This window comes from Notamacropus eugenii, chromosome 3 (genome assembly GCF_028372415.1).
Source record: "Notamacropus eugenii isolate mMacEug1 chromosome 3, mMacEug1.pri_v2, whole genome shotgun sequence".
Taxonomy (NCBI): domain Eukaryota; kingdom Metazoa; phylum Chordata; class Mammalia; order Diprotodontia; family Macropodidae; genus Notamacropus; species Notamacropus eugenii.
In genome coordinates this window covers 9,737,717-9,809,805 of record NC_092874.1, presented here as the reverse complement: position 1 = coordinate 9,809,805, position 72,089 = coordinate 9,737,717, and the positions used below count along the sequence as shown (strand labels likewise).

General features: G+C 42.0%; 2 protein-coding genes across 2 annotated transcripts in view; both read left to right on the top strand.

Moving 5' to 3' along the window:
- Nucleotides 1–38,387, top strand: part of LOC140531354 (anterior gradient protein 3-like) — a 59,913-nt gene extending 21,526 nt beyond the window's left edge. Inside the window, exons 2-8 of the mRNA XM_072650331.1 lie at nucleotides 29,718–29,861; nucleotides 31,546–31,609; nucleotides 35,329–35,381; nucleotides 35,942–36,018; nucleotides 36,468–36,531; nucleotides 37,345–37,428; nucleotides 38,212–38,387. Of these exons, the coding sequence (XP_072506432.1) occupies nucleotides 29,718–29,861; nucleotides 31,546–31,609; nucleotides 35,329–35,381; nucleotides 35,942–36,018; nucleotides 36,468–36,531; nucleotides 37,345–37,428; nucleotides 38,212–38,261 (536 nt within the window). The 3' untranslated portion in view covers nucleotides 38,262–38,387. The remainder of the gene's footprint in view (nucleotides 1–29,717; nucleotides 29,862–31,545; nucleotides 31,610–35,328; nucleotides 35,382–35,941; nucleotides 36,019–36,467; nucleotides 36,532–37,344; nucleotides 37,429–38,211) is intronic.
- An 18,248-nt stretch (nucleotides 38,388–56,635) lies between these two features.
- LOC140532404 (anterior gradient protein 2 homolog) lies at nucleotides 56,636–66,973 on the top strand. The gene is made up of 8 exons (XM_072650832.1): nucleotides 56,636–56,726; nucleotides 61,173–61,313; nucleotides 61,593–61,656; nucleotides 62,301–62,353; nucleotides 62,739–62,812; nucleotides 64,639–64,702; nucleotides 65,192–65,275; nucleotides 66,670–66,973. The coding sequence occupies exons 2-8, from the start codon at nucleotides 61,181–61,183 to the stop codon at nucleotides 66,717–66,719; spliced, it is 522 nt and encodes a 173-aa protein (XP_072506933.1). The 5' UTR covers nucleotides 56,636–56,726; nucleotides 61,173–61,180; the 3' UTR covers nucleotides 66,720–66,973.
- Nucleotides 66,974–72,089: the final 5,116 nt, after the last annotated feature.

The following is a 72,089-nucleotide window of genomic DNA, read 5'->3' as shown; positions in this document are numbered from 1 at the left end:
GCTCTTTCTTAAATACCAATTAAAACTTTTCAATTTGCTCACATCCTGTTCCTCATGTCGGTGGTCACTGACATTCAGGGGAACTGTTAGCAGCCCTTTAAATGGGGGTGGGGAGGGCAGAGAAGGAAGAGGGAAGAAATGAAGGAGGGCTCACTTATGTGGCTTTGATGAATCTTTCTACAAAAACATTTACTTTGTAAAGAACTTGTCTTAGTATCATTAAAACTACCCCCCATAATATCAGTTCACGTTTTTTAAAATGAAAAATGTCACCTCTATTTATAATATCTTCAGAATATATGAAGATGAATGACATTTGCTCCTTCTAAATTTTCCAGAGTAAATTCACATATATATTATATGTTTAAACTAAGGCACTTGGGCCTGCCCAGAGCCCCCAGCAGTTCAGCAGCTTTTCATTCAACCCACATATAGACTGCCTCCCCCAGTCAGAATTTAAGCTCCTTCAAAGCAGGGACAGCTTCTCTTTTTCCATGTATTTCCCAAGCACTAGCATAATATTTGGCATATTGTAAGCCCTTACAAACTGAATTTCCATTCATTTTTCAGGCATATCTATAAAGCAAACCCATAGTAAAGGTGAGATCTGCCCCACTGCTCCCTTTCCTCTGTGTCTATGGATGATAGTTTTGAGATGTAATTTTTAAAAAGGGTGGGGCAGGGCAACCCCAGGTCTGGCTCCCACCTGAGACATTTACTGGTTGTGGGATCCTAGGCAAGGCCTGGAACTTCTCTGTACCTCCAATAAATAAAGACAATATAAATTCATAATATAAATACTATAAAAAAATTAATATTAAAATAACAAAATAGTTGATATGGGTTGAAATTTTGCCTCTACCACTTAGTATCTGTGTGGTTTTGACCAAGACACTTAAGCTTCCTAGGCCTCAACTTCCCCTTCAGTAAAATGAGAGGACTCTGGGGCTCTGAGGTCTTATGTCTGTGGTGATCAGAGAGGCCCTGAAGTTTTCTGGGAGTCTCTTCAATCAGCTCAGTGCCAGCCCATCTCCCCCCTCAGCGCTCACCATGATCAGAGAGAGAACTTCCTTTTCCTCAGACTCTGTCTGGGCAGGTCATCCATCCTCCATCACACTGAACGTTCTAGCTTTCTATTTTCTTGTAAGTTGATTCCAAACAGACTGCTGAACAATGGGAACCACAAGATAGTGTGTGAGTTGAACTTAGGCATGGGAGACACATTTCAGGGAGGAGAGTTTTTAGGCTGTATTTTGCTCTGCTTCATTACATGCTTTCGTTTTATAACAACAGTGGGATAATACTGCATATTCTCGGCTATGTGAGTGAGAAGGTGTGGCAGACAAGAGAACAGGGTTGTTGATTTTGAGCTAGAAGGGATCTTGGGATTCTTCAAAGCTTATCAGCTTATTGATGAGAAAACTGGGGTTAAGGGACTTAACTATACTATACTATACTATACTATAGCAATGACAGGGTTGGGGTGGGGACTTCCAGATTCCTCTGCTCCAAATCCAGAATTCTTTCCATAGATCTATGAAAACCATCTTTAAAGCCCTCAGTATGTTTTCCACTAAGGGCCTTTCCATTCATTTCCACCTAGCTTGATAGACATTTTCATGTTTGCAATGCTAACACAGTCAAAACCTTTTAGTTTCCACAAGTCATTATTTTCATGCCCCAAATCAAATTTAAACATCCAAAGAACTCTTTAAGACTTGTATTTCACCACCTCTGATCTTCAAAATATTTAATGTAAGCATTGATACAACAATCCTTTCCCTAGCTCCAAGTTGTTTCTCTTTCTTAAATCATCCAACATACACTTCCTCTAGCATCCTAAGCACCAACCTTGCTTTAGGTCTCTCAATAATTCCTGGGCACCAGTGTAGCTGCTACAACTTGTCCTTTACTCTAGATACACAACTGCCCCAATGTCTTTTCTTGGCCAAGTGTATCTGAACCAGGCATGATTTTGGCCATGTTGCATGTCATGATCATGAGACACCCATGATGTACCTCTCCATGGTACTTTGGTCACTCAGAATTTGTTCACTATCACACAGCATCACAGAAAGGGCTGGCTTTGGTACCAGGAAGCAGGTTGTTATGACTGAAAGAACTGAAGATTATGTTGAGAATAAAGAAAGGGGTTTAAGTTTGCAAGACTACCATCTTGAGAGTAAGTATGGCAACAGATTGTGATAAGATAAGGGAAATTTTGAGTTCATCAACATGGAAGTAGAGCAATGGCAAGACTATGGATATAGTCATTTGTGCAGCCAGAGGGAAAGGTCATCAGAAATAAACAAGTCAATGAATTGGGAGGTTAGGGTATTTGAGCATCAGTATGTATGACAAAGTCCTCTTCTGTGAGGGCAGAAGTTAGGGAGAAGAGAAACACTGTGGGCTAACTTATTGAGGAAAGAAGGGGAGTATCCTAAGAGATCAGCATATGCCAGGTACCAGAATTTAGATTGGATGGTAGATATAGAGTTAAAGAAGGAGAAGTTACTAGAAGGAGAGCCTGGATGTAACAATGGGGAGCAAGAGATATGGTGATTCCCCTGGGTCTACTAGTGAGCCAGAGGCCTGTAATATCAATGGTAGAAAAGATAGCTAGGAAGATTGTGTCATCAGGAGGGGACTGAGTCTCATTGAAAGGCAGAAGATGAAAGGAGTTGGAAAGAAAAAGATTTAAGATGAAAGGCAATTTGTTATTTATGGAGCAAGTATCCCAGAAATCAGAGTGGAAAGACAGGGAGCTTTAGAGTGTGACATTGGGATGGGTGCTGAGGGAAATGGGAGATGGAGAATGGATTTTGGATAATGGAAACCAGGGATTCAGAATCATGGGGATGGGGAGGGCATGACTGGATGGGATTGTGTTCCTCAATGAGTTTAGGTGGGTTATTAACATCACGAAGGGTTCAATGTCATGGGGGAGTCCACGAAGGGTATTAAATAGCTCAGGTGAGGGGAGCTGATGGAAGACACTTCTCTCCTATCCTTGAAGGCCAATCAGGAGAGGGGGGAAGGGCACTGGAAGGAATGACCTCACAGAAGACATTCTAAGAGCCTGGGCATTTTCACTGCTCATCTCAATCATCGACATCCCGGCTTCAAATCTCAGCTGAATTCTCACATTCTGCAAGAAGTCTTCTCTAGTGGTCTTCCTAAACAGTAGTGCCTTTTCTCTGAGAGGATACCCAGTTTCTCCTGTGTGTATCTTATTTGTATGTGATTATTCATTCCCTTTCCAAATTGACTTTGAGCTCCTTGAGAGCAGGACTGTTGTTTGTTTTGTTTTGCCTGTCTTTGTTTTCCTAGTACATAACATTTAGTGTCTGGAACAAAGTAAGTGCTTAAATGCTTCTCAACTTGACTCAGTGCAATGGAATAAGCACTTGATTTGGAGTCCAAGAGATCTCCAGACTAAGTGTATGATCTACGGTTTTACTAGCACACACTTGATCATTAGAAGAATCTCCAGTCTGGTCTCATTGCCTCTTGTCTCTTGCCTCTCTCTGGTCCTCGCGAATGTCACTGGGTTATAAATAATTCCCATCAGTTCTACCCCTACTATATAACCAAGTAGAAAGACCCTTTGCTGATTTGTGCCTTTCAAAACAAGAGATGGAAATCTATGAAGTGCAAAAAATAAGTGAGTCTGGCAGTGCTCCTTGCATGCAGAGAATCACTCTTTATCTCCCCATGGCTTCATCTTTAGAAGCAACATTTGGGTCAATCAATGAGGGATACTTGTCTGGGCTGAAGATCGCTAATTCTGTGTGCTGTTGACATCTCTACTTCTTTAGCAGAGGTAGAGTGGGACAGTGGAAAGAACTAGAGATTCAGAGTCACAAGACATCTGGTTTTGATTCTACCTCAGACAGTTACTGACTGTGTGAGCATTTAACCTGTGTCCATATCAGAAACCACCTTACTGAGCCCAGGGGAAATTCTAAAAATGGGAATGAGAAGACACCTCACAGGGTTGATGTGAGGAATTCAATTTGTACTTGCAAAGCACCAAAGAAAGGCAATCTATTATTCTTATAGTGTGGTAATGTTCACATCATTCTGATTGCATTATTTTCCTTAATATATACGGAGTTTATTAATATAAAAAATGCATTTGATAACTATTGGTGTGTCCTGTTCTTTTCTGGTCTCTAGGAATCCTACTGAACAAACTCTTAAACATGAGTTGTGGGGGATTCAAGGACTTTCCAAGTCCTAGTCCTTGACCCTCCCAGTCTAGTCGAAGAGGCAAGACCTACATACATGAAGCAAGGCAACATAACCAAACAGGATGCCGTCAGATACTGAGTGGGTGGTAACACCAGTAACCACACCGGAGGCCCAGGCAAGGCCAGCTATCAGACCTGGGGGCTCAAAATAACTTAACGGAATCGAGGGAGAGCTGGGTTGAAGCTGTGGCTTAGCTTAACCTCAGTAGACAAGAAAGAAAGTGGTTGAGTAGTCAGCAAGACCCTCCATTCCTCTAATTAAGCCCCTGTTTTTATTTTCACCTTTGTAAAACATTCAGAAAGCTCATGGAGGGAGGCCTAGGGGGAAGGGAGAAAGTGATGTTTGGCCTTCCACACTGTCATCAGTTTGATATCCCACCCAACTTTTCTGGAAGAGACCAAGAAGGATCACAAGTGGCACTGGGACTTAATGTCTTTGAACTGCATCAAATAAGTAAAAAATTACAAAAGAAGCCCTCTCAGGTGACTTGAAAAGATCAACATTTCCCACCAATCTGAGGAGTACTAATTACATTTTCCAAAATAAAGAAATAAGAAATATTTTGATTAAGACGCTGTAAATGTTGGACATGAAATGCAATGCTTAATGAAATCCAGGAGAGTCAATCTGGCAGAATAGAAAACCTCCCTCCAAATCAGGAAGACCTAGGTTTGAGACTAACTCAGATCTATTCTGGTTCTGTTACCCTGGGCAAGGTACTTCACTTCTCAGTGCTCTGGACAAAACTCTAAGAATATAAATTGACGAGAAAGTACAGGCTTGAACTGGTAGAGAGATTGTTCTCACTCATAAACCACTAGAATTCTAAGTCCAGTCCCTGTGAAATGCAAAGACCAAATAGATAGATAGACACAGTGGGCTGTGCGGATCACATAAGAGCTTCTACAAAGACTCAATAGGACCGGGAAGTGCAGGATTGGGTGCCCCTAGAATTCAGTAATTCATCCTGCACCCACTAGGTGTTTAATAAATGTTTGTTACATTGGATTGGATTAGAATGAATACTCTCCTTTGAAGAATAAAATTGGCCATTTGAACCAACCATTCCTTCCGGACCAATTTGCTCCCTAAGCTCCAGAACGAGAGAGTTGAGTGTGGTAGGAAACGATGGTAGAGCCATATTCTTGAGTTCTCATTGATTATGGTCATCTGAGTTGTCATCCAGGAAGGTCATAGCCTAGGAGGAGAGGAACCACATCTAAGTGGGCAAGAAGAGGGGGAACAGGGTAGGGGGAATAGCAAGAAAGGCAGTAAAAGGAGAACTAGTGAGGGGGCATGCGGAGGGTAGGGGGAGTGGTATGGTGGGGAAGGGTGACTCCCTAAACCCACAGGAAATATTTCTCAACCTTTCACTTTGCTCTGTGGGGTGGGGGTAGAGGGGAAGTTTGTTCCCAAATTGATGTAAACAAAGCAGCCTGTCCCCATGACTTCTGGCCCACCTCTGGGTCCTGCCCTCTCATTCATTTTCCATTAGTAGACTACCCATTGATGCAGCTGGTGACTGCTCCATACCTTAGTAGATGGTCTGGCAGGGATACTGCAGCTGAAGAACTGGTTGCTGCCCCCAGCCATGATTCTGGAGAAGAAACTATCCTCTCTGTTTGCTATCTACCTTAGCAGAATAACAGGGCAGTCCTTCAAGAAACATGAACCGGCATTTCTCTTAAGGAAATTAAAGAAGAAATTGACACTTGCTTCATAGCTTGGATTTCTGAAATAAATCCTAGTAAGTAAGACCTTAGTCATGAACCTCTCTGAACTCAGTGAGGCTGGTCCTAGGATATAAGCACAGAGTCCTTCACCAACAAATACTCAGAGAAGCGATAGATAGATGATAGATAGATAGATAGATAGATAGATAGATAGATAGATAGATAGATAGACAGATAGATAGATAGATGTGTGTATATACATACATATGTATTGAGAGGTCACATGAATGTTACAGAATCACATAATTGTAAGTGTCTGAGGTCAGATTTGAACTTGGATCATCTCAACTTTCCTTCTGGTGATCTTTCTCAATTCTCTATAAACCTTTTCCAGGTAACCCTCATGACAGAATCTGACGATTGGTATAACCTGTAGGGGTCCTCAACTCCAAAGCACCAACCTCCTCATTTTATTATTGTACAAAATAATGCAGAAAAAAGAATCTGAAAGATTATAAAACCCAGCTCTGGACAGTAAATATTGAATTAGAAGATGGGGACCCTTCTGATTACAGTATCTCTGGGTTTTGTTCATTAAACAGTTCTATAGAAATAAGAAATCGCCACAGGAGCAATAATCCCTACAGATCATGTACAACAACTGGGTTTGGACAAAGATGTACTTAGCAATTTTGGCTTCTGGGACAATAAGTTTAGAGTAAATTTAGGGGAGACAGTAGGAACCACTGAAATGCTGATAGGCCACTTCCAGGGATGCTACCAGGGGCTTTCTATTTCAACTGGTTTTTCTTACTATGTTCATGACAAACCCAGTTATTACTCATCTAGGACCATATGCCCTAGGACCAACCATACCCAGTCACCTTTCCCAAGGGAAGGTTGTGGTCTTAAGGATCTATTTTGGGCTCTGTCTTCTCTTCCAGAGAGCTACATCATTCTAAATTTAGTCTCGTGCGTGTTCTGAAACCTTGTTGTCTTTCTTTAGGTCTGCCCCCAGCCATGATTCTGGAGAAGAAACTATCCTCTCTATTTGTTATCTACCTTAGCAGAACAACAGAGCAGTCCTTCAAGAAGCATGAACTGGCATTTCTCTTAAGGAAATTAAAGAAGAAATTGACACTTGCTTCATAGCTTGGATTTCTGAAATAAATCCTAGTAGTCCCAAGCTTCTGGACAAAACAAACCCCATGAAGACAAGGCACTAATTTAGCCAAGCTGGGACCTTCTCCCATCAGCCTGGATGATTCTCCCCATGTGAGAGCTGACACAGAAGGAGCTGGAGGAGGGCCCTTCTCCTTAGATCTGGCAATTTGAGAGAGAAGCAACAGTAAAGAACACCTAAGTGGCCTCTCTGGTCTGAACACAGCTACAAAGATTGTTAGGTCTAGGAGATGCTAGCAGTTGGGAGTTCTTGCCCTCCAGAGCTCCCAGGATGAAAGAATGCTGCATCCATCTGAGAAGAAAATGACGTCATTTTCTCAGGTTTTTAATCCGCTGCTATTTGTAATGGGACCAGCCATAGGACCCTAGAATCCCACAGCCACTCTAAGGTTCTCTGCAATGTTGTCCTCTCCTTTTTACACTAGAACATAACTAAGATGGGGCATCAGGAGCTCTATCACAAGTGCCAACATTGGGGAGGGGAAAGGTGTTGCTTTTCATTGTGGCTCATGACTCAAGCTCATAGTTGTATACTAGTCATGAGGCCAGTGGGAAAGTGGTCCCTTTCACTGTTTTTTAAATGACTAATCATTCAAAAGAATTCACTTAGTGATCAGGTGGCTCTGTCTGATCTCTGATATGCTCCTCTGGTACCAGACTGTAGCTTTGTCCTTCAGCATCCTCGGATGACCCCTCAGCCCAGTTTAGGCCTGTTTCTTTCAACCCTGACATCCTCAACCTTGGTTCTGGAATGTTATTTTGGCGCTGACATGCTTGTCTCTGTGTGTCTGCCTGCATCCACAGCTCCTGGAACACAGGCTCCTTGTCATCTTCCAGTTATCACCTAGCAGCTAGATCAGTGTTGAGAAAGCCCTCACTATTTCCTGGCCATCTGTTGCAACTAGCCATTAGTCTGTGACTTTCTGGTCATATATATATATGGTCATGGGCTAATGCACAGTCATAGAATCAGAGTATGAGTAGGAAGAGGCTCTACCACCCCCTCGCCTGACCTGTTCTTGAATAGGAATCTCCCTGTAGCCTTTCAGTTTCTGCTGCTGTTTCTCCGCATTTCAATAATCTGATGAGTCTTCACCTTTTGTATGTGCGTCATGGATTCCTCTGGCAGTGTGGTGAAGCCTACAAACCCCCTCTTGGAATGATAGTCTAAAAGCTCAAAAAATATATATTAAAATAATTAATTTAAAAGGAACCCAATTCTATTGAAATAAAGGTATACATTTTTTCCCATCCCAGGTCATAAACTCCCCCAAATCTATCTCTGGGTATGGAGCTTTGGTCAAGAATCCCTTCTCCAAACTCTCATTCTATTTCACACTTCTTCAGACAAACTTATGTTAAGGGATGTGGTAAAATGAAAACCAAACTGGCCTTGGCTCAGATATCCTGGCTCTGGTTTTTACTGCCTACCTGGGCAAGCTCAGGAAAATCTCCTCCTTCTCTGGAGTCAGTCTTCTCTCCTGTAAAACAAGGGACATGGGGCCAGGTGACCTCTGGGGCCTCTTCTAGCTCAGACTTCACAGTCCTGTACTACAGTTTGACTTGGTTATCCCTTGAATAGTTTCTTTCTTTTTGATAGGTATTCATTTACTAGATTTGTAAAGGAAAATGTCGGTACCAGGCGAGGACTGGGTCCTTTGTTTTTGCAGAGCCTCACCCAGTGCTGGACACAGAGCAGGTATGGGCTTCATAAATTCTGGTTGAATCAAATTGAATTAGGGAGGAATGCTGCACTCACCCGCCATGAGACACACATCATGCTGTAGGTTTCATCTTGCTTTGATTGGCGTCTTGTGTTTTGACATCACTTTCATTGCTCCTCCTCAATGAGCCATCCCTGTACTCTCATTTGGGTCAGCCTTGGTATTTGGGGCTAGGCCAGAATAGGAATGTCACCTATGACTCCACAGAAGAATGGAAACTACCTTGAGGAAATGTAAACAAAGAAGCTCCAAACATCCCACAGGAACACATGCATGTGACTGGCTCATTCCCTGGCACTCTGCCTTTTCTATTCTGCTTCCATACGATACCTGACTTGCTTGGAGTTGGTGCAGAGATCTGCCATTTTGTCCTGCTGCCCCCCAGACTGTCTGGCCTGATCAAACCTATTAATAATGAAACTTGGATGAACCCATCTTCTTTTGGTGTCTCAGGATTCTCTCGGAGAGCATGCCACCCTACCATTGGCATACTTAGGGCAGAATAAATCTGCCTCCTTACATTTGATGCAGTGGGCAGGATAGTCTGCTTTCTTACATAGATTTAGACATGGAAAGGGCCTTAGGAGCCATCAAGATATTTGGAGGAGGAGAAAACAGAGGCACAGTTAGGTTAAATGACTTGCCCAGAGCCACCCAGCACCTTGAGTGTCTGAGGTGGGATTAAGGACCTACTGTAAGCCAGACCCTCGGCTGGAATCTAGAAGTATAAAGACCAAAGTGATCTATTTCCTTTCCCGAGGAAGAGGTTATGCAACATGCACATACTGGGAGAAAATACCAGATACATAGTAGGAAAAAGACTAAGCAGTTCTGGGGGGCACTAAAAAGGGTGAGGACCAGAAAAGGCCCCGTGTAGCAAGCTGATTCTTGGAGAAAGTTGAGGTTCCAAGAGACAGATGGCAGGAGGGAGGGCATTCCAGGGATGGGGAATAGCCTATGTAAAGGCATGCAGATAGGAGGTGGAATGTCGTGTACAGAGAACAGAAAATCAGTCATTTCACCCTGAATGTAGCACATATGTGGGAGAATAACATGGAAAGAGGCTGGAAAAATAGGCTGGAGTCACACTATGAAGGACTTGAAATGTGCTTCAGGGGATGGAAGCATTGAGCAGAAGAGAGGCATGGTCAGGACTTTGCTGTAAGAAGGTCACCTTGGTGGATGAGAGAAGATGAATTTGAGATGGTGTGTCTAAAAACCGAGATCCATTTGGACCCATTCTCTTGAAGACCTCCAATAGAACAACCCACCCCCACCCCTACCTCCCAGAGTAGCCCACACCACTTTAGCACTGCTCCCAACATTAGGAAGATTTTACAGACTTTGACTTGGTATAAGGTCATGGACTTGGTGCTGGAAGAAACTTTACACAACCTATAGCTGAACCTTCTTATTTCAGAGATAAGGAAACTGAGGACCATGGGAATTATGTGATTTACCCCAGGCCTCACACCTAGAGGCAGGAGAGCCACAATTTGAACCCACATTCTCAAACTTCAAAGCCAATAGCTCTTTCCATTGTATGAGTACCCTTAACAATTAGGACTTCTCTAGGGTAAAGTGAGCTTCCCCAGGTCTTCTGACACCAAATTCCAGGCTCTTTAGATACCTAACTGGAGCACAGCACGATGCGTACACTTGTGATCTCTTGTGTCATGCTTTTCAGAGTGCTTTTATGTATAATGTTTCCCCTAGTAATGTGTGTGTGTGCGTGTGTGTGTGTGATGTATCATGGTGGGCCTGTGGGGAAGTGGGGTCAATTTCATTTGACAGATGGAGGAACTAGGAAAGGGGAAGGGATTTGCCCAAGGTAACACAGAACCCATACAACAAACTATGTCTCCTGTCACTCTGTGTTCCCTCCCCCATTCCCACCCTAGCTAGATCGACTAGAAATGAGAAGTTTCCTACAAGATCTTTAAAAACAGTCTTTGGAAGAGTGAAACAAAAGGGAGAGTGAGCCCTCTAGAGGATATATTTTCTACTTTAGCATTTCTTAAAGAAAGATTGTGTGGAAAAAGAAGAAAACCCCCCAAAACCCTTCTGCATGACTTTCCTAGGAAGACTTCAAACAAAGGGTGGACCTACCCCTTGGAAACCAGAACTTGGGGATACAAAGCTAGAATGAACCATTTGAGACACCTTGAGAATGACTGGATTTTAAACTTCAGTCGCTTTGAACTACTGTATAACCAACACTGCCCACATTGCAGAAGGTGGGTGGTAGGGGAAACTTGAGAGGTCATTCATCATTGACAGAGGAGGAAACTGAGGCCAAAGCTTAATATGAAACAGCTGTCCAGAAGGGCACTCTGTCCAGAAATGAGAACTAACTTTTCCCATGATCATCCATCTGGGTCAGACCACAAGAGAAGGGTCAGATTCAGTTCTAGATGCTACATTTGCAAAGGAAAATGGTGAAACAGAGAAACAGAGGAAGGGAAGGGAAATCAGCAGACAGGGAAGTTCATGTCATATCAAGATCAGTCAAAGGAAATGAGAATGTTAGAATGAGAATGGGTTTGATCTCTGTCTTCAAGTGTTTGAAGGGCTGCCATGTATCTCCTGTACATCATCACCAATCAAAGGATCTTAGTGATTAGAGGAACCTCAGGGGTATCTAGACTCACCCACATACTGTGTGCCTGTCACCATGTTCAACAAGGCTCTGAGAACCAATCTAGCTGAGTACAGAGATTCTCATCTCCTGTGGGAAGACACTCCACACTCAAAGCTAAATTGGTTCCCAGGCAAATGAACCCATCTGAGGTGGAGCCAAGATGGCGGAGTAGTTAGACACACATGCACTAGCTCTGAACCCACCGCCCATAAAATACCTGTAAAAAAGAACTTCCAACAAATTCTGGAGCAGCAGAAGCCACAGAACAATGGAGCAGATGAGATTTCTCTTCCAGAGAGCCTGAAAACCTCTTGCAAAAGGTCCTCGCACTGTGGACCCGGAGCCCAGCCCTCCTTGGCCACGGCACCGAGAGAAGCGGATCTGAGCAGGCTTCAGGGACGAAATCTCCAGCAGCCGCACAGGTCCCTCCACCCACAGGTGACAAGGGTTGGTGAGAGAGTCTCTTTGGTGGGTCGAGAGGAGAGTGGGGTGCCCCCATAACTCAGGCCCTCTCGGGAGGCAGCAGTGGAGGCGGGAGCAGACTGGGGCTCCCCAAGCAGGCAGGAACCCGGATCCATTGTTGAAGGTCTGTGCATAAACCCCCTGAGGGAACTGAGCCTGGTGAGGCTGCCCTGCCCCCACCTGAGCACCTGAACCTAATCTCACACTGAATAGCAGCCCTGCCCCTGCCCAAAGCCCTGGGGCTGGGAAGCAGCATTTGAACCTCAGACCCCAAGCGCTGGCTGGGAGGATTCGGAGGCCAAGTGGGTGTGAAGAGGAAGCTCAGAAGTCAAGTCACTGGCTGGGAAAATGCCCAGAAAAGGGAAAAAAAATAAGACTATAGAAGGCTACTTTCTTGGTGAACAGGTATTTCCTCCCTTCCTTTCTGATGAGGAAGAACAATGCTTACCATCAGAGAAAGACACAGAAGTCAAGGCTTCTGTATCCCAGCCTACTCATTGGGCTCAGGCCATGGAAGAGCTCAAAAAGGATTTTGAAAATCAGGTTAGAAAGGTGGAGGAAAAACTGGGAAGACAAATGAGAGACATGCAAGCAAAGCATGAAAAACAATTAAACACCCTGCTAAAGGAAACCCAAAAAAATGCTGAAGAAAATAACACCTTGAAAAATAGGCTAACTCAATTGGCAAAAGAGGTTCAAAAAGCCAATGGGAGAAGAATGCTTTCAAAAGCAGAATTAGCCAAATGGAAAAGGAGATTCAAAAGCTCACTGAAGAAAATAGTTCTTTCAAAATTAGAATGGAACAGATGGAGGCTAATGACTTTATGAGAAACCAAGAAATCACAAAACAAAACCAAAAGAATGAAAAAATGGAAGATAATGTGAAATATCTCATTGCAAATGAACCCATCTGAATTTAGCTACACACCCCTTCTGGGGATCTAGGTACCATCAAACTGGCTGGAGGTCTTTGCATCATTGTTATGGGACACTGCCTCTCCCTTAAAGCAGTCTAAGATCACACTAGCTTTCTTGGGCTAAGGACCACTGTGGACTCATATGGAGTTTGAGTCCACTGAATCTCCCAAATCTCCCAAATTGGCCCTTGCATCTAGCTAGGTCTTATGCTTGTGTAAATCATCAGTGATTTTTTTAATTAAAAAAGTCTCTCTATGTATCTCCCCCTGCCTCAGGGACCCTCCAGAACATGCCAATAAGAAACTGCAACAATGAGGAGAGAAGAAGGTCACATAGACCCTTGACTGCCTGTGGTAGGAAAGCCTCCCTGTCAATCACTCACTCCTCACCACCTCCTCTCTGGGTGCGCCCCCAGAACTCTGTCCTGAGATGAGCTCTCAATGAAAATATAGAATTTCCAGAAGGAAGGTCTCCAAGGTTTCTGGGCAGCCCCTCCACATGTCTGGTTCAAGTCTGACAATGCCTTCACTAGCCTTAGTGCTGACTTGCACAGCAGGTTCTGTTAAATATTAATGAATGCCTTGCAAAGCTCAGGCTGCAAAGGTCCCCTGGAGTGAGGAGGGTGCTGTAATGGCTTTGAGAATTGTTTAATTCCTGAGAGTAATCGACTTCCTTATTTCTGCTAATCAATGTTTAGCCTATGTCGAACACTCTATGGCTTGTTTCCAAAATGTTAACATCAAGGAAATACCAATTGTTTGCAAACCACAGACATTCATTGAACCTCAGAGAACAACCTGGGGCTTCTGGGAAAGCTTTCCCTAAAGATTTACTTGGGGCCTTCAAGTAAAGACTGCTAGATCCTCGTCTAAGCCATCCACATCTTTACCTCAATAAGAGTACAAGTAGGAGCTACAGAAATGCATGGAATCAATCATCAATTGACAAATCATTTATTAAGCACCTACTATGTGCCAGATACAAGGGATTAAAGTAGAAAGGTGAAACAATCCCTGCCAGTGAGGAGCTTGCATTTGAATGAGAGAAACAGATACATAAAAAGATATAGAGGATTAATGTCTAGTTAAGAAATAGAAATCTATCCAAAGAGCTAGGCACAAGGGAGTTTAGGAAGGAGGGGGATCAGAAAAGGCTTCATGTGGGAGATGATGCCTGAGCACCATCTTCCAGGCATTGGATGGGGCTGAGGGGAGGAAGAAGAGCCTACCAGGCAGGAGGGGCTGACAGCCAAAGGTCATGGTGAGAGAAGGAAAGGCCTGACTGGCTGGCAGAATATTGGAGGGGCAGTCCTGTCCAAAGAAGCCGGAAGTGGAATAGAGATCACTTCTCAAAGCCATTTGCACAAGACACTCCTCTGTGGTAGATATTGATCGTTCAGGGTTACCTGCCTGTATGAGGGGTAGAGTCAGTGAGAGATTGAGGGGAGAAAGTTCCTGTGCCTCTGGCTTCGAGCTTTCAGAGAAGACATGTGGGTTCAGATTCTCTTCAATAGGTTGGGATGAGATTGTGTGGGGCTTTCAAAGCTAAACAGAGGAATTGATGTTTTGTCATGGAGGCCACAGGGAGGTACCTGATCAGACCAATGGGGAGGCTAGACCAATAATCTAGGGTCTGAATAAGGTGGTAGCTATGTGAGTGGAGAGAAGGGGTCAGCTGTGAGAGATGTCGGTAAGGTAGGGCAAGATTTGGCAATGGATTGGACATGGAGGGTGAGGAAAAGGGAAAGGAAGAGTCAGGTAAAATGCCAAGGATGGTATTGCATTGAGCAGAAGAGGAAAGTGTGCAAGATGGGGGAATTTAAGGGAATGATGGGAAAGAAGAAGAGAGTGACTAATTGTATCATTTTCTCTGAGTTTCACTTTACATTCCTCCCTTATTCCCTCACTCGTTCTGAATCACAAAATTAGAGGGATGGAAGTGACCTCAAGGGTCATTTAGTCCAATTCAGACATAAGCAGGAATCCCTTTGACAATCTGCCCAATGAGTAGGCATCCAACCATCCACCAGAAATAGCCTGTAAGCCCCGGGAGCTTATGCACTGCTTTCTTTGGTCTTTGTAGTCTAGTGTGGTGCCTGGCCTATCAGGACCTATATAAATGAATTTTGAATGGTGAATTAAGTGAAAGGAGAAGCCACCACCTCCCAAGGAAGCTCAGTTCACCTTTGGATAAGTCCAATTGTTAGGAAGGTTTTTCCTAGCATGAAGTCTACATTCACCTCTTTACAATATTCGCTCCATTCTACCCCACCCCAACTGTTCCTGCATCTTCAGGGGCCAAGGAGGATGAGTCTGATCCCTCCTCCACATGCAGTCCTCAATAACAGTTATCATGGCCCCATCCCTCATTGTGGTTTCTCTTCTCCACCCTGAACAGTCCTGGCTCCACTAAACAGTAGGAGTCAATCGCAAAATGGAATGAAAGGATATTAATAAAATTCTGAATTTAAAAATAATTTTATTAAAGATAAAAATGACTCACATTTACGTAGTTCTTTACAGTTTGCAAAGTACTCACTAGATGATACCATTTTATCCCCACAGTAACCCTGTGAGGTAGGTCCTATTATTATCCCCATTCTACAGATAAGAAAATGAGGCCCAAAGAGGTTAAGTAACTGTTCCAAGGTCATACAACAAATTTGTGGTGAGGTCACACTAATGTCCTGATGTCTTGGCTCTAAAGCAAGTGGTCTTTCCATACCAGCTCTCGCTAAGTTATATACAGCTAGGTAGCACTGTGTATAGAGCTCTGATGCTGGAGTCAGGGAGGCCTAATTTCAAATTTGACCTCAGCTGTTTACTTAGCTATGTGAGCCTGAGTAATTCACCTAAGGTCTCAAAGTCTGTCTCCTTACCTGAGAATGAGGATAATAAGAGCAGCTCCCTCCCAGAGTTGGTGTGAGGATCAAATGAGATTAAATCACTTTCGAAAACTTTAAGCCATTATAAGATATTCAGGTATTTAATTCTTCTAGGTACCGAATGAGGTTTAATGTGAATCACAAAGAGAGAGCAGAGGAACCTTTGGGAATCTGAGAGACAGAGAGGTTGTGCCTGGCTGAGGATGCTTGGGAAGACTCCATAGAGAGGAGGCCAGTTAAGACGAAACTCAAAGACTGGAGAAGAATTGGCCAAGTACCCCAGGAGCAAATGGATAGAAGGACATGAAAATATCAAACATCCTCTCGGGTCCTACTTTCCCAAATGGCATAAATTGGACTGGAGGTCAGGAGATCTGGTCTGAGCCCCAGTTCAAGCCACCATTTTAGAAATTCCTAGAATCTGGGTCACTAGAATCACTGGGTCACTAGAAACACCAACCTCCTTGACATCCCTGGCACACAGCATTCCTCATCACCTCATGGAGTGTTTTCACTGGCTATTACCATCCTCCATGTCTGGCTCTTGGCTTTCTTGGCTAAGATTCCAACCTCTGCCAAAAGCCTTCCCCAGTCCTCTTCACTCTCAATGCCTTACTCAATATACTTTGTCAATAATCTTCTTTGGACATAGTTGAGTGAATGCTGTCTCCTCCTTTCATTAGACTGTGAGGTCCTTGAGTTCGGGGATTGTTTCTTTTTTCTTTACTTGTATCTCCAGTGCTTAGAATAGTGGCTGGCACATAGTAGGTCCTTAATAAACGAGTATTGATGATTCTCAGAGCTGATTGGGTTCAAATATCAACTCTGCTGCTTGCCAGCTCCCTGACCTCAGGCACGTGACTTCCCCTTTCTGAACATCTGTTTCCTGATCTATAAAATGAAATGGGGTCAAAACTGTACTAGGTGACCTCTGCGGCTCCTTCCAGCTCTGACACTCCATGCTTTCATCATCCAATAAACTGGAAGCAATCAGAAGCTAGTTTGGATTCCTCTTCTTAAATCATGCAAATGGAGTTATTATTCTGACAGCAGATGGCGCTACCATCACAACCCTCGAATTGTGGGGCATTGTTTTCCTATAAAAGCCAAAAGGAATTTACTTATATGGCTTCTGGATATTTATGCCCAGTGTTTATTTGAAAATTGGTTATTTTTTTTTTTCAATTTTATCAGTCTTTAGGCAATAAGTTCTTCTACCATACACCGAAAATCTAAGGATTCCCCCAAGTCCCCAAGGAGTACAAGCCCCCTCCTCATCCCCCCAGGCTTGTGCTCAGTCATTTCTTCCTCTTAAAATAAACACCACTTGCTATGAGGCTATATCCCTATGAGGGGGAAAATAAAACACATAAAGAAGGGCATATTAGCTAAGCCTTCTTCCATAGCTGTCCCTTCTCCTGACACCAGTCTGAAGGGTCTTCCTCTCAGCCTTTCACTTACCGCATGATTAACTCTCTTCTGTTAATACATCTCTTGGTTATTGTTTACCCTCTTTCTGGAGCATGAGTCATCATTGGTAACATGTTGCCACATGTTAGCATCCATCATCCATTTCTCCACTGATCTTCAGAAGACTTGAAATCCTATTGTTTAGATGGTGGGAGGATGGGCCGGATTGCCCTCAAGAAATTGAAAAGTCCTTTGAATGCCTCTGAGTTTTGCAAACAAAGATCCATTTTCGCAAAACTGACATTCTACTGGATTTGCTATAGAGCAGTAAAACTTGGGATACAAGTCTCCAAAGAATTGAAATCCTCTAGATTTCAGTCCTAGAATTAAATCCTCTAGAGGGCAATGGAAAGACACATGGTGGGTGTGAACAGTACACAACATAGAACCGATAAGGAACTCATAAGAACAGTAATAAAAGATATATTATCAAGAAATTATATGAGAAGAAGAAAGTCTGCCCTAGTCACATGGTGAGAGTGAGGGCAGGGGGATAGCCAGATGTCTCCCTGGTACCTTCAGAATTTCAGGAGAAAGTGAGGATGGTCTCCAATAAATACTCTGCAGTAAATTTGGGAAGGACAGAGGGAGTCACACAGGATGGACAGGAATAGATAGGTTACCATCTATAATATGGGTAGAAACTTCTTAAACAATGAAATCACAGATCCATTAGAGTGCTAAGTATTTTAGTAACCCCTAGAAATGGATGTACCTTACTTGGGATCTCTTTCAATGGGAGGAGTACTTCCACTAATTGTAATCAGAGGCTGTGCAAGTATTGAAACCTTAGTTTGAGTACCCTCATCCTACCTGAGAAGACAAGGGAAGGTGAAGGCATTAACCTCTGCATTCCAGAAGGTAAGAATTTTAGAGTTATTAATAGGAGGAGAAGGGAGCAGACCTTTATTAAGCCCCTACTATGTTCCAGGCACTGGGCTAAATGCTTTAAAAATATTATCACAGTAGACTACATATCCTTTGAAGATTGTAAATTCCCTGAGGACAGAAACTCTTTCACTTTTACCTTAGTATCCCCAGAAATTAGCACAATGCCTGACCCTTACTAAACTCCTAACCAACTCCTGCTGATGGATCCCAGCCTTTAAAAACAAACAAACTGGGTGGAAAAAGAATTTTGCTTGCTGATAATCCCTTTGAGTTACAAACCAGGGCCAACCCCCTGAATTGCCTACAAAAGGAAATCCTATCTAGGAAGCCCAGTTGTTAAGCAAACATTCTAGATTATGGGTATGCCATTAGGTAGCAAAGAAGTAGAAAAGGAAGTATGATGTTTGCGCACTCAGCCTTTATCATTACAGATATTTTTCTGAACTATGGGGGAAAGGAAGGGGAGCAGCTGAACTGAAACTTAATTTTTAAGGCAAATAATCAAACACCCAAAGAATGAAAAGGTGAGATGCGATAGAACCATAAATGGAATTAGGCTTCTCTCCCGGGTGCTCCATTTTGTAACAGTCAATAGCCCTCAGAGATAGTAACCCTTGGAGAAGAAAGTTCAAATGCAATGCTGATCTGAAATTGGCAGCACCCCTAGAAAGAGAGTCAGGGTCTGGAACTTGAGCTAGGATGGTTTTTGTAAGGCTTGTGAAGCAGAGCCCTGAGAAGCATCTCTCTGATTCAGAATGACCTCAACACCACACCCAGGATAGGGCTCATTCCAGAAAGACATGGCTTCACTTAAAACACCCTATGGACAATAAAGACTCTGCAAAGAGAGTCCTTGGAGGTGATGATTCTGGTTTCCTCCTACATGGGGACAGGTTTGCTCTTGCCTACAAGAGAAATTAAATGTGCAGCATAGCCACTGTCAACTATGTGTGTTCAGGACATTTGGTGAAGTTGTAGAGAGATTCTCACCAAAACTGCTCAGGGAAATGCAACCAATGAGGCTCACCAGGGGAGTAGCCTGAGAAGCAGGTTATATCCCTGGAACTCAGGGTGACCTGAATGAGTCAACTAAGTGAGAGGAGAAAGTGGCTTATCCAAAGTGGGAGAAAGAATGAGAACAAAATGGCGGATAAAAGCAAATTCCTCTAATGTTCTAAGTGTAATCGTCCTCTTAGAAACAGTGTTTCAAGAGCAGCCTTCCAATGAATTCATCACTCTGGCTGCCATTCTACTCCATTTATGGAATTATATTTAGACCTGGAAGACACTTAGTCCAACCACTCTTATCTTAGAGATGAAAGAACCAAAGCCTGTAATGGTTAAATGAATTTTCTGGGGTTAGGGAAGTAGCAAGAGAGTCAGGATATGCTATATGGATAAAGCAGATTTCTAAGCTCGACCCACCCCAAGAAACTGACTCTTTGAGCTGATAACATTGGTCTCCTGGCTGTCCCATAAGCAAGACATTCTCTCTTTCTGTTTTTGGCATTTTCTCTTGCTGTCTCCCATGTCTGGAAAGTCCTTCCTTCTCATCTCTGCCTTCTGGCTTGCTTGACTTCCTTCAAGTCCCAGCTATAGCCCCACCTTCTACAAGAAGCTTTCTCCAACCAGTCAATCCTATTGTCTTCCTTCTGTTAATCGTTAAATTAATCATTAATCATTTTCTCTTCTTCCTGCATCTAGTTTGCTTCTACACACTGTCTGGGTAGATTGTAAAGTCCTTGGGGACAGGTATCTTTTGCCTCTGTTTTCTAGCGCCTGCACGTAGTCATAGCCTAGCAAATGTGGACTGATTAATTGACTGACTTCTGCCATTTGACTCCCAACCCAGCATTCTTTCCCCTGTGCCATGTTTCCTACAGATGCCAAAGGGCATTTCTCTACAGTAGAATTTTAGGAGTCACAGGACAAACCTGGGCTTTAGTCCCAACTCTTCCAGGTAGTTACTTGGAATAATCTGCATTAGTCATTTCCCTTCTCAGCTTCCCAGCTGCCCCAGTTATATTGTGAAGGAGTTGGGCTACATCCAGGTTTAGAACCTTCCACAAGGAACCCCTGAGGATGCCTGCCTCTTTATCTTACAGGAGAGCAAATCGAAGCCTGCGCCCATCCAAGATCACCTGGGGAATAAAAGAATTGAGATTCAAATCCATGCCCTCTAACTCCAAATTTCATCATCCCCTTTTCCACTGTAGTCCAGTCATCTTGAAGGTCCCTTCCACTCCTATCTAAAACTGCATAGGAGGGGTTTTTACTGAGAATGGGGGCTCATATCACTACCTCCACCACAACCCCACCCACCTCTATGCCCATGGGTCTGACCTCTTAGAGTCAGTCATGGGGGCAGTGAACAGCTTGGGGTACAGGAAGGAATCTATACCTTTTCTAGCCATCGACAGCTGCTAAGTACAGACCAGACTGTGACCGCTCAGGACTGTATTTGCTATTAACTGGCTTCTACAAATATGCATCAGTCACCCTTTGAATCACTGAGCTCAGAACACAGGTGGCCTGGAGAATGAGTCGAGGAATGACACTGGATCTGTTATTGACAGGAAGACCAGCCCCAGATAAGATGGTGGAAGAGTTGATTCTCCAACATCAGCTAACAAGCCAGTGTTTGCAGATCACCTCTGTGGGTTCTGGGCACATGGCAGAAGACCCATAAGGGTCTTGGCTCTGCTGAGCTGAGAAGACCTGGGCACATAGTGGAAGACAGGAGGTACTCGTGGCAAATGGTACAGAACTTCACAGATTTCATTCTGGACTGATCATCCTCAGCATCCCTCCCCAACATAGGTGCCATGCCAGCTGTAGACAAAGAATCTATGAGGCTGCTGCTGGTGCTGCTGACCTCCACCACCCCTTATTGACCCTCACTGGCCTCCCATCAACCCTGTTCTCCCCCATTCCAATGAACTGAAGGTCTGAAGTTGGGGTCAAACCTTTCCCACTTTCAAGAATTCGGGCTTTTTAATCAGCAGTTCTCTAAATATACAGCAGTGAGATTGGGAGGTGGACAGGGAAAGGGAGTAAGGGAAGAGTTCAAGTTTAGGGGTTTGTGGTAGATAAAAATGTAGAAGTAATAACACCTTTGGACAGAACATTGTTTCAGAGACAGAGGATCTGAGTTCCAATCCTAACACTGTCATTCACCATCCTTGGAACTCCACAAGGTTCCCTTCTCTGGGTTTCAGCATCTTCCTGTGTACAATGAAGAGTTTGGACTCAGTGCTCTCCAGTTCTAAGACTCTGAGATGGTAGAATGACTAGAGATGCCTGAAGAATGAGGACTGAAGGTCACTCCCTCTGGGAGGTCTGACATTTAACCGAGTTAGTGAACAATCAAAGGAAACTCTTTCTAAGTGAATTGTATTCCCTCCAATTGTGTGGAGATATTTTTGGAAGTGGTTAGACCCAGTTAGATAGAATCAGGTAAAAACAATAAGCCTTTAAGGCCACAAGAAGGAACCAAACTTTGAGGTTCACACAAGTTTTTTTCACATCTATGTTGTTTTTCATGAAAAATCACTATCAAGTCTGAGAAGTTACTTATTCTGGGGAAGGGCTGGATTCCTCTCAGTGTCTAAGAGAGTGAAATCAGGTGGACTTATAACCTAGCACCATGAGACTCAATGAATTGGATGAGGTTTCTAGGCTTTTAATGCTGCTCAAACATAGATTAGGGGATGCTTCTATCAGGAAAGCTTCTATGATCTCCCCATTTTTGACAAGTTCTTACTCTTTAATAATTTTGCAATGCCTTAAACATAGGATGCATTCACTTCCTTGAGAGCATGCTGTGTCCCACCACTAGAATGGAAGCTTCCTAAGGACAGGCACTGTCACCTTTGTGTCACTGGATCCCAGTGCTATGGAAGAGGCATTTCATAAGAGGTTGTTGAATTGAATTAGGGGACAGAGATGAGAAAGAAGGGTAAAGAACACACAGTCTAGAGGAAATATCAGTTACTATTCACACACATGGAAGGAGTAAATACTTTTTAAGGTAATCAGACAAAAGGCCTCTCATCATTTCCTACATTACTTATTTTCCCCAGTTTCTTTTCCCAGTTCAGCCCTCTGGCTTCCTGCTTCTCAGTTTCTCTTTGACAGTAATTATACCTAATATCAATATCTGAAAGGATACTCTTAATTCCAAGAATCCAGCTTCCAAGGACTGTCAGCTCCCCTAAAACCAGACTGACTAATTGAACCTACCGGGAACTGGCCAGCCCCACCCCCACCTTTATGTGCATGGACAGTGTTCAGAAGAGAAAATGCAAATGTCTCCACAATAGAGAGAGTTCCAGAAAGATTCATATGCCTGAGTTCAAATCCAGCCTCAGACACTTACTAGATGAGTGACCATGGGCAAGTCACTTAACCCTGTTTGCATCAGTTTCCTTTGAAATGAGCTGGAGAAGGAGATGGCAAACCACTCCACTATCTTTGCCACAAAAATTCAAATGGGGTCATAGAGAGTTGGACACAACTGGAAACAACTGAACAGCAACAACAAATACTTACTTGAAAAAAGTTTCATTCTCGGTAATGACCAGAGATGCAAATTAAAGAAATTTATGCCCTTTAAATTGCTCACAATATTTCAAAACAGCAGAACTCAAGGTCTGCAGTATTTCAGAGAATCCAATAGAAGAAGCATTTATTGAGCACCTACTATGGGTCAGGTAACACTCTATACTAAATATGCAGCTACATGATGAAAGACTCATACAAGCTGGGGGCAGAGCCAAGATGGCGGAGCAGAAGCATAGACCTGCTCTAGCCCTCCCCTCAAAACACTTAAAATATCTGTAAAAAAAATGACCTTAAACAAATTCTAGAGCAGCAGAAGCCACAAAATGACAAAATGAAATGGGTTTCCAGCCCAAGACAGCCTGGAAGCCTGACGGGAAAGGTCTACTGCACTGGGCTCAGAGGAAAGTGAAGTCCAGTATGGGCCTTGTTGGCACAGACAGGACTGGAGCAGGCTTCAGGGTCCTGAATCATGGGTAACTTTAGTGGTTTCCAGATTTCTCAACCCACAAATGCCAAAGACAGCTTGAAAGATCAGTAAGAAAGCTCTTTCACCTGGGTCACCCAGCCCTGGCCCCAAGGTGACAGTAGCCACTGTGGCAGCAGCTCTACTTTTGGAGCCCTCGACCTAAAGACCCTAGGGGGATCAAGCAACTGATCTGGGTCTAAGTCCTGAGTGGTGGTCCTGGGGTGAGGAGGAGCATTGGCATGGCAGAGCTGGTGGCAGATGTGGAGATGGAATCCTACTCACAGTTCCAGGGCAGAAAAGAGTGCTTTTGGTTGCTCACAAACCAGAGTGCAGGCCAGAAAAGGAGTAAACACCTCACCCTTGATTACATCACTTTAGAGGAATGGAAAACTTACAGGTCCCTAGAGATATCTCAGAGAACAGCTGCACAAAACCTCCAAAGCCTAGGGTAGTATACCCATCACTTGACAAAGGACTCAAAAATTAAGTAATTGACTGAGAAAATGCCCAAAAGGGGGGAAAGGGACCATAGAAGGTTACTTCCTTAGCGAAAAGGTATTTTCTCCCATCCTTTAGGATGAAGAAGAAGATCAAAGCACATAATCAGAGGAAGAGAGCAAGGTCAAGACTCCAACATGCAAAGCCTCAAAAAAAAATGCAGTAGTCTCCGGTCATGGAAGACCTCAAAAAGGATTTTGAAAATCAAATAAGAGAAGTGGAGGAAAAATTGGGAAGAGAAATGAGAGCAATACAAAAAAATCATGAAAAGTGAGTCAATAGCTTACCAAAGGAGACTTCAAAAAACACTGAAGAAAATAATACCTTCAAAAATAGACTAACCCAAACAGCAAAAGAGGTCCAAAATGTTAATGAGGAAGAGAATGCTTTCAAAAGCAAAATTGGCCAAAGGGAAAAGGAAGTCCAAAAGCTCACTGAAAAAATAATTCTTTAAAAATTAGAATGGAGCAGATAGAAATCAATGACTTTATGAGAAATCAAGAAATTATGAAAAAAACTCCAAAAGAATGAAAAAATAGAAGATAATGTAAAATATCTCATTGGAAAAACAACTGACTTGGAAAATAGATCCAGGAGAGACAATTTAAAAATTATGGGACTACCTGAAAGCCTTGATCAAAAAAAGAGCCTAGACATCATCTTTCATGAAATTATCAAGGAAAACTGCCCTGATATTCTAGAAGCAGGGGGTAAAATAAATATTAAAAGAATCCACCAATCCCCTCTTGAAAGAGATCCAAAAAGAGAAACTCTTAGGAACATTGTGGCCAAATTCCAGAGTTCCCTGGTCAAGGAGAAAATATTGCAAGCAGCTAGAAAGAAACAATTCAAGTATTGTGGAAATACAATCAGGATAACACAAGGTCTAGCAGCTTCTACATTAAGGGATTGAAGGGTGTGAAATATGATATTCCAGAAGTCAAAGGAACTAGGACTAAAACCAAGAATCACCTACTCAGCAAAACTGAGTATAATACTTCAGGGGAAACAATGGTCTTTCAATGAAATAGAGGACTTTCAAGCATTCTTGATGACAAGACCAGAGCTGAAAAGAAAATTTGACTTTCAAACATAGGAATGAAGAGAAACATGAAAAGGTAAACAGCAAAGATAAATCATAAGGGACTTACAAAAGTTGAACTGTTTACATTCCTATATGGAAAGATGGTATTTGTAACTCCTGAGACCTTTTTCAGTATTAGGGTAGTTAGAGGGAATATACTTATACATACATACATACATATATACATGCATATGTATGTGTGTGTAGGTATGTATATATGTGTATATTATATATGTGTAGGTATATATATGTACGTGTGTGTGTGTGTGTGTGTGTGTGTGTGTGTGTGTGTGGAGAAAGAGAGAGAAGGAGTGGGGGGGGGGCACAGGGTGAGCTGAATATGTAGGGAAAATACCTAAAAAATAAAATTTACTATTGGGTGGAATGTACTGGGAGTAAGAGAAAGGGAAAGGTAGAATGTATCAAATCATCTCACATAAAAGAGGCAAGAAAGATCTTTTAGAATGGAGGGAAAAAGGGAGGAGCTGAAAGGAAATAAGTGAGCCTCACTCTCATTGGATTTGGCTTAAGGTGGGAAAAACACACACTCAATTGGATATGGAAATCTATTTTACCCAGCAGCAAGGCAGGGGGAAAGGGGATAGGAGAGGGAAAATAATAGAAGGAACAGTAAATTGGGGAAAGGGATAATCAGAAGTGAACAGTGTTGTGAGAGAACAGGTCAAGGGAGAGAATGGAATAAATGCAGAGCAAGAGAGTACAGAGGGAAACATGGTTAGTCTTTTACAACATAACTATTATGGAAGTGTTTTGCATGGCTCCATATATATGACATATATTGAATTGTTTGCTTTCTCAGTGAGGGTGGTTGGGGAGGGAGGAAGGAAGGGAGAGAATATGGAACTCAGAGCTTTAGTAATGAATATTAAAAACTGTTTTAGCATGCAACTGGGAAATAAGATGTAGAGGCAATGGGGTATAGAAATCTATTTTATCCTACAGGAAAATAGAGGGGGGATAGAAAAAAGAGGATGATAGAAGGGAGGACAGACTGAAGGAAGGGGTGGATGGGGTACATGCTGTCCTGTGGTGGGGGTGGGGAGAGATGGGGAGAAAATTTTGAATTCAAATTCTTGTGGAAGTGAGTATTAAGAACTGACAAAATAAATAAATTATTTTTTAAAAAAAGATTTATACAAGCACATTCATTCATTGCTGGTCAAATTGGAACTTGTACAATCTTTTTCTGGAAAACAATTAGGCAGAATATGTGATGGAAGGTATAAAAATAAACATGATTTTTGATGCAATAATTGTATTCCATTATCACAGCCTGAGAATTACCAAAAACAGAGCCAAAAATAGAAGCGATTTTTATGAAGTTTTTTTATAATAGCAATATTTGTCACAAACTTGAAAGTAATCTAAATGTCCAGCAATAGGATAATGGTTAAATGCATTGTGGTACGTTAATGTTACAGAATATAACAACACAGTTCCCACCAGCAGGTGTGCAGTATAGAGAGAAATTTCCAAAAACCTTTATGAAATCAAGCCAAACAACATGAAATAAAGTAAAACTAGAAATTCTCCCAGAAGTTCCAAAGTTTATTCTATGGTCATAAAAAAAGAAATTGTAACTGGAATAAATTGCAGAAAACATCTTGAAGAAAGTTTAGAGAGAGGGACTAGAGCTATGAAAATTGATATATTTATTTTGGTCTGGACCTATGATTTTACTAGTATAATAAATTTTCCTACTTTCTAACTCCTCTTCTTCTCTTCTCATTTCTTCTCTCCCCTCTTTCCTTGTCTCCTCCACGTCCCTTCCTTCCCCTCTTCCTGTCCTTGTCTTCCCCATTCTCCTCCCTCTCTCTGCCTCCTTCACTCTTCCTCTACCCTTCTCCCTCAATTCCTCTTTCCTCTCACTTCTACTATCTCCCCTTTCCTGTCTCTCTCACTTCTTTTCTTCCACTATTCCTATTTTTGTCTTCCTACTTTCTTTTTTCCATCCCCTCCACTTCTCTTCTCCTTTCTCCCTTCCTCCTTTCTTTCTCTTCTCCCCTCTTTCTCATTCCCTCCCTCCACCTCCTTCTCCTTTCCCCCATTTCCTCTCCCTCCCACATTCTTTCTCTTCTTTTCTATCTCTTTCTCTTTCTCTGTCTTTCTCCCTCTCTCGTTTATCCCTCTCCAACATGTTAATGTTTCAGTGGCTCTAATTTCCCAGTAGAATCCCTGGGTCTTAGCTTTTCTCCCTTTTTCACCCTTTGAAAATATTTTCTGCTTTTGTAACTCTCTCCAGCCTCCAGGTCTGGGGACTGTATGGGATGGTACTGAGGCCAGCACTCTCTTCCTTGAACCACATGTGTCTTTGTAAGAATCAAAGAGAGAAAAAAATTCACATCCCAGTAACTCACTTCCCTCTAAGGAAGGTGAGAAATAAGCTCCAAACGGTCCAGAGATATTGCCCTCTGTTTATTAAATACAGTTGAAGAATTAGGAAAAGTTGGCTTTTTTTACTCCTAATTTTATCTGTCAAAGAAATTGCTGTCTGCAGTTATTCACTCCATTCCTTGGGGCCGAGATGCTCACATTCATTCACTTTCCAGCCAGTCTCTAAAGACCAGTGAGCTTGCCCATTCCCAGGAACAATGATGTTCAGAGAGGCCCATCATTCAACTGCTGGTTTCTTTTTTCATTGAACTTCAGCCAAAGAGGCTGTTTGAGGTCCAGGGCTGGGGGGTGGGGAGAGAAGGACCAAAAGCACAGACCTGGCTTTCTAATGAGTGACATCTGATCTGAGATTAGACAGGGAGAAAGACAAGCTCCCCACAGGGAGGCATGAGAAGCAGGGAGAAGGACACAGAGGTTCTCAGACAAGTCACATTCTGAAATTCTGCAAGTGAATCCCCCCTTGTCACCAGGTAGGTGGGTCTGTGGATTAGGTGTTGCTTTGTGCCTATAAATCCTCATCCATGCTGAAGTGGGCACATTCAGGAGAGAAAAAACTCTACCAGGAGCCTTGATCGGTTAAGGTAAGCAAACATTTCCATTTCAAGGATCAAACTATATTGTATTTAGTATTTGATGTTTGAGTGGGAGAACTTTGCCAAATTATTTAATGGAAATGACTTGTAAATGAAATATAAGCATCCTTCCCATCCATAAGGGACTAGCTACTTTTGCTCCTCCACTAGTTACCTTTGCTGTTTATGTTCCACAAACAAATCATGCAAAGAAGATACAAAGTAATCCAGGTGGAGTTGGAGGTGGTAGAGCATCTCTAGTCTGAGACGTTGAGAGCATAATGATTGGCCATCAGACTTGGCTAACAATTTTCTTTCCTTTGCATCATCTATGGTGGGCAGCAGAATCACAGAGAACTCAGCAAAGAGAAATGAATTTTTTTAAAGGTAAAAATGGTGAAGGAGATTAAACTAGATGCAATGTAATTGAGATAAATATAAAGATTTTTTTAAAAAAATAGCCACACAATTACAGGACAAGAGCATCATGGCTGGAGAGTGATTTTTCTGAGGGAGGTCTGAGTGGGAACATAGATTTCAAGGTCAATATCAATAAATAAGGCAGAAACAAAAGCCAATTTCTTCTTGGGTTTTGAGAGGAAAGGCAGAGATTCCAGACACAAGTGGGTGATGACAGTCTCAGCACTGTCTTCTGCTCTGAATACCACATCTCTAATGTTGTGATCATTTTGGTAACCAAAGATTAGGAAGGGCATGGTTACTTGGAGGTCAACAGGATTGCTAAAGAGCGTTGAGCACATTCTTTGTTAGGATTAGTTGAAGAAATAACATCTGTTAAGCCTGAAGAAGAAAACACTTGGTCTGGGGTGGGAAGAGGCATGGAAATGAACTGACTTCAATTACCGAGGTAAGACTTCTTCTGCTTGGTCCCAGAAGGTAGAAACAAGAGTAAAGAGAGGAAGTCACAAAGAGACGAGTGTAGGGTTAAGGAAGGCTTTTTCAAGTGATAATACTTTGAGCTCTCCCAAAGTGAAATATTCTGACTCTGAAGATCATAGGTTCAACTTCATAGGCAGTCGGAAAAAGAAGGAAGGGGAGAACGATGAGGGGGGAACATGGAGGCAAGTCTCCAAGCCCAAGATGGATGATGTCTTGTTGGAGAAAGGATACTTTTCTAGGTGTGGCTTGAAGTAGAGGACACTCAGGTTCCTACCAACCCTGAGATTTTGAGTTTCTGTGATGCTATCTGTCTCAAGGTGGGGGCATTCTTTAAAAATTCTGGTCAATATAAAGGCTTCCTCATATGTGAAAAGATTGCCCTAAAGTGAATGGCAGAAGGAGAGAGAAAATAGAAAATTACTGATTGTCTGTCAAAGCTATAAGTGAATGGAATGAAAGAAGAAATCTCTTCACCCCCACCCCCAACCTGTGCTTCTTCTTCTTTTAAAAATAATGCATAGCATTTGCTCCTTCTCTTTAGTTCATTTCCTAATTTGCATCTCACAGGGACCTTCCTGACACAATCCCATTTCTGAAAGGCTTTATTTTGTCTATAGCTATGTATATGTGTACAAGGCCTCTCCCTTTATTTGAAGGAAGTAATCCTCTTGAAGGCAGAGACAGCCTCTTTATCTTTTGCCTTTGAATTCTCAGCACCTAAAACAGTTCAAATTGACCTTCTTGCTATAGATCATGTACCACATTCCATCCTCATCTCCATGCCTTTGCACTGGCTGTATCTCATGCCTGAAACATCTTCAAAACTAAGATCATCACTTTCTACATGAGGTTATTCCTGGTCCTCCCAGCTTGTAAGACACACACCCCTCCCATTACCTTGTAACTACTCTGGATGATATTGGGGTACATACTAAGTACATGTATTGGTCCCCGAATAAGACCAAGAGCTTCTAGGAGCTGTTGGTGCTTTTTCTTTGTATTCAGTACTTAGGACAGTGCCTGGAATATAATAGGTGCTTAATAAATATTTGCTGGCATTGATTGGTTGATTGATTGCCAAAATGATAAAAAACCCTTCCCATCATCCTTTCTTTTGCAGCACAAAGGGGGCCCCATTGTGTTCCTCTAGAAGAAAGGATGCCACAGTCAGTTTTGTCCTTCTTCTTCCTGCTCATGGCTGCCTCTGCCAACCTTGCCATGGCTGCCATGAAGGACAAGAGTGCTCCTCAGACCCTCTCCAGAGGTTGTATGTGTAATGACATCTATTTCTCTAAACTCTTTGGCCAATTGGGGGAAAAGGGGGGGAATTATTTAAATTTTCTCATTTTTCATCCATATTCTAATTATACAACATGTTCTAAATCACCAGACATCTTAGGCGTAAGCTATGTCCAAGTGGGGTGTCACTTGCCAAGAAGCTTTTTAAGCAATCAGGTACCTGTGCCAGGTGAAGAAATATAATCTGGGAGAACTCTTGCTCTAGTGGTTGTCCCTGTGCCCATTGTCATCTATTGATAAGCTGTCAAAAGCAGGGCTTGGAGGGAATAAAAAGATTGAATTTGGAGTGGAATGCAAGGGGTGATGCTGGAGCCTGGGGGATGCAGGCTTTGGAGGAGATCTGGGCAGCCAGGGGTTACATGAGGACACACAATAGGGAAATGAGTGGACATGACATTGAAAGTGGGCATGGGATCAAGGTCACACTTCTTCTTTACCTCAAGCATGCCAAGTGTTACTCTCCCTTGAATTAACAGAGAATCAGAGAAGTCACAAAACCCAGGGCACAGCTAGGGCTGGAGTTGGTGACTGAATGGTAGTCTTGGACAGAAAGACTGGAAAAAAATTATGTGAGGAAACTGAGGTTCAGGTCCTCAGGTACCAGAGAAGAGGGAAGTCTTGACCAGGACTGCTGCAGTGGCACTATGGTGTCAGGAATTTGTCTTCAAATGATTATCAGTTATATGACCATGGACAAGCCATTTAACTTCCTGGGTTCAAGTTTCCAGAGAGAGAGAGAGAGAGGAGACAGAGGGACAGAAAGACAGAGATGGAGAGAGAGAGAGACAGAGGCAGAGAGGCAGAGGGAGGGAGAGACAGATACAGAGAGGGACAGAAGTGGAGACAGGGGGAGAGGAAGGGAGAGAGAGATGACTGTTAACGATCACATGAGAGAAAGAGAAGATGTGGAGAGGTTTCCATTGGACCTCGGGGAGGGTGACATTAGTGAGACCACAAAGTCACCTAGGCATCCAATAGTTTGACCTTCTCAAGCACTTATCATACACTTATAGCTTAGAGAGACCAAGATGGATGGTGCAAAGAACCCTGGGACTGGAGTCCAAGAGGTGCCCCTTCCAGCTATGTGGTCAGCTCCCCATACCTTGAAAATGCTTGTATGATAGCACTAAGAGCAGGAAGGAATCTCAGAGCCATCTAGGTCAAGCTCCTCATTTTACAGATGAGGATGCTCAGGAGGGTGAGAGGTGAATGACTTCTCCAAGGTCACACAACCTGATGAAATAATACTTCACTGGTGTGTGAGTTATTCACATTCCTTTTTTCTTTTGAGGTTGAAAACAAACTATGGCTAAGCAGAGCTAGACTTATTGATCCTCTTTTAACAGATGAGCAAACTGAAGCTCAGAGCAGAGATGTATTTTGCTTAGGACAACATAAAAACAAAATCAGCCCAATTCTTCTGCCTCAATGACCAAGTTCACCATATCCCAGTGCCTGGAGGATCAAAGGAAATCAGTGTGTGTGTGTGTGTGTGTGTGTGTGTCTGTGTGTGTGTGTGTGCACGTGCATGCGTGCATGTGTGTGTATGCTTTTGTGGTTATAAAATGTATAAATATAATTGTTCTTCTTCTTACTAATATTATTCCATAGTAACTACTTGTTAGATGCATTTTCTGTTTCTACTTCAGGATGGGGAGATGACATCACTTGGGTGCAGACTTATGAAGAGGGGCTCTTCCAAGCCAAGAAGAGGTAAAGAACTCATTCAAAACTGGTTTGAAAATATGCCACTAACTCTAAGGCAACCTGAAGCCTCCTGACACTTTCAATCACTAGTTCCACCCCACTCTCAACCCCCAACAACAACAAAATTACCTTGTGTGTATTTATATTCAAGACATTGAGAAACAGAGGATGCAAAGCTTCTTCAGAGGAAGGACAGAGCAAATCTTGACTCTGGCTACGTGACAGTGGGGATGGAGGGGTGGAAGAGAGAGAACCAAGCAGCCTCTCCATACTCTGAGAAAGTCTCTAGGACCATTAATTGCAAAGTAGAGAGGATCCTCAGTGAGAATTCCTATGAGAATTAAATCTCAAGTTCAAGTTAAAAATGTGTGTGTGTGTGTGTGTGTGTGTGTGTGTGTGTGACAGACAGAGACACAGAGTGGGGAGAGAAATAGAGAGGGTGGAGAGAATAAGAAAGGAGGGGAGAAAAAGAAAAGGGGGGGAGACAGAGAAAAAGAGAGAAACAGAGGTTCCCCGTTCTTCTAGTGGGTACACCCAGGGGGATGGTATATATGTGTGTGCATATACACACATACATGCATACACATGCACACATGAGTAGTTGAGGGTTGAGAGTCAGAAGAGCTGAATCCCCTTCTTCTTCTAACTGTGCTTCTGTGGAAGTCACCCACTGTCTCAGGTTTCTGTTTCTTTATCCATAAAATGGGAATTCTGGACCCTGTCCTTTCCAGTTCTAACACTAGATATTCCTTTCCTCCCAGAAATAGCTTCCCAAAACAGAACCTCTTCCCACTTGGGCTATTTTGTTCTTCACGCTTATCTGAGCATTTTTATTTTTTACCATTTTCACAGAGAATCTAATGTTCATCAGTGTGTAACATGCAAGATAAGTCAAAGATATTTAAATTCATTGGGATCATTGGTGTTAAATGACAGAGTGACAACAGATAGTGTGTTGGTTCCTTCCTGGTCTGGGAAGGAGCCTCAGAAGTGAGGGCTTACTGGAAGTCATCTCTCACCAGCTCCCACAGTTAAATTTTCAACATGAACATTTGCACCTCGTAAACTGTCAAAGCAGGGAACAAATTCATTGTCCTCTTGATTGTTTTTGACTTAAGAAGATAATACAGAAAATATTAAGAATGCAGATCAAACATAAATATGTGCCATGTGCAACGGTTAAACATTTATCCGTGTACCTGCGGTCAGAGGTCATCCAGACCAGTTCCTTCTTGAAATAGCAATCCTGGACTGCAGAATCCCCCAAAAGTTTCTCCCAGAAACCCACCATTTATACCAAAGGGAACTCTCAAGGCAGCTCATCTGGACAGTAATAATCATTAAGGATGAAAATGTAAAATCTTACAGTTGGATCCAAGAAATCAACTTCTCAAGTCCAATCTGGGGAGCTGTGGTTAAGCAGCATTTCATGTGAAAAAAAAAAAAGATTGTGGTCTCGAAACTCAGTATAAGTCAACGGTATGACAAAGCTAAATCATTTGCTTTCAGAGAAGCATTAGTTTCTAGGAACGAGGAAGCAGTGGTGCCATTACACTTTGCCCTGATCCAGTTGCATAGAGTGTATTTTGTTCCATTCTAGAAACTGTATTTTGAAAGGACATTGATAAGATGGAAAAAGACCAGGGGAGGGTAACTAGGATAATGGAGGTCTTCTAGTTGGTGCCATGAAAGAATGAGCCAAAGGAACTCGGAATGTTTAGTCTGGAGAAGAGAAGGCTTGTGGGATGACCATAATAAAGCACAGCTATCCCTTTCACTTCATGATTTTCTCCTTCAGAGTTTTGGTATGTCATGGGTCAGCATAAGAAATTAAATGCAAATTTGGAGGGAGTTTTGTGGAAGTCACAGATGACACACAAAGGCCAGCACACAGAACAGAAAATGTTTAGAAACTCAGAAATGTATAAAATATATGTATAATATTGTATAATATCAACATGTTTTACCTCTTACTACCATAATAATTCAGACTTCTGTTACAAAGGGAGGGGCAAAAAATTATATGTGCACTTTCCAGATTGTGGAGTTTCATGCCCCTAAAGCCTGTGATGTGTAAGGGATAACTGTGCTCTAAAACCTGCCAAGAAAAAGAGGAATTAGCTTTGGTGCACCAGATCCTGGAGGACAGATGAGGAACAATGAGTAGTGATGGAAGAGTTTCAGTTGAGGCTGAATAGAAATGTAAGCTCCCTAGGACATGGCTATTCAGAAGCAGAATGTGCTGCCATGGGGTCAGTGGGTTCTCACTCAGTAACAGTGAGAAAAAAATAAAAAGCTTGGAAGCTGATCCTCTCATTGTGATTGCAAGAGAGGAGAGCACTGATGACCTAGGCTTGGACCAGGTATCTTGATGATCCCTTCCCTCTCAGAAATTCTCTGACTCTGGGAAGCTTTCCCTTGTAATGAATTGAAATTTGCCTCCCTGCAGCTCCCATCTGTTGGTCCTTGCTGGGTCCTATAAGGCCAAGCAGGTGAAATAGAATCCATCAAGAATATAGCTACCTGACCTCGATCAGTTTATTGTGCTGTTTCAATTGTGTCACTCATGTTTTCACTAAAGAATTTAAGTACCTTCAGGTCTTGAAGTTGGAAAGCTGGAGACTACCTTAGAGATCGTCTAGCCCACATAGAATTAAAGAAATTGTACATTTTCTCCATTTCAGAAGGAATATGAAAAAGAAAGGGGTCACCAAGCCGGTATCACTCATCCGACTGCAAATGGAAACGTCTTAGAATCTCAATCTGAAAGAACAGACACCAACAATCCCTTCTCATTTTTTCTCCACTCTACAGTCCAGATAAACTGGCCTTCCTTCTGTTCTTCACACAGGGAACTCCGTCTGCCATCTCTGCACATTTTCCCCAACAGTGTTCCCTGCCTGGAATACGCTGCCTCCTCACCGCTAATACGAAAAATCCCTCTCTTCTTTTTAGATACGGTTCAAGTGCCACTTGTTCCATTAATCCTCCTTGGATTCCACGCAATAGCTAGAGCCCTGTCTCCCCAACTACTTTGCATTTAGCTGCTTTCCCTTTATGCTGGGTATTTATTTATATGCATACCCATGTAGACATTTGTGTATTATATGTGTACCTATCATCTTCCTTGATGCAATACGAGTGCCTTGAGTGTGAGGATTGTTCCCCTTCTGTATTTGTGTTCCCAGTATTTGGCACAGTACCTGACACCTAATAAGTGCTTAATGAATGCTTCCTAACTGAATGATTGATTGATATTTTTAAAATCAGTTGAACTATATCTTTGGGAAAGACTAAAATCTGTCTCCTAAAATTACACACAAAAATCAAGGAAGTCTCTGGGGAATAAGTATCTTGCAGAATCATCCTGGCTATCCCTGAAGGGAACGTAACAGATTGCTCCCAGTTAGTCTATAAACCAAAATTGGAATGTGTTGATTTTGTTCAGAAAATCAGATGTTACTGATTTATTTTTTGGTTCAATTAAATCAAATAAATATTTACTAAGCATCTACTATGTCCTAAGAGCTCTGCTCGACACTGGGGACTCAAAGATAAAAACTAAATGTCCATACCCTCAAGGAGATTACACTCTGCTGCTGTATTAGTTAACCAAGCCTTACTACTAAGTTTGACTCTAAAAAACTAACCATCATTGTGCATTCTCCCAAGTCAAAGGAAAGTCTATGCCTTAACTGGAAGTTCTTCATGCTTGCTTTATTTAGTAACAAGCCCTTGATGGTCATTCATCACCTGGAGCACTGTCAATACTGCCAAGGTAATGTCAGAGATCTCACACCTGTGAGCTTTCAAAAATGAAGGAGCGAGGCCCCCGTTGGAATTCTAATGAATTTAGTGTACTCAAAACTAAGGATAGAAAAAGCAGACCATGTATCACCCTGGTCTGCTCTGGCTGAAGAAACATCTTGAGCCATATGGCAATCATCAATAGCCCCCAGGCCCCATATTGATAGCAGATAACCTCATTCAAGAGCATAGGGTACAAAAAAAAGTGAAAGGAAAGAAATAATAATTGAAATCTAAAAATAATTCACTTGAAAATACAAACTTTTGGTCTACTGTGACATGAACTTATGAAGCTACGTGCCTTGTAAATGAGAGCTCATCCTTTGTTATAGTTGGCACTAAAATAAAGATACATGGGGGGGAGGTGAAGGCAAAAGGAGGAAAAAGAGGGTAGAGCAATGATAAAGATCTGACCTGCCTGTCCTTCCAAGATGTAGAATCAAATCACTATGCTTATCAATAAGAGTTTGGGGAACCAGGGCTGCACAAGACTGATATTTTTTTAAAAATCTAGTTCTTTTGTCCTTTCAGCCTTAAAGAATGTCTTTGCCAAGAGTGATGAAATCCAGAAAATGGCTCAAACTAGCTTTGTCATGCTCAACCTCATGGTGGGTAAAATCTATATGCTGGATTAATTTCCAATGGGAAATTCCAATGATGAGGTCTGCTTTTGTGTTCATGTTTGTTTTTATTATGATGGACAAAATCATAGAATCGGTGGGACATGGGGAATAAAGGTTTGGCCTTAGAGTCCACAGGTTCAGGTCCTCTCTCTGACACATCCAGACTGTGTGACCTTGGACAAGTCACTCAATTTTTTTTCTATTTCTCAGGCAAATCTCTCAGACCATAAACCATCATAGACTAGTTGTTGGTTTGCATCTATGAGATGAGAAAATTATACTTAATTTAGTGTATTTTATTTTCAGTCAAGAGCTCCAGTTTATTTTAAAGCCTGATTCATTTATGCTTTTAAAAAATGAGCTATACAAAGAAGGACAAAAATTACTAAGTGAGCTTCCATTTAATCTTTCTGCCTCTCTTCTCTTACCACTAGCATGAAACCACTGACAAGAACCTGTCACCTGATGGGCAGTATGTGCCTCGAATCATGTTTGTGGGTAGGTATGTATATGTGCATATATATATAAACTTCAAATGCATCCTTGCTTCAAAGCAACATTTCTAAAGTATTTGGTGCTCTACCTTTCCTAAAAAAAGAAAGTCCCAATTCAAGGATCTTTTCATCTCTAGTGAAAAGATATCAACTTTACTCATCTCAAAATGGCTCATTTGTCACTTACTTACAGTTCTATAATTAAATGTAAATAGAGTCTGGGTCTTAGTTTTCTCATCTGTAGAATGATGGGAATCAAGCAGATGCCCTCGGAGGTCCTTTACAGGTCTATGAGTTCTAATTCCCTGTTATTCCTTCCTATAGTGAAGATTAGTAGAGTTATACTCAATGGAAATGGGGGTCACTAAGCTGGACATGAGGATCCCTGAGGGCAGCATATTGACTTAAAAAAACACACATTAACATTGTCTATGTTTTATTGTATTTTATTTATTTTGATAAATATTTCCCAATTACATTTTAATCTGGTTCTGGTTGCACTCTGGAGTATTGTGAAGCACCTGCAACCTTCTTCCTGGAAGTGTGTTTAACATCTCTAACAATAATGGTACACGCCCATCCCCCAGCAATTTCTCATCCTGTGAGGTGATGTTTCTGCATTTAAGATACTATTCAGTCCAAGAGCATTTATTAAGTGTCCACTATATGCAAGGTACTGTTCTGTGGTAGGTATACAAAGACTGAAATGAAGAGATCCCTGCCCTCATAAAGCTTCTCTTCTATTAGAAAACCTTCTCATCCTTCCAGACCATGTGTCCTGAGTACATGTAATTATACGTTTATTCCTTTGGAACAGATCCCTCTTTAACAGTCAGAGCTGACATCACTGGGAGATACTCTAATAGACTCTACACATATGAACCCCAAGATTTGCCAGTGTGTAAGTATCTGCACAGATTCTCTTGAGATTTGGGGGAAAGAGTGATTCCTTGATCATTTTAAAAGTCTCACAGATAAAGGGGATGCCATGTAATCTTGTTGGGAAAATTGATTCAAATATTTAGCAATGATCACTGTTTGGTGAACCTTGTAAGATGGGTATTTAACATAATACCATACCTACAAAAAGAATGTTGCCTACCAGAATCTATCATTTAGGATAAAGATGGGGGGGGTGAAGGTGGCCCACTCTGATAAGATACAGTGGAGCTGGAAGATAGGGCCACCCATCATCCAAAGAGTCTGACCCCAAACCCAAAGGTTTGTCTGGTGAACAATGAGAACCTTCAACCACCTGGATTAGGGAGTGAATAGAGAGGATCAACAAAGGAATGGGGGTTATTCTCAGGGAGGTGTTAGGAAACACCTTGGACAAAGCCCTAGTCACCAGACCGTAGTTATGATTCTTTTCACCACTACCAGATCAAGACTTTAAGGAACTACAAAAATTGATCTTGATAGACAGGAAGATCCACTCCATAGAAACCCTGCTGTATTGACAAGTAACATTCAAATCACCCTGCTTCCTTTGATGATGTCTCAAAACCCTTGAGCTTACATAACATAACTTGGTGTCATTTTTTTCCTATATTAGATGACTGTTCATAAATTATTGATGTCAGCAGTTCTATATTAGACATTGGAATGGCATACATGGAAGGTGAAACTGAATATGCCTATTTCAACTTGTTAAAAATCCAACCTTTTCTTGCTCTCCTTTCAGTAATAGAAAACATGAAGAAAGCCTTACGACTCATCCAGAAGGAGTTATAAATAGTGGTGAAGAAGACATACCAAGCCGTACAGGGGCATGTACACAGAGATCCTCTCAACTTTAAAGCATATTAAAACTTTAAAGCATATTAACTATTTGATTAGAGGCTAATGGGGGTTGCCACAATGCAAGTACATAGGGACCTTTGTGGGAGGGCTTATTCTCTGACTTCCAGTATTTTGAAAGTTGTGTTTGGGACTTTCTAAGTGAGAGAGTGACCCCCTAGAGCAGGTTAGTGTCAGGGCCTATAAGCTATAATATACAAAGTAGTTCATTTAATTTGACTGATCAGTAGCATGGGAGACTAATAACTGGATGGTAATGGATCTGATAGTGGCAGGACCAAAGCTGACATTGACCCATAAAATGGCAACCACCATCCAGTCCCTACTTGGCACCTTGGACAGCAATTGTAAGACTGTCTTGGATTTCTTTGTAATGTGGAATTGTCTCAGTAAAAATTCCCAGTGAAGAATGGATGATGCCAGGCAGCTGCAGGCAAAGCTCATTTCTATCCTATCATATGAAGCAATTCACCCCAGCTCCCAAGAAATTGGAATCGCATGTTCTCCCTTAGAAGTTACTTAATAAGCACTAAAATTAATTGAAATGTGTATGCAGAACACCAAGAACCATCTTTGAAGTCAGAAACACTTGGGTTCAGGTCCTCTTTTTGAGATGTAACTGACTGTAAGATGATGGATTAACTCTGGTCAGCTCTGATCAATAGCAGGTTAGTTCAATGCAGAGTTTACTAGTCAGGTAACACGTCTAATCACATCATGCATGTATATGCAATATATATTTTTTAAATGTAAGCTCCCAGTCTCCAAACTTCATTAATGTCTTATACATCAACTGTTTTCTTAGACATATATATATATATATATATATATATATATATATATATATATATATATATATATATATATATATAACTTGAAATAATTAACATAAAGATCAAAGTCATTTTGGAGGAGAGGGATGCCCCAGGGACATATCCTGTCACAGCCCTGGTCTGTTAACCATAAGACTGCAAATTTAGAACTAATGGGGGTCCCAGGAGTCATAAATTTCCCAGTGCCCACATTATAATTGCCTCTGACTTCTCTGTCTCAAGCACTCCTTCCTAACCATTCTTCCCAGATCCTCTTACTACTGGCAGCCAGGGCCCCACCAACTGCTTCCCTGTTTGATCAGTGACTTGAATGGAGGCACTGAGAAGAAGATGCTGAGCAATTCTGTAGGTGGAATGGAGGGGTAACTAACGTGTTGGTGATACAGTTAGGATTCAAAACCTAGACCATTGGGCTGAACCTAATAAGACAGAAATATAGAAAGATAAATATAATCTTATATTTGGGGTTCTAAAAATCAGCCTTACAAGAGGACAGTTGAAGCCTGTGTGTATAGATAATAATTCTAGTGAAAATGCCTGGAGGTTTGAGTGCACTGCAAATTCAGTATGAGTCAACAATTTGGCATAACATTTAAAAAGAAAGCTGAAGAAATATTGGTCTGCTTGAAGAAAGATTTATGTATAAAATGAGGAAGAGAAGAGTTCCATTGCACTCTGCTTTGGTCAGATAATGTCTGGCAAATTGTGTTGGTTTCTGGGGGTACCACTTTGGGAAAGATATTTAGAAACTGAGAAGCCTCCAAGGGAAGAGGACCATGATGCTAAAGGGGCCTACAACCATGTAAAATGTAAGAGAAGACTGCGGAGAGACCTGAGAACTGTCTTCAATTGTTTGAAGGGCTGTTCCATGTATGAGAGATAAGACCTGTTTGCTTGGTCCCAGAAAGCAGGACAAGGGACAATTTGAGGAAGCTGAACCTCTGTTTTGTAAGAAGACTTCCCAAGAATTAAAATTGTCCAGAAGTGGAATGAAATGGGTCTTCCCTCACTGGAGGCTTTCAAACAGTGACTGGACAGGCATTTCTCATGGGAGTTGTTGAAGGGATTCTCGGTCAGGTATGGGATTGGCTAGACTGCTTCTGTCATCCCTTCCAACACAGAAAATATGTGATTCTGTGATGCAGAAGTACAACTGAGCAGGTTTTAAGACAACAATGTTTAACAAAATACTGTTTCATCATTTTTTATGTTTTATGGTCATAAAATATATAATTAAAAAAAGAGAATGACCCTATAGATTCCAAATTTCCACTAGGTCTTTGTTTTTCTTCATTAATTCATATCAAGAAAAAGAAAGGAAAACTGGGAGCAGTGGAATATTGGAAAATATTATGAAATGACTGGTAGGAAGTCAAAGGGGGAGTGTTCAACTAAATCTCTCTTACAGTGAAAAGTCCAATAATGTTTTAAGGTAGGATTAGACCATGTTCTGAACCATCAGGTGCCCCTTCCTCATGCTCCCCCTCTTCCTCACCTGCCTGACTACAACCATCTCTTGCCCCATGTTCTCTACTCTAGGAATCTTAGAACAATCCAGGTCTCCCTCTTAAACTGTGATGCCCATTTGATCACATTATTTCAGCAACAGAATACCATGGTAATTGCCTTCCTTTTCCTGGATACGATGCTTTTCTTAATAAATTGAGTCATTGTCTTGGTTGCTATTCTTGTAAGTAATATGAAGACCCTCCATTTGAGGGAAATAGTCATTCTAGCCATGCTCCCTTAAACCTGGCTCAACTCTTTACTCCCACCTTGACTTTATGTAGATGCCTCCCCCCTTCCTCTCTTCCAACTCTCTTTGGAGTTTTCTTCCCATCTTAGAATATAAGCTTCTTGAGGACAGGAAGTGAATTTCTTTTGGCTTGTACTTCTATTCCAAGCACTTGACACAGTTCCAGGAACATAATAGGCATTTAATAAGTGCTTTATCCATCATTATGTACCTCATACCAATAAACCTGCAAATCTTTGAGAAAGCTGCTGTCCAGCCATGCACATTCACAACTCTGACTTTTGATGCTGATTATCTGTCCCAAGAGTAAGAGAATATCTTATCCCTATTACCTACCTGTTGACTTCTCAAGTTCAACCAGCATTCTGGTCTGCCAAGATTTTTTGGAGCCCTAACTGTCATCTGGTGAAGCAACATCTAAAACAAAGTGCTCCGAATGAGCATCACACTTCAATGGACTGGCTTTCTGGATTTCCTTCCAGGTATATAATACAATCATCCTCCCAAGCAATCTTTTAGGGGCAGTTCAATTTGGGTCAGGCCTTGGCAATTAGCACTGGTCTGCAGCTCAGATGAAATCAGTTTGTTAGCCTAGGAATGGAGCATCACTGTTTTAAAACCACCCAAATCCAAGAAACAGAGGTCCTGAGATTAATCGTGTTTTCAGTGAGCGTCTTTTCTAGAAAAGGGCAAGGACAATGTTTGAGGCAAGCCTGTTCAGTCATATCAAACTCTTTGTGACCACATGAGGAGTTTTTAGGGAAAGATACTGGACTCATTTGACATTGCCTTCTCCACCTCATTTTACAGATGAGGAATTGAGGCAAACAAGGTTACATGACATGCCCAGAGTCATACAGCTAGTAAATGCCTGAGGCCATTTTGAACTCAGAACTTCCTAACTCCAGATCCAGTCTTCTATCCAGTGTACCACCTACCTGCTTTGAGACAGGCAGTTAACTTCAAAAGGATGGATCAACAGTCTAAGAGTAGGTCTTCCAACCTGTGGACTGTTGCTTTAAAAAGAAACCCAAAGGGTTCAGGTGAAACAATGGGCTTCTCCCTTCCCACAAAGATTAACTTTCTTGATTCCAAAACCTCCATGCTAAGGGAGAGAGTGCCAGCATTTCAGTGAAGATTGTGAATTCAGAGCCTGTGTTGCTAGGAGATAGAAGCTCAACAGACAAACCAGCATCTTCCTCCCTCCTTCCTCTCTGCATCAGCTCTCATCACCTTTCTCAGCTTTCTTTCGTTCAATGACACTACTGGACATGGTCAAGGGCAAATGTTTTCTAGCCCTCTTAAAAATCTCTCAAGGTCATGGAGGAGAAATCAGTGTGATCTCATGAAAGGATCAATGAGTTTGGAGTCAGATGGTTTAAAAAAAGTCTGTGTGACCTTTTGTGAGCATTTTTACCTCTGGGTCTGTTTCATCATCTGCAAAGTAAGATAATTGTACTAAGTGACCTCTAAGGCATCTTTCTGCTCTAAATCTATGATTTTGGGACATAGGTCCATTTTCCATCCAGGGGCATCAGGTCACTTATATGCGCCTCAGTTTCTTTATATGTAAAACAAAGGAAATGCCTGAGATGATTTTAAGGGTACTTTCCTGCTCCAATTCTTTTGATCCACAGTAGCACAGCAAGTTGAAAGCATTTTAGCCCTTGCCTGACACACCCCCAGTCCCCTATCTAGGTGAAAGGGTTCCCCTGAAAGAATTTTAGAATAATCTTTATGGTCACCAGCAAATTCCACCTCCCCTTGGGGAGTTTATCAGCCTTAATCTTCGTGCCTGGCAGCTCAAACAAATCTGGGCACTTAACATCAGTTGTCCTGAATGAGGTGCCTGAAGAAACAGGATCCTCCTCTAGATCCGTCTCCCTGCAGGTGGGCGTTGGTTCTTTTTCAGCAGATGGCTGGTACAAGAGGAGAAGGAGTTGTGTATTTCCCAATAGGCAAATATTTGCACTGGACCGGAACAAAAGGAGGAAAAAATCCTCAGCTTAGTTGACCAAGAAGACCTGAGACTTAAGGACACCTCAGCATTTAAGTTGGAGTCGGAAGTGAGCCACCAGCTCAGTTGGATTTCAGCTGTTTTCATATCTGACACCTCTTTTTGGCATGGGATAATCTGGGTAAACTGTGAAAACTGAGGAAGAAGAAGACCCAGTTGGGGATCTGGGACCTCTCCTTCAGCATGGAAATGTCTGTGGCAGGTTTATGCTAAACCTTGCCCATACTCGTGGTGTGGAAGGGATATGTCTGTATCCCCCAAGTCTGTGCCAATGGAGCTTAGCTCTCAAAGGTACCCCCAAGCTTCAAGGTCAGCCTTGGGAAGAGAATGAGTCTAGTATCCAAGGATCAGGCTCACTGGCTTTGGAGAAGATCCTTGCCAGTTGGACTGAGTGGTAGTAAGTACCACAGTAAGCCTAGCTGCAGACTCCTGCTCTCTCAAGACAGAAAGGGGTCTCAGACATTTGGACAGAGACAAAGTACATACTTCAACAAGATGGCAAGTCCTCAGAGTATTGAAATATGAGTCAAGGTGCCAGTTGGGAGAGGAGCATGTTGAAGTGGGAAGGGGTAATCAAATTCCCAACGTGCATCAAAACTAAATGGAGTTCACTATACCTTCTTGTCGTGGGTCGCAAGAGAAAAAATCCGGTCCCATGAGGCAGAAGAAATGGGTTCAAATTCTATTTCTGCCACCTGTGTGACCTTGGGAGAGTCACTTCCCCTGTGCCTCAGTTTCCTCATCTGTAAAATGAGGGACTTGGGGATTAGATATCTTCTAGGCGGTTTACCTCTAAAGCCAATGGAGGTCATTAACCTGTATATGGGGATCACAACTAGCCACATACTGACAGTTTTAAAATGTCTATGTTATCTATGTTTTATTGCATTTTTATTTATTTTGTTAACCTTTTCTAATTATATTTTAATCTTGTTCCTGCAGCACTCGGAAGGGCTGTAAGTCCCATGCAGCCCAAGGGCCCTTTGTTTGATGTCTCTACCCTAAGGCACTCTTGATCTCTAAACCTTTGTCCCTGCTACTTTCTCTGGGCCCTAAGACAGTGGCCCAAGGATTCTGAATGCATTCCTGGGTAAAGGGACTTATTTACATTATCTGCAACGTTTCCCATCTTTACCAAGAAGGCCTGGTAAATAACGTCCATCAACACACTGCTAGATTGTAAGCTCTTTGAGGGCAGGGACTCACCTTTCTTTAATCCCCAGGGCCTGACACCTGATTGCCATTTAATAGGTAATTTGGACTCACTGACAAATATGTTGGCAAGTTTCTGTCTTTCCCGTGTGGGACTAGGAAACACGTCCTGGAGAAATTCATTCATGTTCAGTCTTTGCATATTTGTTGTTGATATGGAGATTAACCAGAGCCTGGTCCCTTCCAGGTGCTAAAGCATTGGTAAGTGTAAATAAAATTCATCTTGGGACAGGAGGATTTCAAAAAGGCCATAACATCATGGAGAGCTCAAGGATTTTTTCAAAACAATCAAAAATTATACTTTTGGTCACCTTTCCTTGCACTTTTAGGAATTAAAACATGGTCTTACAAATATGGATCTTGCAAACAGCAGATGCAGATCATTTCTGTCCAAATTTACAAGGACGCTTACAGATTCCAGTGCTTCATCAACAAAAGAGGAGTTTCCGCTAACTGGAGACTGATAAGTTAACTGCTGAGTAACTTTTTCGACAAATTGGACTTAAGGTCAAAGAAACTAATGCTTACTGATCTGACCCAGTCATAACACACACACACACACACACACACACACACACACACACCAGGGTTAAAAGTATAAGAGGACAATTGAAGCTAACGTTACAAAAAGGCATTGCTGTTATTTCTATGTTTTCTTGTATTTTATTTATTTTTAAAATATTTTATTAGATTTTGATTCCTTATAACCAAAAGGAAAATCTTCAAAATAACACAAAGGTGAGCACTGAGCAAGGGTCTCATTTCACAGAGGGTTCCTCTACAAAGGGAATTGATAAAGGAACAGAAATAGCTAGAGTTGGTGACTCCTGAATAACATCTGAAGAGACCCAAAAGGCAAAGGCACAGGTGTGCCAGGGCTGGGAAAAGTTATTTGAGAATGACTCTTGAATGAGATCTCAGCTTCCACAAATTTAAAATATTCCTCAAACAAGCAGCAAGTCCCTGGATGGCCATGGTTTAGAGGATGTGAATCACTGGTCTGAACAAACAGAAGGAAAGACAAGCAACACAACAGTCTTGTGAACATTCATGTCTGTGGATCAGGAAAGAATTGTGATTGGTTGCCACCTTCCATTCCGAAATGGTAGTTTACAAAGTGTAATGTCCTGAATGGAAGGAGGAGGAGGAGGAAGAAGACTGGGAAAATTGGAAGATAGTATGTTAGAAACTAGGCATAGACCAACATCCGACACCATATACCAAAATAAAATCCAAATGACTACATGATTTATATATAAAGGCTGATACTATAAACAAATTAGGGGAGCGAGGAATAGTTTATCTGTCAGATTTATGGACAATGGAGGAATTTATGACCAAACAAGAAATAGAGAATACTGTGAAATGCAAAATGGATAATTTTGATTATATTAAGTTGAAAAGTTTTTGTACAAACAAAGCCAAGATTAGGAGGGAAGCAGAAAACTGGGAAATAATTTTTACAGCTAGTATCTCTGATATAAGTCTTATTTCTCAAATATATAGAGAACTGAGTCAAATTTACAATTCAAGTCATTCCCCAATTGATAAATTGTCAGAGGGTGTGAACAGGCAGTTTTCAGAGGAAGAAATTAAAGCTATCTATAGTTAAATGAAAAAAGAAATGTTCTAAATCACTAATGATTAGAGAGATGTAAATAAAAACAACTATGAGGAACCACATCACACCTATCAGATGGGCTAACATGACAAAACAGGGAAATGATAAATATTTGAGATGTGGGAAAGCTGGAACACCAACACATTGTTGGTGGAGTTGTGAGCTGATTCAACCGTTCTGGAAAGTAATTTGGAATTATGCCAAAAGGGCTATAAAAATGTGCATACCCTTTGATCCAATAATACCGCTTCTAGGTCTGTATTCCAAAGAAACCATCAAAGTGGAAAAGGGACCCACATGCACAAAACTATTTATAGCAGTTCTTTTCTGTGGTGGCCAAGAACTGAAAATTGAGAGAATGTCCATCAATTTGTGAGTGACCAAACAAGTCATGGTATATGAATGTAATGGAATACTACTGTGTTATAAGCAGCAATGAACAGGCAGACTTCAGAAAAACTTGGAAAGGCTTATATGAACTGATGCTGAGTGAAGTGAACAGAACCAGGAGAACTTGGTACACAGTAACAGCCACAGTTTGTGATGACTGACTTTTATAGCCTTAACCCTTCTCAGCAATGCAAGGACCTAAAAAAATTCCAAAGGACTTAGGATGGAAAATTCCATCCATGTCCAGAGAACAGACTATGGAGTCTGAATGCAGAGCAAAGCAGACTATTTTCTTTTTTATTTGGTTTGTTTTTTCTTTCTTATAGTTCCTCCCATTTGTTCTAATTTTTCTATACAATAAGACTAATGTGAAAATATGTTTAATAGGAAGGTATGTATAAAATCTATATCACATTGCATGCCATTTTGGGGAGGGAGGATAGAGAAAATTTAAAACTTATGGAAGCGAATGTTGAAAACTAAAAATAAATGAATTAACTTTAAAATTTAGAAGAAGGAGAAGGAGAAAAAGGAGAAAGAGGAGAAGGAGAAGAAGAAATCTTGCATGGTTATAGCCAGAGGAAAAACTAAGAAACAAACTCAAGATAAAGGGGAAAAATGGTTCTGGCTGAGGAGATGTGAATGAAACACAGTCTGCACCACTGAAGGGAGGTCCTGCACATAGGAGATCACTGATTCATTGAAGAACCAAGACTGCCTCCAGTGTCTTTCAGCAAGCATATGATGACTGAGTGTTCTCCTTGAGGTGAGCATTGCATTCATTAGTACTTGTCATGCCCCCCCCCCCACTTCTTTGACCTTCACTCATGCCTTCCAGTAAATCAAGATGTCTACCTAAGATACTGGGGACCTTCCTCACATCTGCTCATCATCACATGGATGTCAGTGGCACCTTTGCTTCATGGATATCAGTGCCTCACCCACTGTTTGAGATTCAAGGTCTCTCTCCAGTGTAATTCCATCCTCATTACAGGAAAAGATACCTGCTCAAGCCTGTGACATGGCTTTCCATGGACCACTGGGTGTTCTTCAAAATCATTTATTTGGGTACTGAGGAATTCCATAATTCAAAGCTAGTGACCATTCCCAGAAATATCTACTGCACTGAATTAAACTGAAATTACTAAATTGAATGGATTGTACTGTTTATTTCATAGGTTTCCAGTCATAGAATTGGGCCCAGCAGTTAACAGGGGAGAAGGGAATTCCTGTTTGAATCACTTAGAAAGATGGCAGGGCAATTAGTCAACAAGCATGTATTAAACTCCTCCTCCATGCCAGGCACCATGATACCCTCTGGAGATACAAAGAAAGGCAAAGCAAAGCAAAACAAAGTTCTTGCTTAGTGGAAGTCTACAGGTGTGGGCAACGCATGAGCAACTATATGCAAATGTGATTTAGATAGGATACGTGGGAAATAATCAACAGAGAGAAAGTCTTAGTCACAGTGGCCAATGAGGCCAAGTGGCCAAGAAGAGCCACTGAGAACCATAGATGGGTAGCAGGTGCAGAGGCATCTATCTTGCTTCCTCTTTCAACTCCCTTCCAGTATTGTGGGTCGACAACCCACTACCCTTGTGCTCTTGATAATTTTGGATAATAAGTGTAAGCAAGGCCTCTCTGTAGTCTCCTGAGAGATGGAGATCTCTGTTGGATATGAAAACAAATGATGCTTTATACTCTTGTCTCTCTCCTCCTAGAGAGAGACTTTGTCTGCAGCCTTGTATCCTGGCACAAGCCCCCAGGCACCTCTTTGAACAGATGAGGGGCCCCTCCTTCCAAACTAATCAATAATTGTGTATTGATTGGTTGCCTATGTCAAACCATTCCAGAGGGTACATGGAGAGATAAAATTTTTTTTCTAAGTCATGTCCAAAGGACCACAATCAGAGGAAAGTGCATTTATCCAAGATTTCATGAGACCTACAGATAGGAGAGACTTAAAGACCAGGTCTAAACTCCTTCATTTTACAGGCAAAAGAAAACTGAGGCCTAGAGAGATGAAGTGATTGGCCTCCAGGTAGGGTGAAAGGGTTGAGAATGGAAAGGGATCTTAAAATCATGTCGTGTTGGGTCCAGAGACACTCTCAGGACTGGACATTTTTTTGTGGTGTCATATTCTCTGCCTTCAGTTCAATTCAAAATGGTGGCAATTTCAAGTTCTGAAATATCAGAGACTGTGTGATTCAGTTTGTGTCACTAACTTCATCTATAAAATGAGAAGGTTGGACCAGATGAACTCTGGTGCTTTCCAGCTCTCTGTTTGCGTGTGTGTGTGTGTGTGTGTGTGTGTGTGTGTGTGTGTGTGTGTGTGTGTGGTGTGTAAAAGAGCTACACTAGACTATGGACTTTATTACAGTTTATGGTTTCTTGTCTTTCTTGTGCCAGAATAAATATTAAATCATTTCCTATACTATGCCTGGTTTGCCTACATCAGGACATGCTGTTAGTCAACAAAGGTAAGGAAGGTGGGAGGGACAAAGGGCTGCCAAATTTCAATGACATATTGTTTAAAATGAGGACCCTGCTGCTAAACTTATAATCCTTCCATTTTGCCTCCAGGAGTTAGATTAGTTTTCTGTTGGGGTGTGTGTGTGTGTATGCGCATGCATGCACCCACGAGCGTGTATGTGTGTGTGTGTGTGTGTTGGGGAGGGGACAATTTATGGGATGTGAAACACCTTCCAAGATATTGCTGAGTACGTGCCTTGAGGCCTCAGCTCCGCAAACCAACAGTTATTTCTGTTCTCTCTCTCCAAGACGATTCATTTACTTTCCCCATGGACCAATGGGACATGATAATCAGTCAACATTCACCAGCAGGATAGGGGACGTGAAATGGAAACAGAGGCTGGAAGGAATTGGGAAGGAGACTGATCATCTGAATCAATTATCCTTCACTATATAGAATAAGCAGCACACGGAGCCATTTCAAGTAGGAATTGAGCAACCAATGACATCCTGGGCACCATTTAGGTCTAATGCAGTCTGCTATGAAGTTAAAATCCAATGGCTTATGTTATTCAAAATGAGGATATTTCTGCTAAAAGCTATAATCTCTTCATTTGGCAGTAATTTCATGAGGGAGAGTGTACTAATATTCAGATGGGAGAGGAAAGAAGGGAGAAGGGAGCTCAGAATTCTATAAGACAGAAGTGTGGGGGGAGAGAGAGAGAGAGAGAGAGAGAGAGAGAGAGAGAGAGAGAGAGAGAGAGAGAGAGAGAGAGAGCTCTACGTTCTAATGGCCAACCCAATTGATGCAGATCATTGATGAAGGGAGTGAACCAGAAAGGTAGCTGGGACATAGGCTGTGGAGAGGTCAAAATGCCACAATGGGGACTTCAGTTTGTATCTTTACCAACAGGAGACATTGGACAGAAAATGACATGATCAGATCTGTGTTTTAAAAATATGAATTTGGAAGCTGTGTAGGGGAAAAGTTTAAGAAAGAAGGAATCAATGTGCAGATGTGAGATTAGAAAAGAATTCATTTTATATACACAGGAAGGCTAGGTAGCATTTAATCATCACCTTATTGTATCTAACCAAATTCAATAAGAAAGCTGGAATGCTTTTGGGGGGAGGGAAGGGGGAGGGAGAAGAAGAACTTTTCTCCTCCTTAGTAGGAAAATTAGGGGGCCAGGTGTCAAATCCCCAGAATCCAGCCTAACAGACTCTAAGAAATCCATCCTTCTGTCCTTTGAGTGGAACATGCCCAGTAATTAGCAGATAGAGTTACCAACCCTGGGAGAGCCTTTTATTTGGTTGTGGGGAATGGGGGGAGGTGGGTAGAAAACTGGTTTAGCTGTAATCCAGAAACCCTTCTAATGTTACAGCTTCCATGGGGCATCCTGCTGTAACAACTTCCTAGGGATCAGGGCGCCTTGGGGAGATTTGTGAAGTCCTTTAGGACACCATATGGAGGCCCAGTGCAAAACTGCAGCCCTGGAAGGATGACGAGGAGCTAAGGGAACAGAAAGGGAAGTGATGGTGGAAATAGCTCTACTGTTTGCTTTCTGGGCTGACCTAGAAGTGAAAAAACAGAGGAGGGACACAACTATTGCTGAATGAATCACCGGGAAGCCAAAGGCCAACAGAGCTTTCTAGAAGACAGTGGCCCTCTCCCACCCACCCCTCACCTTCTCTCCCCTCCTTCCAATCAGAGGAATGAAAACTGGAGCTAAACAGGATGCCCACCAAGGCCAGACTGAGAAGCATATACCACTGGATTTCTCAGCTACTATAATCATGACTGTTCCCTGAAAAGAGGGAGTCACCCAAACGGTCATTTCTAACATGAGCTTAATTCAGATTAGGTCAATTCAATGCAGCTGATATCAACAAGCATTTATTAAGAAGCCAATCAGTCAGTAAGCATTCATGAAGCACCTACTGTTTGGCATCATGCTAAAGATGTGGAAATACAAGGGAAGGCAAAGACAATTCCTGCTTTCATGGAAGCTCACGGTTAAGAAGACCCTGTGCATATAACTCAGTCCCAATAAGAGAAATATAGGCTAAATGGGATGAAAATAACAGGGAAAAACTAACATGAAGTTAAGGGGGAGAGTGTTTTTGTCCGTTGGTTTTGTTTTTGTTTTTGTTTTTAGAAGGCAGGATTTTAGTCAAAAAGTCAGCTGAAGTATTTACCTGGCACTGGACGAGGCACTGGAAATAGAAACCAAATGGGTCTTGCCCAGTGAACCTGACACCAAACCAGGCTGACTTTTATGTTTATGTAACACTGCTTAGCGCAGGGTCTGGAACATAGTAGACACTTAATAAATTTTTATTGACTGTTGGTCGGTGTATCAACATGTCAGGGATCTGTAAATTCACTAGGATAGGACACAGCAGGACCTTTCTATAGTACGGAATGTGAGTCTTGGAGAGGAATCTGAACCGTGGAGCAAAGGAGAACCTGGTCCATGGTTTAATAAGGGCCAGGTGGATTTGAACCCAGGACTTTCTGACTGCAGTTAAGCCTGGCATCCTATCTTTACTGCCTTTTATTAAAGAGACCTGGAATACTTCCCTCCTGTCAGAAGAGAGGTGGGGGTTGGCCAGTGCAGAATGGGGCCTGTGCTGCTTGACAAGGTCTTCCACTGAGTTTGTACAGAGAATATGGAGAGAGGTGGGTAAGGTGATAGCACCTATGGGTGAACTGGGAACAGCAGACTGTAAGCCCTCTGAGGAGGAGTCTCATTTTGGGCTGTCTTTGCCCCAGCAAAGGCATCATCATAGAGGAGATTTCTTTAGGGCCTAGGTTGGGTTTCATGGCCACCAAGGTAGCTTCCAATTTTCAATCTATAATTCTGAGAGTGTTTTGTTGCTACCTATTCTCTGCTGAAAGGGAGGATTTGTTGACATCGATAATAATAAAAAAGATGCCTGATTAGAGGCATTCCTTTGTGCGGTAGGTTCATTTTTACTCTGTGGTAAATGAAGATAAAATTGACTATCATTGATCCTATTCAAATGGGGCTTTCTTCTCTTTTATGACGTAGCACCTCCTGTCTGGCCCCCAGCTCAGGCTTTCAATCAAAAGTCTCCATTCAAGGAAGTGAGGATGTTCATTTAGACTGAGTAGGATATTCACCAGAAAAAGACTCTCCTACTACCCCAAGTATAGAAGTAAAGAAAAACTCATTGAGTTGAATAGAGGGTAACCTTTCATTCTGGGCTTCTTTATAAATAATTAATCCTAAGATCTCAGAGAATACTGTGTACGCACATGCATGCGTATCTGTGTGTATATATGTACATATGCAAATGGATATATGTGTATGTACACACAAATAAACATATACACACAAAATATACATATATAGTGTTTTATGTATATTAATTCAGAATTTTAAAATTTTTAGTAGAGTGAAATCTAGCATTTTTGAAAACTTGGCTGTTTAAGCCGAGGGGGGTCATTTTAGACAATAAAGACTTAGCTTCTTAAAGTGGAAAGACTGACAGAGTTAAAATCCCCTCTCTATCATTCACTCCCTCCGTGGCCTTGGGCAAGCACCTTGGCCTCTCTGGACCTTGGTTTCTTCATTTGTAAAATGAAAGAGTTGGTTTAGATGGTTTCTGAGGCCCCTTCCACCTCTAGATCTAAAACTCTATGGCGCTTCATCTCCATGGGCCTCAGTTTCCACACATGTAAAACGAAACCTGATGAATTTTTCTTCTGCTCTTCTTTTTATTTTTGAAAGATGGGAGCCCCAGAGAGTCAAGTGCTTAAATAATTACAAAGGCACAGCTTTCCTTATTTCTCACACTTGCCTTTGATTATTGGTGATTGGAAACAAGAAAGAAAGAATCCCAGAAGAGACCCTTGTTGCTCCAAAATTATCTAGGGAGCGATGTCTCCAACTTATAAAAAGTTTTCCACTCCCAAAAAGGGAGAAAAAATGAGGTGGAGGGCACTAAAAGTTGCCTTCTGCCATTAAACCTCTGGTCTCATGTAGACTAGCATGCTTTGGGTCATGCTCCTGGGAAATCTCAGTGGACAGTGATTCTTGTTGAGGCAGAGGTTAGACCAGATGGCCTTTGGGAGGTCACTTCCAATTCTGAAAAATTGAACACATATTTTCTGTAGATTTAAAGTTACTGTACAAAATGTAAGTCAGCAAAGTCTTATTCCTGGACCTTCCTCCCCTGGAGGAAGGATGATGGCTTCTAACAGCTGGTCCAAGGTCTTCACCCAAGGGATTCCACTTGCTCACTGTCTCCTACCCTTATGACCTCCCAAGTCAGATTCCAGCTGCTTCTTAGAACACATCTTTAGATAGTGCCCAAAGTCCAGCCAGCTAAATAACATTTATTAGCATTAAGTTGGCTCTGGAAAATGAGATATAAGCCTGGTCCATGGTAGCCCACTTCACTAGGAAGTTCAAAGCCTTCTCCCAGGAGTGTTCATTTAGAATCAAACCAAACTAGAAGTCCCTTCCACACACACACACACACACACATACATACATACATACATACATACATATATATGATGGACTGGATTTGAGGTCCTCTGAGGTGCCTTACAACTCTAGGTCCAGTTAGGAAGACCAGGGTTTGAATCACACCCAAGACACTTCGGAGGGATGGGACTCAGCAGTTAATCTTAATGAATTGGTCTCCTGCTCTGTAAAATGAGAAGACTGGACTCAATGCCTTCTGAGGTGCCCATGATCTCAAAATTTAGGATCACTTAAGCTGTCATTTTGCCAGTGCAGATAACTCCTAGTGTGAGCATTTCTGTCACTACTTCAAATCACAACTCATTCATCCATTCATTCAACACATGGGGTCACTAGCACTGCTTTGACTTAAATGGCTTTCTTTGACCACAAGTAAGGTTTCAGTGGTTGGGGGCATGGTGGGGTGGGAGGAAATGGTATAAATACAAAACACAACAATAAAACTAAAATAGACCAATAGAGGATGAGTCATTTATTCACTTTCCTTCTTGATGGAGTCTCTAGACTGGCAGGTTGCAAGCAGAACTTACCTCATTTCCAGCTTAGCTTTAGACCAAAAGCTTCTCCCTTCTTCCTGAGGAGGACATGAGGTGTGTTCTAAGTGTCCATCCTGTAGGCTGGGATGATTCAGAATTGGTTGACTGGTCTGTCCCAAAGGATACACTTGTGTGGTTTAATGTCAACTCAGAAAGAGGTCTCTAGGGAGAAGGGATTCTCTCCCAAAGGAGAGAACCCCCCAGAACCTCCATTTTGTGTCTAAATGAAGGCCATCCATCCACACCTTGCCCCTACTTGGACACATCCTCATGCCGCATCATGCTTTTAGCTCCTTTTATGTGCTCTCTTCCCCCATTAGAATATAAGCCCCTTGAGATAGGGACTCTCTTTTTGCTTTTATTTGTTTCACTACTACTTAGCACAATTCTTGATAATACAACAAGAGCTGAATAAATGCTTTGTTGAACTGATTCAAAAGTATATCATGGGAACCACAAAAGGACTCCTCTACCATTTTCTAACCCACCAGCCCCTGCCCTTCCACTCCTCCAAACTAGACCTCCAAAGCCACTCCTTTCCATTTTCTACCCAGAAAGCTGGTTAACTTTAAGGAAATCAATGGGCCTATCACCTCTGAGAAGGGCCCATCCATTGGTGGCTCCATGGCTCTCTTATCAATCTCTGAAACCTCCCAGACTCTAACTTCCTTCCCTGGCTGCCTATCTCTGACAGGTGTGAAAGGGCAGTGCTGGAGGCAGAAAAACCTGAGTTCAAATTCAGCCGCAGATACTTCCTTGACGAGATTAATAAAATTAAGTATCATAATCAAATTCATAAATAAAAATAGGAGATGGATTTATGAAGGAAAAAATAGGCAGACTCTTGGCTAGTTTGATTTGAAAAAGAGAGAAAAAAATCAAATCACTAGTACTAAAAATGAAAAAGCCAAATATACCACTAAAGAAGATGAAATTAAGGCAGTTATAAAGAGCTATTTTCCCCAATTATATGTCAATAAATTTGATATTGTAAATGAAATGGATTCTAGCCCTAACCCTAAAGAATATTTATAAAAATATAAATTGCCTAGATTGGCGGAAGAGGAAACAGAATATCTAAATAGGCCTGTTTTAGAAAAAGAAATTCAGCTTGCCATAAATGAGCTTCCTAAGAAAAAAAACACCAGGACCAAACAGATTTACAAGCAAATCCTATCAAACATTTAAAGATCAACTAATTCCAATATTAAATAAATTATTTGGCACAATAGGCAAAGAAAGTGTGTGACCAAACTCCTTTTGAGACAAATATGATACTGACATCTAAACCAGGAAGAGTAAAAGCAGAGAAAAAAAATAACAGAACAATTTCAATAACGAATACAGATGCAAAAATCCTAAATAAAATGCTCGGTAAAAGATTGGAACAATATATTACAAAGATTATACATTATGAGCAAGTGGAATTTAAGCCAGGAATGCAGGGATGGTTTAACATAAGGAAAATTATTAACTTAATTGATTATATTAATAATAAAAGTTTAAATAGTCTCCTAGCATTTATAAAGCATTTTGTTTGCAAAGAATTTTACAATAACCCTGGGAGGTGAGAACTATAGTTATACCTATTTTACAGATAAGGAAACTGAGGCAAAGATATCAAGCAACTTGCCTGGGGTCACACACATCATAAGCAGACCCAAGGTCAGAACTGAACTCCATACTTCATGACTCCAGGGCCAATGCTCTATCCACTGAGCTACTCAGCACCCCTGGTAATATTTGACACTCAGATATTTGCAGAATAGCAGTCATTTCTAGAGGCTAGAGAACTAACACCTGGGAGCTCAGGAAGGGTATCACATGGAAAACTGCACCTGAATTGTACATAGAAGGGAGTGAGAGACTAAAAGAGGCAGAGGTGAGGAAAGCAACACACCCTGGCAGGGGGCACAGCCTGTGGAAAGGCTCATAGGTGGGATATGCAATGTTTCATGCAGCAAATCACTAGTAGCCAATTTAAGTAGAGCAGAGGATAAGTGAAGAAACATCATCTGAAAGGGACTTTCTTGAGCTTAAATCCAGCCTCAGACACTTACTAGCTATGTGACCCTAGGCAAATCACTTAACCTGCTTGCCTCAATTTCCTCATCTGCAAAATGGGCTGGAGAAGGAAATGATAATTCACTCCAGTATCTCTGCCAAGAAAACCCAGATGGGGTCATGAAGGGTATGAAACAACTGAACCACAACAATAAATCAATTCAATCCCATCCAGACGAGAAATGGTTAGAGATTGCTTCAGCAAGGCAGGGACTGTGTAAGTACAGAGACTGGGGTGGCGAAATTTGGTGCAAGGGACGTTGTGAAGGGCAAATTGATGATCTGGTGAACATGCAATAAGCAACGGAAAAGTAAAACACTTTTAGAAACTTCTCAATAACAGAGTCACCTCCTAAGTTCAGCCTTTGGCTGAGTTTTCCCAGTATCCAGTTTTTGGATCACAAGTTTCAGCTGCCAGAGAAAAGGTCTGGGATGGGAAATGATTTCTTTGTACAGGATTGGTTGCCTAAGGCTACATCAGCATAGCAAGAACCTCTGAATCACTTGGTCCAGTTTTTTTTCAATTCAACAAAAGAAATCTCCAAAAGGGGAGGGAAAAAAAAGCCACAAACCCCAGCAGTGTCCTCCAGTCCCCAAAGTCTATCCAATCACATCAAGACAAATCAGCCTTCAGACAAATCCACAGTTTTGATTTAAGCTTACCTGGACTTGGCCATGTGCCCAGGTCCTCAAAACCCCCATCAAATGCCCATGCATGGATATTTTTAAATGTGCATAAACTAAACAATTGTTTTCTTTGTGGGTTATTAAAGAGGGGGGAGTCTGTTAGCCAAGGACAGTTCGATCTTTGGGGGCAAAGAGTAGCTGATTTCCTGGTTAGCTATACGTAAATGCTAGGCTGGTGGGTGGGATCGGGTGTGCTCAGGTGCATAAATAGAGACTCTCAGCACACCTACACTCAGAACTTTGGAACAGGTTCCTGGCTCTTCTAGCAAGTGCACGTGGGAGGGGCAGCAGGTAAGCCTCCTGTTCTTGCTTTCCTATAGATAGAGATGTGCACCTGGCAGGAAGGGAGATTCCTGGGAGAAGCTGGAGGCAGTAAACAGGCAGTGCAGATCCAGGCTGTGTCCAGGACGATGGTCCTTGGATTGTGCTACTGGGGTCATGGAAATGACTAGGACCCTTCTGAGCAGCGGAGGATTTGGTTGAGGCTACCATCTCCAGACACAGAAAGGATGCTACCAGTCACTTTCTTCAGTTGGCTGAACCAAAACATCCCAGTTCTCCAGAAGAATCTTTGATGCCAGACGATTTTCCATGTGTAAAAGGGCTAAATGCTAGAATTTCACTTTCATTAATCCTTTGCTTTTTAAATTTCATTTATTTGATTACAAAATCAATGCTGATAAACAAAGACAATCTGGCTTCTGCTCTGGTCAGGCAAGCTTGAGTGTGGTTTTGTGCCCAATTTAGGACACATGATTTCTACCTGTATATTGCAAATAGACATTCTTATTGCCCACTTCCTCTGCTGTGATAGTAACACCAGGCATTTTGTCAGGCTCTGGCACAGTTAAGTTGGAAGGGGTGAAGCAGGTGAGGGTCCTGGAGGGCACCAAAGTGTTAGCAGAAATGCTTGCCAAGCACCCCTCCCAAGAACATGAGGACAATGGTGGCCTGCTGGCTCTTAAGGAGTCTTCATCCCTACTCTGGGAGTGTGCACGCGTACATAGCAACGGATGAATGTGACCCAACAAAGCAATATTTTTATAAGGTGGTGACCACTTATAAAAACGCCTTTGCAGGAAGCTTGCCAAGCACAGTTCTTTTGGATTTGAAGGGATCTTGACATTGTAGAGCTCAGGAAGTGTCTTTGAAAGAGGAAGTGTACCCAGAGAATTCAGTTAGATCCCAAACATTCAGTTTTAGTTTTTGTTATCACCTTCATCAGGGGCAGCTGGGTATCACAGTGGATAGAGTGCCAGGACTGGAGTTAGGAAGACTCATCTTCCTGAAATCAAATCTGGCCCCAGACACTTGGTAGCTGTGTGACCCTGGACATGTCACTCCTGAACTGGAGAAGGAAATGATAAACCATTCCAGAGTCTCTGGCAAGAAAACCCCAAATGGGGTCGGAACAGTCAGGCAAGAACGTAAAATGACTAAACACCATCACTATCACCCAGCACAGTGCCTAGAACACAGCAGGTGCCTCACAAGTGCTTATCCAGCGTACTTCTCTGAGCGAACCTTCCTGAAAGGAAGACGGAACGAGGATTTACTATGTGCCAACCACTTTGCTAAGCATTCTATCAATATTATCCTCTGACCCTCACAGCAACCCTGGGAGGTGGGTGCTGTTATTATCCCCATTTAGCGGTTGAAGAAACTGAGGCAAACAGCAGTTAAGTACTTTGTCCAAGGTCACATAACTGTAAGTGTCTGAGGCCAGAGTTGAACTTAGGTCTTCCTCCAGGCCCAGCCCTCTATCAGCTTCCCCAAGTCACAGCCCCCAGAAGGTAAATAGAACGTAGGAGCTTGAGCATCTTGGTGAGGCGAAGGGAAAGAGATCTCTGAGAGCTCTTTGTCTGTTCAGGAATTAGGGAATATGGCTTTCCTTTTCTTTTTCTTTCTTTCTTTCTTTCTTTCTTTCTTTCTTTCTTTCTTTCTTTCTTTCTTTCTTTCTTTCTTTCTTTCTTTCTCTCTTTATTTCTTTCTCTCTTTCTCTCTCTCTTCCTCTCTCTCTTTCTCTCTCTCTTTCTTTCTTTCTCTCTTTCTTTCTCTCTTTCTCTCTTTCTTTCTCTCTCTCTCTCTTTCTCTCTTTCTCTCTTTCTTTCTTTCTTTGTTTCTTTCTTTCCTTGTTTCTTTCTTTCCTTCTTTCCTTCTTTCTTTCTTTCTTTCTTTCTTTCTCTCTTTTTTTCTTTCTCTCTTCCTCTCTTTCTTTCTTTCTCTCTTTCTTTCTTTCTCTCTTTCTTTCTTTCTCTCTTTCTCTCTTTCTCTCTTTCTCTCTTTCTCTCTTTCTTTCTTTCTCTCTTTCTTTCTTTCTTTCTTTCTTTCTTTCTTTCTTTCTTTCTTTCTTTCTTTCTTTCTTTCTTTCTTTCTTTCCTTCTTTCTTTCTTTCTCTCTTTTTTCCTGTGTAAGTAAAAAAGCATCCTGTGGTGCTTGGAATTGAAAACAATTGACCACTGAAGAGGAGAGGAGGGGAAAATGCATCTCTCCCTTCTTTGCAAAGGTTGGAGACAATGGGTGTGGTCCACTGCATACATGCCCAGAGGCCATTGATGCATTTCCCAATTTTCTTTTGCTTTCTTCTATCCCTTTTTTCTATTCTTTGCTATCAGAGGTGGCACTTTTAGAAGGGGGAAGGATAGTGATATATTTGGAAATTAAATGGTGTAAAAACAATCCTACATTTTCAGAAAAGAAAACAATGGTGAATTTAAGAACGGTATGTGATTATCTGAAATCAGAAACGAGCAGGAGATCATTCTATCAGCTGGTGCTGCACCAAGATTCATGTTCCAAATAATGACTCTCACAAGCTCTGCCATCTGCCATCTTTTGGCAGTGCAATTAATTCTGTATGCATTTGATCAAGTTCAAAATTATATCCACCTGAGAATTATAAGCTTCATGTGGGAAAGGTACTATGTTCTTCAGAGACAAGGGCTGGACTCAGGCTCAGGGGCCCTGAGTTTGAATTCCATCTGAGGAATTCTATGCACTAGCTGTGAGACCCTGGGCAAGTCACTTAGCCCCAGGGGATCAGTTTCCTTATCTGTAAAATGGAGATAATGATATTCATAGTACCTACTTCACAGGGTTTATTGAGCAAACTTTAAAGGGTCATTGAGGGGGCACTATGAGATCAATGTTTGACCAGATCTCTGAGGCTTCCAGAAGAGCAGACTTACCCCCGATCCTTCACCAACTCACTCGTCCACCTTCCCTTACCATTCATTTGACTCTGATGTTCTAGAGTAAGGAGCCCAGCATTTCCTATAAGCAAGGTTTGGAATATTCTAGACTATAGTTAAGAAAGCTGTATTAATGCTGGTCCTATAAGGCACAGGAACACACAGAGAGTCTTAGCATTTCAGAATCAGAAGAGACCTTTTTGGGTTGTATCATCTCCATGAAGAGTAGAAATAGACTGGGCCACCTCCTTTGAGAAACCTCTCCTTCCAAGTGCCCTTCTCTCTCTCTGTCTCTCTCTGTCTCTCAGTGTCTCTGTTTCTGTCTCTCTCTGTCTCTCTCCCCCTCAATTATTTTTGTACTCTATTTGTGTGTGTGCATGTTCTGCCCCCTCATAAAAGATAAGCTCCTTGGGATCAGGAATGGTTTTGGGGGCTCCCATATTCCCAGAACCTCGTAGAAGTGTTTTGTCCATATTTGTTGATTTTAAAAACACGTTTCTGAGTTGAATAGGATGGAAGTAATACAATTGTCTGTCTCTAAATGAAACATCTGCCGCCTTTCCGTTCCTAACACTGATGCTTTGCTTTTGGATAAAGCTCCTTCATTTATCCCCAGTAGTGGCTTTCACCAAAAACAAAGAGGAATAAAAGAAAATGAAGAAGATTATGAGAATGACGGAGGTGATAACAAAGATAATACTGGATGTATTAATGACAATGATGATGGGTGGAGATGATGTGGAGGGGGATGCTTCTGATGGTGATGGTCATGAGGATGGTGGGGGCCTCTAATGGTGTTGATGGGGGCAATGATGATGATAATGATGGCAATGAGAAGGAAAGAGAAGGAAGAGAAAGAAGAGGAAAAAGAGGATGCTTGTGACAATCCTGGTGGGATTTTTATGGTGTTGATAGGGATGACAATGGCAACAAGGAAGATGGTGGTGATGATGGTAAAGGCCATGACAATAGGATAACAACTGTGATGATGGTAATGGCAATATTGATGATAATGAGGAGTATGTGTTTCTGATGATGCTGCTGCTGATGGAGATGGTGGCAGTGATTACCCAAGTAATGGTGATCATGACTCATGCCAACAGATGCTTTAATGGAATTGTGGGAAGCACTTTCCTCATAACAACTATTGAAGTAATTAATTTGGGAATTATTATCCCTGTATTACAGATGAGGAAACTGAGGCCCAGCAAGGTGAACTGACCTGTCTTATGATCACACAGCCATAGAGCAGAAGAAGAGGGGAGAGGTTCCAGATTATTATCATAGAGTAGAATCATTGGTATATTTTTAAAAGATTATTGAAATCAAACTGAGTACCCTGTTGAGACCCGTGATCAGAGACCACAGTGCCTGAGATCATGAGTGAGGTGAAATTCCACTTCCTTGGCAGAGTAGACCAGCAAAGGCAGGCTATACACCCAGCCAAGCCCACTTTCTGCAGCTCCTTGGGTCTTAATCTGAGATTTTGAAAAGTCATTCACCTTTCTTTCCTCCTCCTCCTCCTCCTCCTCCTCCTCCTCCTCAGCATTCGCCATGGAGAAGATGTCAGTGTCCATGTTCCTGCTCCTGGTAGCCATTTCTCACACGCTGGCCAAAGAGATTACATCCAAACCTGGGGCAAAGCAGGAAGAAACTCGTACCAAGCTGCCTCAGACCCTCTCTAGAGGTAGGGGCTTCTCTGCTCGTTCCCATGGTACTCTCCACTGCCGTTGCTTCCCTGTAGGGTACAAAGTGGGCCAAACTTGCAGATGCTGGCATCAGTGTTCCCCGCATCTTCATTTGTTATATGAGCTCCCTGGGCTTTTTATTCTGAGCCTGAATTTTCAGAGTCCAAACCCCTTCTTGAACGTGGCATGTCCAGATATGCTCTGAGCTTTGCCACCCTCCCGATAAATTTGAGTCTGAAATGATATCATCTGGTAACTATCCGTCGATTTCCCTCCAGGCTGGGGTGATCAACTTTTCTGGACACAGACATACGAAGAAGCCTTATACAAAGCAAAGACCAGGTAAACAACAAGCATTTACTGAGCCCCTACTGTGTGCCAGGGATACAAAGACCAAAACAAAAGTAGTCCCTCCCTCCAAGAGCTTACATTCCACTGAAGGAGAAATATGTACCCAGATAAGTAAATATAAAGTCTACATAACTTCGATACAAAGCCATTTGAGGGAGGGGAGACATCTGGGAGAATAAGGAAAACCCTAGCGGGGGAGGCGGCAGCTAGGTTGAGCTCTGAAGGTTTCAAGGAGAAAAAGGGAAGTGGAGAGGGGGGAGCCTGTGCAAGGTGGGAAGTGGATGTCCCACGAGGAGGAAGCAGCCTGTTGGCTCCATTGAATCTGTGGTGACCCTTTTTTCTTTAAAAGATCTCACTGGCGCCATCTAGTGTCATTTAATGTCTGCATGAAACAATCTCCATTAATGAGGGATATTATAGGTTAAAAATACATTTGTGGAAAATGAATAGCAACTAACTGTCTATCCCTCTTTATTCCTCCCTCTCTTTCCCTCCATGTCTCTCTCCTCCTTCTCTCCCTTTTCTCCACTGTATCTTTGTCTCTGTCTCTGTTTCCCACACCCCTCTCTCTCCTCCTTCCCACTCTCTCTCCTCTCCTGTCTCCCCATCTCTCTCCCTCCCTCCCTCTGTTCTAGCAACAAGCCCTTGATGATTATTCACCACTTGGAAGAGTGCCCACACAGTCAAGGTACAGCCAATAGAAGGGAGAAAACTCCCATTGTTATAAAATAATTATAAGTGACTTCAAAGCTTCCTCCCATGAGTTTCTGGAAACCACTGGAACAGGAGCAGTACCAAGTATAGTCTATGCTGTGGTTTTGCTTTAATTGGAATTTGTAGAAAGAGCTTAGCAGTCAGCGTAACACAAGGCAGAGAACAAAGACCCCCACCGTGATGAATGAAGAGGTTCATTTGGCCTCAATAACAGACCACTCAAAAGTCCAACAGGAACAATTCTGAAATGTTTTCGTTGGTTCTTTGGTTGTTGCTGCTTATAACAATATACTGTGTGGGGACCGGAGTAAAGATAGAGCTCTGGTTCTGGGCACTTACAAATCACCCTTTTATTGCAGCTTTGAAGAAAGTGTTTGCAGAAAGTAATGAGATCCAGAAACTGGCAGACAAATTTGTTCTTCTCAATCTAATTGTAAGTTCAACTTCCTCCACTTTGCTTTTGATGATCATTAAGACGTTTCATCGTCCGTTTTGTCCAGTCCATCTTTGATTTCATTGAATGCTTTGGGGGCACGTTGAATGGGCTGGTGGAATGAAGACTCTGTGTGTCTGTGTGTGTGCTTGAAAGGTTCAGTACTTAATTTTGAAAATGTTGATGTTATTAGAACCCAACTTAGCCATTGTCTAGTGCCAAACAACATGCCAGTCACATTTTGAACTCGGTATTTTTCTCAGAGACCAAAGGGTGATTCTGGGCATCCAAGATCATCCAAAGATTTTAATGCAGCTATAACACTTTTGACATGAACCTCACAAGAAAAAATCTAATGGAAGAAGATCAGGCAGTAGAGGTGGCCACACAAGAGGAATTCCTCTACTGATTCTCCAATTTGAGAAAGTGTCATCTGGAAATTGGCTCATACACAATATGCACTGGAAAGATACCCCATCTTATTAAAATGAACATTTTAAGATTAAAAATTCACAAACCCAAGTGAAAAGAAATATAAATAATCACATTCTCAAGTGGTCATTTTGTGAATATGTAGTATTTAGACATCTGAAGTTATTCAAAATTAAAATGGCTCTAAGACTTTCAGGACAGCCTGGGCATATCATATATTTAAGTATTTATATGTGTGTATATTTGTATATCTTTATCTGTGTGTAAATGTGTGTAATTTGAACACATCTTCAGAATACGTCCTTTCCATGACTCCATCTGTTCTATTACAAGTCCTTGCTATGTTACCTAGAAACCACCCACCTATCAAACATTGTATTGTGACCATGGTACTGAACCAACAAAGGAAAACAGCATTTAGAGAGCTGTGAACTCCTCCCCAACCAAGAACCACTCTGTCCTCCTCCCTCTCGTTTCACTATGGAGTCTCTCCCCCTGTCCTTCAGGGGAACTTGTGGCCAAGAACTCAGATCCCTCCCCACACCTCACTTGAACTAGTTTTTGCTCTGAGTCTATTTGAGGTGCTTGCTCTGAGTACAAGACTATCCCTCATATGATATAATTCCTATTACCTTCCCTATCTGTTACCTTTCTCAGATACATTCTATTTTTAAAGTCATTGAAAATAAACTTTTTTGTTCACTAAGTCCGTGATAATTCACAAGTAATAGGAAGGAAGGAAGGAAGGAAGGAAGGAAGGAAGGAAGGAAGGAAGGAAGGAAGGAAGGGAGGGAGGGAGGGAGGGAGGGAGGGAGGGAGGGAGGGAGGGAGGAAGGAAGGAAGGAAGGAAGGAAGGAAGGAAGGAAGGAAGGAAGGAAGGAAGGAAGGAAGGAAGGAAGGAAGGAAGGAAGGAAGGGAGGGAGGGAGGGAGGGAGGAAGGAAGGATGAGAAAGAAAGCAGAGGATCAGAAATTTAGAATCAAAAAGTCATCTAGTGCAATCCCATCATTCTAGAGGCCCAGGGAGATGAAATATCTTGCCTAAACTCACCCAGGTAGAAAGTCACTCTGAGATTTGAACCCAGAGTTTCCTCTCTCTCTCTTAGTACACTCGACTGTCCTGCAATCTAGAGCACATTTAGGTACCTAAGTTGGATACAAGTGACACACAGGTCCTAGTCTTTTTCTCCAGCTTTCCCAAGCACGTGCCTCTTTCCTCTCTAGCTAGATTGTATACTGCCTATGGGCATGGAGTGGTATTTCATTCTTTATTTTCTATAGACCATAACCCCTGCTGCATTACTAGCCAAGTAATAGGCACCTGATGATGTTTGAGACTCATAATTAACTGGGAGAAAAGTGACCTAGAACACTAATTATTCTTTTAAAATTACAGTATGAAACCACTGACAAGCACCTGTCCCCTGATGGCCAATATGTCCCTCGGATCATGTTTGTGGGTAGGTACTGGGCCCTGTTTATCACTTCTGAGCATGGCATATTCAGTCCAGGCACAATATAACAAGTATGGTAGGGAATGACATGACCAAGGAATGTGATAATGCGAATCCTTCCAAATTCTTTCTCTTTCCGTGATTCTCACTAACAAATATGAGCCTTGAGCCGAAGGTGCACAAACTTATACCAAGCCCTCCCAGGAAGCTGTTTGAGACAGAACTGGACACAGCTCTCAGTAAAATCTAGAGAACTAAATATGCTAATTAAGTGTATCTAGTGACTGTGTCGCACCATGTACTGTCAAGTTAACTCCTCTTGATTTGTCCTGGTTCCTGCCTTCCAAAGGAAGAATACTAGACTGGATGAAGGCACTGTTTGATTCAGGATGACATACCCATTCATGTTCCTTTTTACAAGATATGGTTCTTTAGGCTTCTTTCACTAAAGGGGGTTACTTGGAAACTGACTGGAGCTTTTGTTTTCCTCTGCAGACCCATCTTTGACAGTTAGAGCAGATATTACTGGCAGATACTCCAACCGACTCTACGCTTATGAACCTTCTGATACTCTACTGTGTATGTATGCCCAGGGGAAGGGGAAGAACAGAAGGAGATGTATCAAGGGGGAGGGGCAGGAGAAACTAGAAAGCACTATGAGATGATAGAAACAGATGTTCTTACAACTCTAAACATTTTGTGATTCAGATGTTTCCAAAACACTCTCAGAGATATAGAGAGGCTAAGTTCTTTTCTTTGTTTGGTTTCTAATATTTATGGCCATGGCTATGGGTCACTATACCTAGACTAGAAATTAACCAAAGCCAGCCAGATTGTCTTAGGTTTATTGTTTAACTACTTCTATTTAGTGCTAATTTGAAGGACATGGCTTCAGAGAACTATCTGACTTAGAGTCAGAAAATTCATTGTGCCTATTTCACTTTAGATAGATCACTTGCATTTTCTCTAAAAGATATTTTGGGGCCTCTACCATAAAAATTAAAAACTAATAAACAAACACAGGAATATGTGATGGTTGTGGTGAAGAAATGCTACTTGGTCCCAAGATCCTCCCCCAAATGACATGTAAATACTTTCAGGAAGAACAAAAGATAATCAAAGAAGGCAAGGATATTTTCCCCAGCCTCCTTCTTAGAGCATTCAAATTTCAAAAATATTTCTGGTTTTCCTGTTGTTTTCTGATCAGTACAAAATTTTCTCTGTCTCTTTACATATATATAAAATGAAGCATTGATGTATCACATGATCTTGGAGAAACACTCCAATGTCAGTGTAACACTCACCTAGAAATTGAGGGAAAACATTGTCTAGTCCTATTTTGTATGTTTTTATATGAACTGACACAAAGCTGAATTCTCCACTGAGAAAATCTCAGTGTTCAAGCAAACAGGCCCAGAGCGATGAGTCTCACTTGTTCCCAATGAAATCCAGGCTCATTTTCATGGTGAGTGGGAAAGGTTGTGTCAATGAGCACTTGGGGGGCACCAAGGCAGGCTTCTGGGGTATCTTCTGAACTGACTATAGAGTAAAGATAATGAAGACTGTCCCTAGGTGAGTGACATCAGGGAATACTCATTAAAGCCCCATTTACAGCTTTCTTTTCTTCCTAAAATTCCCCCTGCCCTTCTTGATAAGTCTTATTTTGACCCTTTGGTCAACATTAGAAAGATATATTTGAAAGATAAATTCTAAATTGGCCTAAAACATTTCCTGCCATTGGAACTAAGTTTTGTTAATAGAGAACCCAGAGAACAACTATCAATTCAAACTGATTTTTGGTAACAAAATCCCTTATCTGATTTTATCACACATTTTGCCCAGGAGTGCAGTACTTGACACTGTAGCCAACAAAATTTCCATATTTTTCCGAACACATCTGCATCTCCTTATTGACTGTGAAGTAACTCCACTGTCGACCTACTTCATCTCTGTTTTCATCTGTTTCTCTTTAGTACTTGACAACATGAAGAAAGCCCTGAAGTTACTAAAGACTGAATTGTAAAGAAAGGATCTGCACTTCTGTTCTCTCTGTGTTCAGCCTCGAATTTTGGAATATTGAAGAGATCAGGCAGATTCTTGTGGAGACACACAGAAACACTGGTCTATGTACAGAATTGGGATTATGACTTAATGTTGCTACAGCAGCATTATTTTGTACTTGGTGTTTAATGCATTAGTTGGAAAAAAAGAAAGAGCATTCCACAATAGTAAGGCATGATTATTTTTTTAAATAAATCTCTTTTTTTGAGTGTTGAATGTGTTTTTTTTTTTTTGAAAGACTGATTTCTCACTTGAAATGTGTATAGGGTTATTCCTATAATCAGATAACATTTATTGTACATCTGGGTATGAGAGGTACTGCTCCGTAGCAGAGAACGTTAGGCTGGGAGGCTCAGACATTGATTCAAACCCTCCCTCTGCTACTTACCAGCTGACTGATCCTGGACAATTCTGTAAAACGACAAAGTCACATTTGGCTTGTGATGTGAAGGGTGGGCATTCCCACCCTGATGGAATTATATACATTGACAGTGACACATGGAGCATGTAGTTCTATGCCCCATGGTAGACATGGGTCATGGTAAAAAAAAAAAAACACAGCATAGCCAGCTAAAGCAACATGGGTCTCAAAGACTGGCAAAATGATCAGCTTGACTGAAATATAAGCCAGACTTGGTGACCTTGTCTATGTAGAAGGAGCTCTGCTCTCAGCAGGGTTACCAGGGTTATACCTTTGAACATGTAGGATTAGGATGAAGAGGACATTTGGTTAACATTATGATGGCACATCCAAGAAAAGATGCATTAGGATGAATAGCCAGAATTTCTATGGCTCTTTAAAGCACCAAGGTGCATTCCCTATGTCAGTGCATGTGATCCTCACTTCAACCCCAGAAAGTATGTGTTACTATTACCCCCATTTTATAGATGAAGACATAGAAGGTCAGAGAGGTCAAGCAACTTGCTGAGATCCCATAGCTACTGTCTGAAAAAGATTTTACCTCCAATCTTCCTTACTCTTAAGGCCCACACTATTACCACACCATGAAGCTGCACAAGGAACCCATTAGGGTTTACAAGGAGGTGATGCCCCTCTATCCTATGACCTGGTTAGACCACATTAGGTAATACTGTATTCAGATCTAAGTGATGCATTTTAGGAAAGACATTGACAAGCCAGAGAGTGTCCAGAGCAAGGTGACCCAGATGGGGAAAGAATGGAAATGAAGGTTGGTGAATATTGGTTGAAGATATTAGACAGTGCTGAGCCCAGAGAAGAGAAGTCTAAGGAGATGCCATTGCTGTCCTCAAGTGTTTAAAGGGCTTTCATGTGAAAGAGGGACACACTTGTACTGTTTGGTCCCAAAGGGGACAGAACCAGGAGTAGTGGGTGGAAGATTTAGAAAAGCAAGTCTAGACTGGATGTCAGAAAACAAATAAAAACCATGCAGAAGCCTTCCAATGTACTGGAGCTGTCCAAGGGGGCACCAGCTTCCTTGGGATGCCAGGGTGCCCCATCACTGAGACTTTCAAACAAAGGGTGGATGACCTTCCCCTGGGGATGTTGCCAAGGGAGTTTGGGACTCAGTCAAGGTTGGACTTGCTAGTCCTGTCCTCCCTTTTCAACACTCATTGGGTGAAAGGTCATCTTCCAACACTTGGATTAGGGGGTGGGGGATCATCTGACCATCCCTAATGGCTCTCCCCAAAAGTGTTAAGATGCAACCAAATCCTAGAATTCAAGGATGGGGTCTTAGACTAACACCCTCACACTCAGAAACATGAAGTGACTTAGACCTAGAAGGGAACAGAGAGGGCATCTAGTGCAAGCCTTTATACATACATACACACATATATTATTATTATACCAAATATAAATTTGTGTATATTATATATTACGTATATTTATATGTATATACACATACATGTGTATACACACTATATATATGTATACACACAAACATACATCCACACATATGTGTAGACCAATAGATAAAAAAACTGAGACTCAAAGAGATCGAATTCCCTATCCAAGAACATAGCAGTGGTAGGTACCAGAGGCTGGATTTCCAGCCTGGTTTCCTGATTCTCAATCCAGGCTCCTTGGCTCTATAACATTCTGACCAAAGGCCTGGGGTGCCATCCTTATTCTCCCTGCTGTTCACTTTCTGACCTTAGGCAAACACTGTCCTCTCTGGGCCACAGTGTCACCATCTAGGCAGAAGAAGACTGGCCTTAGTGGCTTCTGAGGCCTTTTCCATCTCAAGGCCGTCTTCCCATCTGAGAGTCAGCAGAGGATAGAGCTGAGGCCCAGGTCAGCTTGGGACAGGACTGAGGATGACAGGCAAGACACAGTCATCTCACTTCCCCCCAAGGCACTTTTTTCAGACACTAAGACTCAAATACCACAGTCAGAGAACAGACTCTCAGGCTAACTGCTTTTACTTTACACAAGCTCACAAACCTGAATTTCCAGTTCCTCTGTCTGTAGGTCTTCCTTTCAGAAACTGAAAAGTGGAGGGTCTGGAAACTGCAGCAAGTGGCCAGCAACAGGGGGAAGGGGAGGGGCACAGCGCAATTTCTAAAAGGTATCTGAAGCCCTTTGGTATAGAAACAAATGGAGCCCCCTCCTCAGGACTCTGTGAAGATTGTTATCGCTGGTAATAATTCACGTTCACAACAATGCCTCAGGGTCATTGAGGGAAGGCTTGTGTGTGTTCAGATGCTCTTTGGAGGAAGGCAGGGGAATGTGGACCACCTCTTTGGGACCCTTGCATCTCAGACCTTTCTAATATTTCCTGTCCAGTCTCTGTGCCTAAAGGGAGGGCTGTGTGGGAAATGGCCAGAGTGCTGGGCTAGGAACCATGATCAACCTGAGCTTATAGCTTCCTCCTCTGCACAATGGAACCATGGTGGCATTCCCTTCCCAGACTTTTGAGAATTAAGGGAATTAGCATATAATGTTTTACAAAACTTAATGTATTATGTAGAGGTTAGTCACCTGTTATTGCTGTTAATGGTGGTTCAAAACTCCAGAAATAACAGAGATGGAAGATGGCAGACAAAGCGGTCCGGCATACAGAGCGGCACTCTATGTCCTGTGACAGATGTGGACCCAAGGGCTCCCTGAGGCAGGAGACAGGAGCAAGCCAGCCTGGCACCTTTCCCACCCATTATGAGTATGCTTTCTTTTCTTGTGGTGGGGGACGATTTCCTCCAGAAGCGCCTGAGAAGAATTTCCCTCCAAACACATGCAGTTGCCAACCTCCCTTTGGGGACCACAAGTCATAGCTGGCCATATATAGTAGACAGAGACATTCTGGAGGGAAAGAACAGAGGCTGACTTTGATCTTCTATGGGTAAGAGGGTAAAACAAGAAAATTTGAGACTTGGGGACAGAAATGGATGAGTGTAGGGATGGAAAGACATTAATTATTGTGTACTGAGAACCACGTGTAGTTGATCACTATATATCAGAAAGAACCCCTTGAAGGACTCATGGCATTGTATTTTATTTTTTTAAAGTTTTCTTCTTGCTTTCATTTCCTGCTGCCTCATAGCAAGGGTGGGATTTTGCATGGAGGCATAAGGAGACCAGCATGGGCTCACATCTACCCTGCCTCTGTATGAAGTAAGAATGGGTAAAGCGCCAGCTGCCCTGGGTCTCTTCACTAAATTCCTTAGCAGACACTCTCCACCTCCAATTCCCCTCCCAGCACTGAACCTGAGTATGGCAAGCTGCCCCTTCTGCTTGGTGGGGAGGAAGTATAAAGAAATGCTCTGTGATAAAGGAAGAAAATTAGGGAAAACAGGATCTGGGCTTCTTTGTGGAAGAGTAATTCCTGTGCAAATACATGGGCCAATCTCTTGGAAATGATCATGAATGATGTTCATCAAGGAGGTCCTGTGTGTGCACATCTGAATAGTCTCAACTATCTATGGAGAATCTCTTTTATTTGGTCTTGGTCCAAGAGATTCTCAATGTCAACAGAAGACAGTTTTGGATTCAGTCTGATACATTTTCTAGATGTGCCCAGAGGACTTCTGTGGAGAGGAACTCAGTGCCACTCTCCCCCCACTTCCTCATCCTTGCTCCTCCTCTACATGAACCTCATAAAGACTGTATGAAGATGAGAAAGTAGGTACATAGGTCTCTTGGGATATCAGAATTTAGATTTGGAAAGTACCTCAGCACCAGCCTACACAGAAAAGGGATCTCCACTACATCGTGCCTGGCCATGGTCATCCGAAGATCTCCAAGGAGGGTGAAAGCACTACCTCTTTTGGAAACACATTCCACTCACTGTGAGGAAATTGCTCTTGACCTCTCAACAAAATTTGTCATTTTGAGTCTTTGCCCAGATCTGCCCTTTGGGGTCAGACAGAACTAATCCAATTCGTACTCCTCCCTACAATAACCTTTCTTGTACAGTCCTTGAAGACAGTTATTATGTCTTCCCCATATCCAGTCTTTTCCAAGCCTAAACATGTGCAGTTCTTTTAACTAAGCATATATGTCATGGGCTTAAGACCCCTCACCATGCTAGCTACACTCTGGGCCCCTCCAGCTTATCGACATCTTTCTTAGACAGCAGTAGCAGAACACAAACCAATGCTCTGAATGAAGTCTGATCAGGGCAGAGTGTATGGGACCTACCTATGCCCTATTCTTATTGCCCAGCCCAGGATTACATTAGCTTTTTTTGCCTAAATCCACTAAAATCTCCAGACCTTTTCCAGAATTCCTTTCTCTTAATGCCTCTCCCATTTTATACTTGTGAATTCATTTGAGAGAAGGGGTATTCATCACACCATTCATTCCTATTGAATTTCATTGTATTGGATTCAGTACAGTATTCTCCTAGCCATGATCTTTTTGTATCCTGACTATGGCATCTATTAGCCATCCCTTTCATCCTTGTGTCATTGTCAAGATTGATCATCTAGGCCTCTATGCAAGTCAATGATTTGGCAGCTGACATTTCTGTGGGTACACTGTCACCTACCAAGCCCTCTTTATAACTGAGCCACAAAGTGACTGAGTCTGAAAGGGAGGAAAGTCACTTCAAGTGATTGAATAAGCACTTATTAAGCGCCTACTGTGTGCCAAGCACCAGATATTCAAAGGCAAAAAAAAAAAATGACGAGTCCTTGCACATTAGGAGCCTAAATTCTGAGGGGTGGGGACACCTCCAGACAGGGAAATATGCCCAACATGCATATGCAAGTGGAAAACATGGAGAATGCTCAATCTGGAGTTGGCTCATCTATTAGAAAGTTATTTTTCTGTAATTGATAGAACTTTGAACAACCAGTAGCAGCAGCAACAGTTGCAAAGTAGCATCAGCCACAAAAGTAACAAAGTTGAAGT

Excerpts from the sequence above, each read along its gene's own strand:
- LOC140532404 (XM_072650832.1), top strand. The coding sequence starts at position 61,181 with ATGGAGAAGATGTCAGTGTCCATGTTCCTGCTCCTGGTAGCCATTTCT. Across the intron at positions 61,314-61,592 it reads GCCTCAGACCCTCTCTAGAG|GCTGGGGTGATCAACTTTTC; the intron begins GTAGGGGCTTCT and ends ATTTCCCTCCAG. Across the intron at positions 65,276-66,669 it reads ACCTTCTGATACTCTACTGT|TACTTGACAACATGAAGAAA; the intron begins GTATGTATGCCC and ends GTTTCTCTTTAG.